At 46.3% G+C, this 71,135-nt stretch overlaps 4 protein-coding genes across 5 annotated transcripts in view; all 4 read left to right on the top strand.

Annotated features, from left to right (window-relative positions):
- LOC137299391 (large ribosomal subunit protein eL37) overlaps positions 1-10,292 on the top strand; it is an 11,384-nt gene extending 1,092 nt beyond the window's left edge. Inside the window, exons 1-4 of one of the 2 annotated variants that reach the window (XM_067968097.1) lie at positions 583-602; positions 1,245-1,380; positions 2,979-3,063; positions 10,175-10,292. In XM_067968097.1, coding sequence (XP_067824198.1) covers positions 600-602; positions 1,245-1,380; positions 2,979-3,063; positions 10,175-10,244 — 294 coding nt within the window. In that variant the 5' untranslated portion in view covers positions 583-599 and the 3' untranslated portion in view covers positions 10,245-10,292. Of the gene's footprint in view, positions 1-582; positions 603-1,244; positions 1,381-2,978; positions 3,064-10,174 lie in introns of those variants that run through there. The other variant, XM_067968096.1, reaches the window with a different exon arrangement.
- Positions 10,293-27,521: 17,229 nt separating this feature from the next.
- Positions 27,522-32,744, top strand: LOC137299389 (immunoglobulin lambda-1 light chain-like). The gene is made up of 4 exons (XM_067968092.1): positions 27,522-27,633; positions 27,739-28,059; positions 28,449-28,484; positions 32,001-32,744. The coding sequence occupies exons 1-4, from the start codon at positions 27,585-27,587 to the stop codon at positions 32,321-32,323; spliced, it is 729 nt and encodes a 242-aa protein (XP_067824193.1). The 5' UTR covers positions 27,522-27,584; the 3' UTR covers positions 32,324-32,744.
- A 13,370-nt stretch (positions 32,745-46,114) lies between these two features.
- On the top strand, positions 46,115-51,721 carry LOC137299388 (immunoglobulin lambda-1 light chain-like). The gene is made up of 4 exons (XM_067968091.1): positions 46,115-46,227; positions 46,333-46,653; positions 47,042-47,077; positions 50,967-51,721. Exons 1-4 carry the CDS (start codon positions 46,179-46,181, stop codon positions 51,287-51,289), a joined length of 729 nt encoding a protein of 242 aa, XP_067824192.1. The 5' UTR covers positions 46,115-46,178; the 3' UTR covers positions 51,290-51,721.
- A 13,352-nt stretch (positions 51,722-65,073) lies between these two features.
- LOC137299386 (immunoglobulin lambda-1 light chain-like) lies at positions 65,074-70,617 on the top strand. Its single transcript, XM_067968090.1, has 4 exons — positions 65,074-65,187; positions 65,293-65,613; positions 66,002-66,037; positions 69,874-70,617. The coding sequence occupies exons 1-4, from the start codon at positions 65,139-65,141 to the stop codon at positions 70,194-70,196; spliced, it is 729 nt and encodes a 242-aa protein (XP_067824191.1). The 5' UTR covers positions 65,074-65,138; the 3' UTR covers positions 70,197-70,617.
- Positions 70,618-71,135: the final 518 nt, after the last annotated feature.

Below are 71,135 nucleotides of genomic sequence, written 5' to 3'. Positions count from 1 at the left end.
AGCTTCTGACTGTTTACATATTAATAATTGTAAACAATTTTACAACACCAAGTTATAGTCCAGCAATTTTATTTTAAATTCACAAGCTTTCGGAGGCTTCCTCCTTCGTCAGGTAAATGCATAAATGCGTAGGCTTCAAGGAGCTCCTGAACATTTACCTGACGAAGGAGGAAGCCTCCGAAAGCTTGTGAATTTAAAATAAAATTGCTGGACTATAACTTGGTGTTGTAAAATTGTTTACAATTGTCAACCCCAGTCCATCACCGGCATCTCCACATCATACATATTAATAAGTAATTGGTGCAAATTATTTCTTGGAGAGCAAGTGAATTGATTCTCTTGCCCCCCCCCCCCCCCCCCTGTGTCTACTTTATGAAGTAGTGAACACCATTAATCACACAACATCGTGGAAATTAATTGACTATTGCAAAGAACAACCAGGACTGCTGGAAACCTGAAATTCATTCAGGGTCACTTTTACGTGCCCTAGGCCGAGTCCTCCTAGAGTTAAACCACCTCTGTCGGGTTTTTAAATTTGAAGCAGGAGATGATCTCGTGTGAAGTCGAGCAGCGCCAGCATAAAGACATTTAATCAACAAATGGTGCGTTAGGGCTGTATATACTGATTATCACATACACTACAGCACTTGACAAATGTATCCAATTTGGTAGCTGCTCAGCTAATTAACAGGCTTTTAAAAATAATGTACACACACAAAGTATTGAAGCTATGCTTAGCTTTGTGTAGAGCCGGTTGTAAACGGCCAGATGAGATGTGATTCAGCTCTCGTGGTATGGAAAGTGCCCAGTTGAGGTAATTTTACAGTGGCACTTTGTGCCCATCGAGTGCGTGCTGTGGTGCTAAATGGAGGCCTCGTGTTTTCCAATGCAGATTCCCCATTTGGGTCACGGGGCGTGTGAGTGACTATCAGGTTACTGCGCCTCCTGGTAGTTGTTGGGAGCAGCCCCTTAAAAGCGCTGCTATGTTGGTGCTGCGATAGTCGGAGAGCCCTGCTTGGCTCGGCCTGACTGCCACTTCCTTTGTTTTTACGTTGTCCATATTGGGGTCGCAAGTGGAACGGACGTGTGATTTTGTGTCTGGCTCCCAATAGGCTGCACTCTGAGCTCAGGAGAGGTCAGGCAGAATTACCCTCTCTCACGTCCCTCTTTCGTTAGAGGTGGGATGACCTGAGGAGATTTGCCCGTGTGCTTGGTTCATTGCTTTTACTCTCATTCTCTTTCAGACGAAGGGAACATCGTCATTCGGTAAGAGGCGGAACAAGACCCACACTCTCTGTCGGCGATGTGGGGCTAAAGCGTTTCACCTGCAGAAGTCGACCTGCGGTAAATGTGCCTACCCCGCCAAGAGAAAGAGGAAGTGTAAGTATCTCCCTGTCATGGGTCCCCGTGGTCCAGCACTTTGTGAGGGTGGAAATATGTGGTCTCCTTGTCTCGGGCTGGAGGATGGTTCCAGTGCTGCTTCCACTATCTTGTACAAGTGGTCTTAACACACGTGTGAGCCTCGGTACTGAGTGTTGGCAGATTCTTTGGAAACCACCGCAGCCTGAGTCTAACCCAGTCGTCTGACATCCACTCCTGGAATTTCCAGCAGGGTCATGGGAGCAGGAGCCCAGGTTGGTTTTTTAAAAAATTCCTGAGCTGCGACAACACAAATGTAGTGTTTCCACCATCACCCTATCTACCTGGGGCAGTGCTGGTGCCACTGACTCAGTTTACAATATACATCTGTGTATATACTGAGCTATTGGGGAATAGGTTTAGTGTTTTCATAGATTTAACAGCTGGTGCAAACTGGCTACACATAATTGACTTTTTCATTTAAAAAATGGGGGTTTGTGCCTGGCTTCATCAAAGTCAAGGTTTATATCTGGGGTGATGTGTGTGTTTGAGAAGCAGACTTGTGTGGGTGGAGGGAGGTTGTGAACATCAGATAAAGGCGGGATTCGGTTCAGTTGTGATGCCCTCCATGGTCAAATTTTTGGCCGATACTCGCGCTGTGTTGGTTCGCCTGTTACGATTGGCCTTTTGGGTGAAGTTTCAATGGATGGTTGGCATCTGTTGAATGTCAATACCAGATCGTTCCTGTAGGAATGGAGGGGAGAGAATGGTTCGGGTCTAGAGTGCTTACAGTTACCCAGTGATGACTTAGCTATTTCAGAAGTTAAGCATCCTGAACGATAGAAAGTTTGACGTCATTGATAGAATATTATAGCACAGAGAGGCCATTTGGCCCATCAAATCCGTGCAGGTATTTTTTCCCGAATGAGTCAGCTAGTCTAATTCCATTCCTGCTGTCTTCCCAAAACCTTTAATAATCTTTTTCAACCAACATTCTAATCGCCTTTTAAAAGTACTTATGGACTCTGCTTTAGCAACAGATTACATATTCTTACCACCATCTGTGTAACATTTTTTTCTTGTCTATAATTCTTTTTATGATTATCTTAAATTTATGCTCTTATTACCGTGTCACTGGCCGGTGAAATCATTGTGTCACTGGCCGGTGAAATCATTGTGTCACTGGCCGGTGAAATCATTGTGTCACTGGCCGGTGAAATCATTGTGTCACTGGCCGGTGAAATCATTGTGTCACTGGCCGGTGAAATCATTGTGTCACTGGCCGGTGAAATCATTGTGTCACTGGCCGGTGAAATGTCATCATCCTTCAGAAGCTTGAAGATCTCAATCAGGTCACCCCCAACCATCTAGTGAAGATAGTCCCAACACCTCCAGTCTGTTCAGAATTATTACCCCTCATCCCTGGTAACATCCCACCGTTTCCGCTGCTTTAAATTGTTAAATGTTTGACATCTGGAGTAAGATGTGAGGTCGTACCTATGATGCTTGTTTATGCGGGTCTGATGGGTGGTGGTGTTCACTTTTGGCGAATAGTTGCTATGGGTTGGACCCTTGTTGTTTGGGAGCTGGCAGTTCTGATCTTTCTGATTTTTCTGCAGATAACTGGAGTGCTAAGGCCAAGAGGAGAAACACAACTGGTACAGGTCGCATGAGGCACCTGAAGGTGGTGTATCGCAGATTCAGGTAAGAGATGCAGTAGTGGTGAGAAGTTGCTGATACTGGGCATGGAAGCAGTGTTAATGTGCTTGATGTCTATTCCAATGTGTATTATGATCAAGCATTTACCTTATGATCAAGGTGAAAGATAGAAAATTGACACAGGCTGTTACAAAAGTTGTATTGGGGTTGTGTTGTGTTGTGTTTGAGGATTGTATCTGATATAGGATGGGTATTGGGGGGGGGGGGGGTGTCGCTCTGGGATAGGATGGTGTTTGGAGGGGGGATAGAATTGGGGGGTGTATCTCTGGGAAAGGATTGTGTTGGGGTGTTTCTGGGGTAGGGTTGTGTTGTGGGCATATCCCCAGGTATAGAATCTTACGGCATAGAAGGAGGCCATTCAGCCCATCGTGCTTGTGGCGACTCTTTGAAAGAGCTGTCCAATTTAGTCTCTCACCCCAGCTTTTTCCCCATAACCCTGCAAATTAATCCTCTTCAAGTACATGTCCAATTGCCTTTTGAAAGCTCCTCTGGAATCTGATTTCACCACCCTTTCAGGTAGTGAATTTCTGATCTTAACAACCCTCTGTGGGGAAAAAAAACTTCCTTATTTCCCCTTTAGTTCTGTTGCCAATTATTTTAAATCTCTGTCCTCTGTTTACTGACCCTTTACCGGAAGAAACGGTTTCTCCCCATTTGCTGTATCAAAATCCCTCATTATTTTGAATCCCTCTGTTGGGTCTCTCCTTAACCTTTTCTGCTCTAAGGACAACAATCACAGCTTCTCCAATCTCTCCACGTAACTGAAGTCCCTCATCCCTGGCAACATCCTTATAAACCTCTGCACCCTCTCCAAGGCGGTGACGTCCTTCTGAAAGTGTGGTACCCAAATTGTACACAATACTCCAGCTGAGGCCTAACCAGTGATTTGTAAAGGTTTAGCATGACTTCCTTGTTTTTGTATTCAATGCCCCTATTTACAAAGCCACATATCCCATAGGCTTTCTTAACTGCCTTATCAACTTGCCCTGCCACCTTCAAAGATATTTGAATATGCAGCCCCAGGTCCCTCTGCTCTTCCACCCTCCTCAAAATAGTACCATTTAGATTATACTGCCTCTCTGTGTTTCTCCCAAAGTGCAGCACTTCACACTTATCCCCGTTAAGTTGCATTTGCCGTGTGTCTGCCCTTTTCACCAGTCTGTCTGTCCTTCTCAAGCCTGCTACTATCCTTCTCACTATTTACTACATTGCAAAGTTTTGTATCATCTGCAAACTTCGAAATTGTACTCCCTATACCCAAGTCCAGGTCATTTATACATAACAAGAAAAGCAATGGTCCTGATACCGACCCCTGGGGGACCCCACTGCATACTTCTCTCCAGTCAGAAAAACATCTGTTCACTATTACTCTGCCTCCTATCCTGTAGCCAATTACATACCCAAGTTACTACCATGCCTTTAATCCTTCTATTTTCTGAATAAGTCTCTGAGTTTTTCAATGATCAGTCAGGTTAGTCAGACATGATTTGCCTTTAATAAATCCTTGCTGGCTGTCCCTTATTAACCTATGCTTCTCCAAGTGAGAATTAATTTTGTCCTTGACAATGGTCTCTAGTAGTTTTCCTACCACTGACGATAGATTTGAATAGGGGTGTAGCATTTACAATCCTCCAGTCCAGTGGCACCACACTCCTATCCAAGGAGGATTGAGGTCAGCACTTCTGCTATCTCTAATCTTGCTTCCCTCAGCAACCCAGGAAGCATCTCATCTGGACCGGGTGACTTGTTAAGTTTGAGTGATGCCAACCTATTTAGCACCTCCTTTCCATCTATTTTTATCCTATTCAATATCTCTACTCCCCCCATCTCTATTGCAACATTAACTTCATCCTCTTTGCATGTGAGGACAGAATCGAAGTACTTATTCAGTACCTTGGTCATACCCTCTGCCTCCACAAGAAGATTTCCTTCTTTGTCCCTAATCGGCCCCACCATTCCTTTAACTATCCGTTTACTTTTGTTGTTAAAAGGTGTTGGATTTCCTTTTATGTCACCTGCTAATCTTTTCTCATTCTTCGCCCTTATATCCTTTTTCAGTTTCCCCCGCGCACACTCTATTCTGCCTGGTTTTCTGCTGTACTCTGTACCTGACGTTTGTCATAAATCTCCTTTTTCTGTTTTATTTTAACTTCTATTTCCTTTATCATCCAGGGAGCACTAACTTTAGATGCCCTATCTTTCCTCCTTATGGGAATGCACTTGGTTTGTACCCAAACTTATCTCCGCCTCGAAGGCCTGCCTTTGCTTATTTACTGTTTTCTTCGCCAATCTTTGTTTCCAGTCCACCTGTGCTAAATCCCTTCTCAAATCACTGAAATTGTTTCTCTTCCAGTTGGGTATTTTCACCATTGGTTTTTCTTTGTCCCTTTATGTAACTGCTTTAAACCTAATTATATTATGATCACTATTACCCAGATGTTCTACTGAAACACACTTCACTTGCCCTACTTTATTCCCCAGAACTAGATCCAGCACTGCTTTCTTTCTCGCTGGGCTAGAAACATACTGATTAAGAAAGTTCTCTTGTACACATTTCAGGAATTCGTCGCCCTCCTTACCCTTTAGACTGTTTTTTCCCCAATCTATATTAGGGTAATTGAAGTCCCCTGCTGCTACTGCTCTATTATTTTTCAATTTCTCTGAAATTCACCTACAGATTTGCTCCTCTATCTCCTTCTCACTGTTTGGGGGTCTATAGCAAACACTCAGCAATGCAACAGCTCCTTTTCTGTTCCTTAACTCTAACCAAATAGAGTCAATCTTTGAACCCTCTAGTATATCATCCCTCTGTAAAACAAATATTACCCATGATCAATACTGCCCCCCCCCCCCCCCCCCCAACTTGTTCTTTTTTCCTTCCCTATCCCTCTTGAATACATTGTAGCCAGGGATGTTTAGTTCCCATTCCTGCCCATGTTTAAGCCGATCTCTGTTGTAGCCACTATATTATAACCCAATGTGGCAACTTGTACATGCTGCTTAACCTTATTTGTAACACTCCTCGCATTAACACACATGCATTCCAGTACCATTCTAGTCTGCTTTACTTTTTTCCTCCATCTAATTCCTGCTCTTTCTACGCCTTTCTTTATTGTTGCTGCTTATCCCTCCTAGTTTTCTATGCACCTTGTCTCTCCTCTCTGCTGCTACATCCTGGTTCCCCTCCCTTTTGCCAAATTAGTTTAAACCCTTCCCCCACATCAATAGTTAACCTCGGGATAGGATTGTGTTGGTGTATCTGGGGTAGGGTTGTATTGGGGAATGTGTCTCTGGGATAGGGTGGTGCACTGGATTAGAACACTGCCTCTAACCTCTGGAATCTAATTTCGTAGAATCATAGAAAGTTACGGCACATCGTGTCCGTGCCGGCCGAAAAAGAGCTACCAGGTTTAATCCCACTTTCCAGCACTAGGTACATAGCCCTGTAGGTTACGGCACTTCAAGTGCACATCCAAGTACTTTTTAAATGAGTTGAGGGTTTCTGCCTCTACCATCCTTTCAGGCAGTGAGTTCCAGACCCCCACCACCCTCTGGGTGAAAACATTTCTCCTCAGCTCCCCTCTAATCCTTCTACCAATTACTTTAAATCTATGCCCCCTGATCACTGACCCCTCTGCTAAGGGAAGTAGGTCCCCCCTATCCACTCTATCTCGTCCCATCGTAATTTTATATACTTCAATTAAATCTCCCCTCAGCCTCCTCTGTTCCAAAGAAAACAACCCCAGCCTATCCAGTCTTTTCTCATAACTAAAATTCCTCCAGCCCTGGCAACATCCTCGTAAATCTCCTCTGTACCCTCTCATGTGCAATCACGTCTTTCCTGTAATGTGACCAGAACTGTACGCAGTACTCAAGCTGTGGTCTAACTAATGTTTTATATGGTTCTAGCATAACCTCTCTTCTGTTATATTCTATGCCTCGGCTAATAAAGGAAAGTATCCCGTATGCCTTTTTAACCACCTTAGCTACCTGTCCTGCTACCTTCATTGATCTGTGGACATGTACTCCAAGGTCCCTTTGTTCCTCTATACCTCTCAGTATCCTCCCATTTATTGTGTATTCCCTTGCCTTGCTTGCCCTCCCCAAATATATTACCTCATACTTCTCCCGATTGAATTCCATTTGCCACTTTTCTGCCCACCTGACCAGTTAGTCCATTGATATCTTATTGCAGTCTATAGATTTCCTCCTCACTATCAACCACACGGCCAATTTTTGTATCATCTGCAAACTTCTTGATCAAGCCCCCCACATTCAAGTCCAAATCATTACTAGGTCCCTTGGTCGTATATATTAATGAGCCTTGCGGAACCCCAATGGAAACAGCCTTCCTGTTGCAAAAATATTCGTCAACTATTACCCTTTGCTTCCTGCCACAGAGCCGATTTTGGATACAACTAGCAACTTTCCCTTGGATCCCATTGGCTTTTACTTTTTGGATGTTGGAGCGTAGGGATTTATCTGCAATAGAGGCGATGGAACTTGACGATACAAAACTGACACTACAGTGCCACTATTGGCTGGAGTCTGCCATGTGGGACCTTGTCAAAAGCCTTGCAAAAATCCATGTACACTACATCAAACGCATTACCCTCATCGACCCTCATTGTTATCTCAAAAAATTCAATCAACTTAGTCAGACACGACCTTCCCTTAACAAATCCATGTTGATTGTCCTTGATTAATCTGTGCCTTTCTAAATGACAGTTTATACTGTCTCTCAGAATTGATTCCAATAATTTGCCCACCACTGAGGTTAGACTGACTGGCCTGTAATTACTAGGTCTATCCTTTTCTCACTTTTTAAATAACCTACTACTGAATTTTCAGCGTCCCAAGTCAAATGAGTTTGGACAATGGGCAGCTACTGGAAGTTTGGTTCTTGCTGCTGTCCTTTCCACTTTTATTAGCAAGACTGTCCTGACCAACAATGTGGAGTTTTTCTCTAGTACATCCAGGAGTGGGGTGTGTAGAGGAGTACTTTTCTATAAAGTTACACCATTGTTTGTTTGATGTATAAGCCATGCTTTGTCTGCGTAGGGGTGGGGGCAAAAGATCAAGTTCATTCCCCAGCGCCTCCTCGCAGAGCAAGAAACAATTCTGTAGACTTCATTTTATTGCACTAACTGGTCCCAAGTGTTGGATGTCCTTTGAGTGCTGCCGATTCGCTCTAGAGGTTAATCTGCATTGCTTCACGGAACCTGGCTGGTAATGGCTTTTCCCTGAGGTGTGGGGAACTGCTGGATAAGAATCCCCAGTATTTTTTTCCTCCCCCTTGTGAAGGCGCTGACTTTACTGAGTGTGGTTCCTTGGCTGCCCTCTGGTACCCTGCCCAAGTGGCCAGTCATAATATTGGAGTTTTATGGGGTTATCACAACCAACCCCTATCCTGACTTCCACAAATATAATCTAGAGTTGGGGGGGGGTGGTGGAGTCATTGGTCCGACTGAAGTGAGTTCCAGAAATATTTTGACTATTTTAAGGCCATAAAATGGGAGGAAAATATCACAGTACTATTTTGTGATTTGGATTCAGGCACTGGACTGGATAGTGGGCCAACAATGAATCTAAAATGCTTAGGGCAGCATGACCCAAATTAGTGATTTAAATTTGTGTAAATGTTAGGAATGCAGATGGGGGTGGGATGGCTTGAGATATATTTTACATCAGTGAGCACTTCTTGTCTTTAAAATGTTATTCCCTGTTGTCACATTGTGTCAACTTTTCCATTATAAATTCCTGTGTCCACATTTATAATGGAAACTGCCTGTGTAAACTTGTCCTGTTGTAATTACACGCTCCCTGTCAATGGTGGTGCTGTAGCCCTCTGATGTCTCCTGACTTCTCTACTTTCCAAATTTCTGTAGGTTTTACTATTTAAATATAATATACAAATATTACTAGCACAGGAAGTCATGGCCAAATGTCATCAGATGACCCAGAGTTGATAATGGATCAGGGTAATTAATCCCCATTTTAAAATCATACGTTCTGCCCTTATTGTTTGTATACTTTTATATTTTTAGTTAAAGGAGAAGGAAAGAATTATTGCTTTCATGTCCTTAGGACGTCTCAAAATGCTACACAATGAAGTTTAATAGCAAAACCTGGGGCAATGTGGGTTGTAGTTTGTTGGATGTTGGAGCGTAGGGATTTATCTGCAATAGAGGCGATGGAGCTTGACAATACAAAACTGACACTACAGTGCCAATATTGGCTGGAGGGTGTAATTTCAGCATGACAAGTTTACATAGGCAGTTTCCATTATAAATGTGGATGTGGGAATTTATAATGGGGGATAAAACAAAGGTGTGACAACAGGAAGTAAAGTTTTATAGAGAGGAATTGAGTACAGATATAAAATAAATATTGGATTCTAGATACAAATTTAACAATGACTAAAATGGACGGCGTTACATCCTCATGCCCTCTTTCGATTATCCCCTGCCATCTCACCTCGCTTCATCTGCTTTCGTCTTGACTCCGTGTGCTATGCGACTGGAGATTGGCTAGTAAATATTAAAATCCCCAAATGGCTCCGCTGGTTAAGGCACTGACCACCTGCACTGGTCTGTGCTGAGTTACTGATTTCAGGCAGCTTTTGAATACCGCTTACCCAGTAACCCTGTGTGATGGGTGATGCTCCGCCACAGTCCGTTGTTGTACCGCCACTCATCGTCCGGGCTGATGCGTGAAGAATGGCCACTTGGGGGAGGGACCAGCGGGCTGCTGGCACCCATGAAACTTCCCAATGAAAGTCTGAAGATACAACGATCCTGACAGAAGAGCACAAGTAGTGGGTTTGAGAGGAGCGGGGAAACGTGGTTAGAGATGATAGGCCTATGGAGAGAATTTGAGGGCACTGTCTATTGAGATTTTCCCAATTCTTATGGGTGGCACGCAGGGGAATCATAGAATGATACAGCACAGGAGGAGTCCTTTCCCCATAGCCCTGCAAATTTTTCCCCTTCAAGTATTTATGGCATTGCTACTGACATTTTCTTCTATTCATTTTAAATCTTGGCCACTGAATATTGCACACTATCCTAACTGCTTTCTTCCCTCTTGTTTGCAGGAATGGATTCCGTGAAGGGACCACCCCGAAGCCCAGACGTGCCGCAATGGCTTCCTCCAGCACGGCATAAACTGTCGGTGTACTCACACAACAAATAAAGCTATGGTTTGGAAAGTTATCTCGGCCTCTCTGTCCTTGGTTTAAGTTATTGTGTCTAAAAGGCGCCTCCTACATCAGTTTAAAAATAAGGAGTTCAGCCTTCAAAAATCAACACGTAACAAAGAGTTCTGATCAACGTTAGACATCTGCTCCCGTGCTATTTGTGAGCTACATGATGAGTAAATACGTTGTTGGTTGACACAGCACTGAGCTATACACACAGGGTTTACCGGAATTAATTCTAGTCTGCGCTGTTAGTCGATACAATGCCCTTGGGCTAAGGAGGGGAAATAAACCAGAATTCCTGCTCCTGTTTGCTGTCCAGTTTCCTCTGCTGGAAAGTGCATTTATGGACATCAGGTGCGGCTACAATACCTGCCACGCTCCAATAGCCTGCTAACCGTTGCTGTCCGGGCTCGCGTGTGAAAAACGGCCGCTTAAAGGAGGGCAGTTATTAACAATGGAACTATCCCAGCAAAATTGTGCCTTCGGCATTAAAAAAAAGTGGTTTAAACAGTGACTGCACTGGGAGAGGGGAGTGGAATAGACTGAGGGAGCTGAATTAATATACATGAAAAGTTCACAAGGATTTTCTGACTCCCCCGTAACTCTTGCTCCTCATTACGTTGTTTAAGTTAGGGGTTCCCCAACCGTCTGCCATTGTGGGCTGTGTAGCTGTGTACCATACAGCCTTGGGATATGCTGTGTTCAAATCTATCTTCTCGTTAATGCACCTCAATCACACAATGCTAATAAGGAAATCTTGGTAGGGTTTATCCACCCAGTGCGGTGGACTGCATTATTAACAGTCTTTTCTAAACCAGCAGCCCACAGAATTCAAACTGGACAAACCAGCAAATAAGAATTGTAAGAGCATATAGCACTGTGTACCCGGACTGCTGGGGATGAGGAGTAACGGGTTGGGACAGTCCTGCTCTAAACATCGCTATGGAAGATTCTAAATATAAGTGTAGACAAGTGAGCTTTAATTCTAAAAATCAAAGTTTCAACAATCAGCCAGTTTGCAAATGTTCTGCCCAGTAGGCGTTTCTGCGGCTGCAAACGTGACTCCAGGATGGTATGTTTCCTCCCTGGTGCTAGGGTCAAGGATGTCATGGAGCGGCTGCAGAGCATTCTGGAGGGGGAGGGTGAACAGCCAGTAGTCGTCCATATTGGTACCAACGACATAGGTTTAAAAAAAGGGATGAGGTCCTGCAAGGTGAATTGAAGGAGTTAGGAGATAAATTAAAAAGCAGGACCTCAAAGGTAGTGATCTCAGGATTATTACCAGTGCCACGTGCTAGTGAGTATAGGAACAGGAGAATAGACCAGATGAATGCGTGGCTGCAGGGATGGGGTAGGAGGGAGGGATTTAGATTCCTGGGACATTGGGACCGGTTCTGGGGAAGGTGGGACCTGTGCAAGCAGGACGGGTTACACCCGAACAGGACCGGGGGTGTTTGCTAATGCTGTTGGGGAAGGTTTAAACTAGAATGGCAGGGGATGGGAACCTGAGCAGGGAGACAGAGTAGGGGGAAACAAGGATAGAAACAAAAGACAGAAAGGGAAGAAGCAATAGTGGAAGGCAGAGAAAACAAGGGTGAAAAACAAATAGGGCCATAATGCAAAATAAAACTAAGATGACTAGCAATCTTAAAAAGACAAGTCTAAAGGCAGTGTTTAAATGCACGGAGCATTCGCAATAAGGTAGATGAATTAACAGCGCAGATAGATATTAATGTTTGATATAGTTGCGATTACGGAGACATGGCTGCAGGGTGACCAAGGATGGGAACTGAACATCCAGGGGTATTCAATATTTAAGAAGGACAGGCAAAAAGGGAAAGGAGGTGGGGTAGTGTTGTTAGTAAAGGAGGAAATCAATGCAATAGTGAGGAAGGATATTGGCTCAGAAAATCACAATGTGGAATCTGTATAGGTGGAGCTAAGAAACACCAAGGGGCAGAAAACCTTGGTGGGGGTTGTCTATAGGCTCCCAAACAGTACTGGAGATGTAGGGGAGGGCATTAAACAGGAAATTAGAAACTCATGCAAGAAGGGTACAACTATAATCATGGGTGACTTTAATATACATATAGATTGGTCAAACCAAATTAGCAATAATACTGTGGGGGAGGAATTCCTTGAGTGTGTACATAATGGTTTTCTAGACCAATACGTTGAGGAACCAACTGGAGAACAGGCAATCCTAGACTGGGTGTTGTGCAATGAGAAGGATGAATTAACAATCTTGTTGTGCGGGGTCCCTTAGGGAAGAACGACCATAACATGATAGAATTCCTCATTAGGATGGAGAGTGAAGTAGTTGAATCCGAAATTAGGATCCTGAATTTAAATAAAGGAAATTATGAAAGTATGAGGTGCGAGTTGGCAATGATAGATTGGGGAACTTTACTAAAAGGGATGACGGTGCATAATATTTAAAGAACGTGTGCAGGAATTACAACAATTATTCATTCCTGTCTGGCTCAAAAATAAAACAGGAAAGGTGGCTCAACCGTGGCTTACAAAATAAATTAGGGATAGTATTAGATCCAAAGAGGAGACATATAAAATTGCCAGAAAAAGCGGCAAGCCTGAGGATTGGGAGCAGTTCAGAATTCAGCAAAGGAGGACAAGGAGATTGATTAAGAGGGGAAAGATAGAGTATGAGAATAAACTAGCAGGGAACATAAAAACTGACTATAAAAGCTTCCATAAATATGTCAAGAGACAAAGATTAGTGAAGACAAATGTAGGTCCCTTACAGTCAGAAATAGGGGAAATTATAATGGGGAACAAAGAAATGGCAGAACAATTAAACACATACTTTGGTTCTGTCTTCATAAAAGAGGACACAAATAACCTGCCAGAAATGTTAGGGAACCAAGGGCCTGGTGAGAGGGAGGAACTGAAGGAAACCAGTATTAGTAAACAAAATAGTGCTAGGGAAATTAATGAAGCTAAAGGCTGACAAATCCCCAGGGCCGATAATCTACATCCCAGAGTACTAAAGGAAGTGGCCCTGGAAGTAGTGGATGCATTGGTGGTCATCTTCCAAAATTCTATAGACTCTGGAACAGTTCCTACAGATTGGAGGGTGGCAAATGTAACCCCACTATTTATAAAAGGAGGGAGAGAAAAAACAGGGAATTACAGACCAGTTAGCCTAGTCTATTATAAAAGATGTAATAACAGAACACTTGGAGGGCATTAACGGGATTGGACAAAGTCAGCATAGGTTCATGAAAGAGAAATCATGCTTAACAAATCTACTGGAGTTTTTTGAGGATGTAACTAATGGAATAGATAGGGGAGAACCAATGGATGTGGTGTATTTGGATTTTCAGAAGGCTTTTGATAAGGTCCCACACAAGAGGTTAGTGTGCAAAATTAAAGCACATAGGATTGGGGGCAATATACTGGCATGGATTGAGAATTGGTTGACAGACAGGAAAGAGAGAGTAGGAATAAACGGGTCTTTTTCCAGGTGGCAGGCAGTGACTAGTGGGGTACCGCAGGGATCAGTGCTTGGGCCCCAGCAATTCACAATATATATCAATGATTTGGATGAGGGAACTAAATGTAACATTTCTAAGTTTGCAGACGACACAAAGCTGGGGTGGAATGTGAGCTGTGAGGAGGATGCAAAGAGGCTCCAATGTGATTTAGACAGGTCGGGTGAGTGGGCATGAACATGGCGGACGCAGTATAACGTGGATAAATGTGAGGTTATCCACTTTGGTTGTAAAAACAGAAAGGCAGATTATTATCTGAATGGTGATAGATTGGGAAAAGGGGAGGTGCAACGAGACCTGGGTGTCCTTGTACACCAGTCACTGAAAGTGAGCATTCAGGTGCAGCAAGCAGTTAGGAAGGCGAATGGTATGATGGCCTTCATTGCAAGAGGATTTGAGTACAGGAGCAGGGATGTCTTACTGCAGTTATACAGGGCCTTTGTGAGACCACATCTGGAGTATTGTGTGCAGTTGAGAGGTGAGGTGAGATTGACTGCCCTTGATATCAAGGCAGCATTTGACTGAGTGTGGCACCAAGGAGCCCTAGTAAAATTGAAGTCAATGGGAATCAGGGAAAACTCTCCAGTGGCTGGAGTCATACCTAGCACAAAGGAAGATGGTAGTGGTTGTTGGTGGCCAATCATCTCAGCCCCAGGACATTGCTGCAGGAGTTCCTCAAGGCAGTGTCCAAGGCCCAACCATCTTCAGCTGCTTCATCAATGACCTTCCCTCCATCATAAGGTCAGAAATGGGGATGTTCACTGATGATTGCACAGTGTTCAGTTCCATTCGCAACCCCTCAGATAATGAAGCAGTCCGAGCCCGCATGCAGCAAGACCTGGACAACATCCAGGCTTGGCCTGATAAGTGGCAAGTAACATTCGCGCCAGACAAGCGCCAGGCAATGACCATCTCCAACAAGAGAGAGTCTAACCGCCTCCCCTTGACATTCAACGGCATTACCATCGCCGAATCCCCCACCATTAACATCCTGGGGGTCACCATTGACCAGAAACTTAACTGGACCAGCCATATAAATACTGTGGCTACAAGAGTAGGTCAGAGGCTGGGCATTCTGTGGCGAGTGACTCACCTCCTGACTCCCCAAATCCTTTCCACCATCTACAAGGCACAAGTCAGGAGTGTGATGGAATACTCTCCACTTGCCTGGATGAGTGCAGCTCCAACAACATTCAAGAAGCTCGACACCATCCAGGACAAAGCAGCCCACTTGATTGGCACCCCATCCACCACCCTAAACATTCACATCCTTCACCACCGGCGCACAGTGGCTGCAGTGTGTACCATCCACAGGATGCACTGCAGCAACTCGCCAAGGCTTCTTCGACAGCACCTCCTAAACCCGCGACCTCTACCACCTAGAAGGAAAAGAGCAGCAGGTACATGGGAACAACACCACCTGCACGTTCCCCTCCAAGTCACACACTATCCCGACTTGGAAATATATCGCCGTTCCTTCATCGTCGCTGGGTTAAAATCTTGGAACTCACTTCCTAACAGCACTGTGGGAGAACCTTCACCACACGGACTGCAGCGGTTCAAGAAGGCGGCTCACCACCACCTTGTGTAGGGCAATTAGGGATGGGCAATAAATGCCGGCCTCGCCAGTGACGCCCACATCCCATGAACGAATTAAAAAAAAAGTTTTAGTCTCATCTGAGGAAGGATGTCCCTGCCATGAAGGGAGTGCAACAAAGGCTTAACAGACTGATTCATGGGATGGCAGGACTGACGTATGAGGAGAGATTGGGTTGACTAGGCCTATATTCACTAGAGTTTAGAAGAATGAGAGGTGATCTCATCGAAACATATAAAATTCTAACAGACTAGACGCAGGGAGGATGTTCCTGATGGCTGGGAAGTCCAGAACCAGGGGTCACAGTCTCAGGATACGGGGTATGCCATTTAGGACCGAGATGAGGAGAATTTTCTTCACTCAGAGGGTGGTGAACCTGTGGAATTCTCTACCACAGAAGGCAGTGGAGGTCAAGTCATTAGATGTATTCAAGAAAGAGATAGATATATTTCTTAATGCTAAAGGGATCAAGGGATATGGGGAAAAAGCGGGAACAGAGTACTGAGTTAGACGATCAGCCATGATCATTTTGAATGGCGGAGCAGGCCTGAAGGGCCGAATGGCCTACTCTTGTCCTATTTTCCATGTTTCTATGTCAGTCTGGTTTATCATGGGATATGTATTGGAAAACCAAAGCATTATCAAAATGGAACAGGCTGGATTATGACGAATGTGTGGAGTAGGTAGGGTCTTTATTCAAGAGCACAGTACATTGTTAGGCTCACCGAACATTTGCTTTCATTGATTTGCATGAAGCTTTCAGCCTAATGTCTCTATGGCACTGATGAAGAATTTGGAAGTTATGATAGTACATGGCCAAATTTGGGATTATATCTGGGATGTGTGCTTCATATAATGGTGGATGGGTCTATTTCTCTTAGCAATATGGCAAAGTTGTCCACTGTCACCCATCCTGTTTGATGTCTTCTACAATATGCTGGATAAGAAAAGAACGTACTTGCATTTATAGAATCAAAGAAAGGTTACAGCAAAGAAGGAGGCTATTCGGCCCATCGAGTCCATGCCGGCTCTATGCAAGAGCAATCCAGTTAGTCCCACTCCCCTGCCCTTTTCCCATAGGCCTGCAAAGATTTTCTTTCAAGTGCTATATAGTACTTGAAAGGTAAAATTTGAAAGGAAATATTGTACTTTCAAGTACTATGTAGCGCCTTTCACAACCTTAGGCGTCTCAAAGCCCTTTACAGCCAAAGTACTTTTGAAGTGTATTCACTGTTGTAATGTAGGAAATGTGGCAGCCAATTTGCGCACAGCAAGGTCCCACAAACAGCAATGAGAGAATGACCAGATAATCTGTTTTAGTGATGTTGGCTGAAAGATAAATATTGGCCAGGACACTGAGGAGAACACCCCAGCTCTTTGAATAGTGCCATTAGATCCTTTACATTCACCTGAGAGGGCAGCTGGGGCCTCGGTTTAACATCTCATCTGAAAGACGGCACCTCTGACAGTGCAGCACTCCTTCAGTACTGCACTGAAGTGTCAGCCTAGATTATGTGCTCAAGTCTCCGGAGTGGGACTTGAACGTGCAACCTTCTGACCCAGAATATTCTGGGCATTTCTGAAAGGAATGTGCCACTTTTTTGTATATGAGATCTAGTGTGGTCCACTTGCCATCTTGAACAGTGGGATAACCAATAGGTTATGTCATTAGGTCCCCTAAGTATTATTGCCCCAACAGGGGATCTCAAACATACCTGGGGATGCTTAATTTAGCTTTGACATCATTCTTTGGGTCTGAACTGTGAATGGACAAAGACCTACGTCATCTCTTTTCTATGACAGTAAGGTCCCAATATAGGTTTAATTAGTAGCATATAAGATATGTTCTCCTTCATGGTTGAGATTTTATAGGTATGCAGTGGAAGGCCCTTTTTGGCTTATATACAAGATTCAGGTTGAAGCTGGGAGGTGCATTTGTGGCAAAAAGTGGAAATGGTTGCAGGGAAATGTAAAACGGATGGTAGAGGTCTGTGTAATAAATAGATATGTGATACTGATGAAATAATGTTTAGCATTGGCCTTAAATACTCTAAAGCCATTAGAGGGGGGACTGTAAGGACTACCATAGAAACATAGAAAAATTTACAGCACAGAAGGAGGCCATTCGTGTTTGTGCCGGTCGAAAAAGAGCTACCCAGCCTAATCCCACTTTCCAGCACTTGGTCTGTAACCTTGTAGGTCATGGCTCTTCAAGTGCACATCCAACTACTTTTTAAATGTGATGAGGGTTTCTGCCTCTACCACCCTTTCAGGTGGAGAATTCCAGATCCCTACCACCCTCTGGGTGAAAAATCTTTTCCTCAGCTCCCCTCTAATCCTTCTACCAAATACTTTAAACCTATGCCCCCTGGTTATTGACCTCTCTGTTGAGGGAAATAGGTCCTTCCTGTCCACTCTATCTAGGCCCCTCATATTTTTATACCCCTCAATTAAATCACCCCTCAGCCTCCTCTGTTCCAAAGAAAACAACCCCAGCCTATCCAATCTTTCCTCACAGCTAAAATTCTCCAGTCCTGGCTACACCCTCGTAAATATCCTCTGTATCCTCTCTAGTGCAATCACATCTTTCCTGTAATGTGGTGACCAGAACTGTACGCAGTACTCAAGCTGTGGCCTAACTAGTGTTTTATACAGTTCTAGCACAACCTCCCTGCTCTTATATTCTATGCCTCGGCTAATAAAGGAAAGTATCCCTTAAGCCTTCTTAACCACCTTATCTACCTGTCCTGCTACCTTCATTGATCTGTGGACATGCACTCCAAGGTCCCTTTGTTCCTCAATATCTCTCAGTATCCTCCCATGTATTGTGTATTCCCTTGCCTTGTTTGACCTCCCCAAATGCATTACCTCACACTTCTCCGGATTGAATTCCATTTGCCAATTTTCTGCCCACCTGATCGGTCCATTGATATCTTCCTGCAGTCTACAGCTTTTCTCCTCACTATCAACCACACGGCCAATTTTTGTATCATCTGCAAACTTATTAATCATTCCCCCTACATTTAAGTTTAAATGATTAATATATGCCATAAAAAGCAAGGGACCTAGTACTGAGCCCTGCGGAACCCCACTGGAAACAGTCTTCCAGTCACAAAAACACCCGTTGACCATTACCCTTTGCTTCCTGCCACGGAGCCAATTTTGGATCCAACTTGCCACTTTCCCTTGGATCCCTTGGGCTTTTACTTTTTTGACCAGTCTGCCATGTGGGACCTTGTCAAAAGCCTTGCTAAAATCCATGTACACTACATTAAATGCATTACCCTCATCGACCCTCCTTGTTACCTCAAAAAATTCAATAAAGTTAGTCAGACACGACCTTCCCTTAACAAATCCATGTTGGCTGTCCTTGATTAATCCATGCCTTTCTAAATGACGGTTTATACTGTGCCTCCGAATTGATTCTAATAATTTGCCCACCACTGAGGTTAGACTGACTGGCCTGTAATTACTAGGTCTATCCCTTTCTCCCTTTTTAAGCAATGGTACAACATTAGCAGTCCTCCAATCCTCCGGCACCATGCCTGGAGCCAGGGAGGATTGGAAAATGATGGTCAGAGCCTCTGCTATTTCCTCCCTTGCTTCTTTTAACAGCCTGGGATACATTTCATCCGGGCCTGGCGATTTATCTACTTTCAAAGATGCTAAACCCCTTAATACTTCCTCTCTCACTATGTTTATCTCATCCAATATTTCACACTCCTCCTTACCTACAATCTCTGCATTGTCCCCCTCTTTTGTGAAGACTCTTTTGAAAAGTATTCATTAAGAACCATACCCACATCTTCCACTTCCACACATTGGCTACCTTTTGGGTCTCTAATGGGCCCTACTCTATACTTAGATATCCTCTTGCTCTTTATGTATTTATAAAACAATTTTGGGTTTTCCTTAATTTTACTTGCCAATATTTTTTCATGCCCTCTCTTTGCTTTCCTAATTTCCTTTTTAATTTCACCCTTGCACGCTCTACACTCCTCTAGGCTTTCTGCTCTCAGTGCCTGATATAAGCTTCCCTTTTTTGCCCTGTATGCTCCTTGTTATCCAGGGGGTTCTAGATTTGGCAGTCTCACCCTTTTTCTTTGTGGGAAATGTTTACTCTGAACCCCTTAAATCTCCCCCTTGAATGCCTCCCACTGCTCTGACATTGATTTACCTTCAAGTAGCCGTTTCCAGTCCACTTTTGCTAAATCACTTCTCAGCTTAGTAAAATTGGCTTTTCCCCAATTTAGAACTTTTACTCCTGTTCTATTTTTGTAATTTTTCATAACTATGCTAAATCTAACTGAATTATGATCACTACCACTAAAATGCTCTCCCACTGATACTCCTTCCACCTGCCCAGCTTCATTCCCCAAAATTAAATCCAGAACTGCCCTCCCTCTTGTTGGGTTTGCTATGTACTAGCTAAGAAAGTTCTCCTGAATGCAATTCGAGAATTCTGCACTCTCTATACCTTTTACACTGATTGTATGCCAGTTAATATTAAGGTAGTTGAAATCCCCTACCATTACTGCCCTATTGTTTTTGCACTTCTGAAAAATTTGCCTACATATTTGCTCTTCTATCTCCTCTTGACTGTTTGGGGGTCTATAGTACACTCCCAGCAGTGTGATTGCCCCTTTTCTGTTCTTTTGCTCAACCAATATGGCCTCATTTGATGATCCTTCTAACACATCTTCCCTCGTCACAGCCGTAATTGTTTCTTTAACCAATATTGCCACCCCCCCCCTTTTTATATCTCATCTGAAAACCCTGTAACCAGTAACGTTGAGCTGCCATTCCTGCCCCTGATAAAGCCATGTTTCAGTGATAGCTAAGATATCGTACTTCCACATGTCTATTTGTGCCCTCAGCTCATCTGCCTTATTCACTATACTCCTTGCATTGAGGTATACACCATTATGCACTGCCAAACTCCCTCATTGTCTATTTCCTAACCTTTGTTTTCTCTGCCTTCCAAACTCACTTACTAATTTTCTGCCTTCCATTTCTAGCTCTGTTTCTCTCCCTTCTGAATCTATGCTCAGGTTCCCATCCCCCTGCCAAGCTAGTTTAAACCCTCCCCAACAACACTAGCAAACCTCCCCGTGAGGATATTGGTCCCGGCCCTGTTGTGGTGCAACCCTTCCGGCTTGTACAGGTCCCACCTCCCCCAGAACCAGTCCCAATGCCCCAGGAATCGAAAGCCCTCCCTCCTGCACCATCTCTCCAGCCACGCATTCATCTGCTCTATCCTCCTATTTCTATACTCACTAGTGCATGGCACCGGAAGTAATCCGGAGATTACTACCTTTGAGGTCATGCTTATTAATTTCTTTCCTAGCTCCTTAAAATCTGCCTTAAGGACCTCATTCCTCTTTCTACGTATGACATTGGTATGGATATGGACCACCACCACTGGATGTTCACCCTCCCCCCCCCCCCCCCAATAAGATAACAAAGTAGGGAGTTATACCAGTCTACAGTCAAAAGAACTCATTAAAACGAAAGTTACTGGTAAGGGAAAAGCTTATTAAAATTCACCTTATATGGGGTTGTATTATGTAATGCAGAAACGTGTGGATTCATAGAATAGAATCACAGAATGTTACAGCACAGAAGGAGGCCATTCACCCCGTCATGCCTGTACCAGCTCTTTGAAAGAGCTACCCAATTTAGTCCCACGCCCCAGCTTTTTCCCCATAACCCTGCAATTTAGTCCTCTTCAAGTACATGTCTAATTGCCTTTTGAAAGTTCCTATGGAATCTGCTTCCACCGCCCTTTCAGGTAGTGCGTTCCAGATCTTAACAACGTGAAAAACTTTCTCCTCATTTCCCCTCTGGTTCTTTTGCCAATTATTTTAAATCTATGATCTCTGGTTACCGACCCACTTGCCAGAGGAATCCGTTCCTCCCTACTCGCTCTATCAAAACCCTTCATTATTTTGAATACCTCTATTAGGTCTCCCCATAAGCTTTTCTGCTGTAAGGAGAACAATCCCAGCTTTTCTAATCGTTCCACATAACTGAAGTCGCTCATCCCTGGTAGGATCCTGGTAAACCTCCTCTGTACCCTCTCCAAGGACTTGGCATCCTTCCTAAACTGTGGTGCCCAGAATTGTACACAATACTCCAGCTGAGGTCCAACCAGTGATTTGTAAAGGTTTAGCACGACTTCCTTGCTTTTGTATTCATTGCCTCTATTTACAAAGCCAAGTATCCCATATGCTTTTTTAACCACCTTATCAACTTACCCTGCCACCTTTAAAGATTTGTGAATGTGCACCCCCAGGTCCCTTTACTCTCGCACCCCTTTCAAAATAGTACCATTTACATTATACTGCCTCTCTGTGTTGTTCCTTCCAAAGTGCATCACTTTACACTTATCCACATTAAATTGCATCTCCCATGGGTTTGCCCATTTCACCAGTCTGTCTATGTCCTCCTGAAGTCTGCTACCATCCTGCTCACTATTTACTACATTACCATGTTTTGTATCATCCGCAAACTTCACAATTGTACTCCCTATATCCAAGTCCAAGTCATTTATATATAACAAGAAAAGCAATGGTCCTAATGGGGGACCCCATTGCATACTTTTCTCTAGTCAGAAAAACATCCGTTCACCATTACTTTCTGCCACCTATCCCTTAGCCAATTATGTACCCAAGTTACCACCATCCCTTTTAACCTTCTATTTTCCGAATAAGTCTGTTATGTGGTACTTTATCAAATGCCTTTTGAAAGTCCATATACACAACATCTACTGCACTACCTCCATCAACCATCTCTGATCCTTCATCAAAGAACTCAATCAGGTTAGTCAGACACAATTTCCCTTTAACAAATCCGTGCTGGCTGTCCCTTATTAACCCATGCCTCTCTAAGTGAGATTTAATTTTGTCCTTGACAATGGTCTCTAGTAGTTTTCCCACCACTGATGATAGATTGACTGGCCTGTAGTTACCAGGTTTATCCCTCCCCCCTTTTTTGAATAGAGGTATAACATTTACAATCCTCCAGTCCTCTGGCACCACTCCCATATCCAAGCAGGATTCAAAGATTGTGGTCAGAGCTTCTGCTATCTTCACCCTTGCTTCCCCCAGCAACCCAGGATGTATCTCATCTGACCGGGTGATTTGTTAACTTTGAGTAATGCACCTCTTTTCTATCTATTTTTATCCTGTCCAATATCTCTACTCCCTCCTCCTCCACTGCAACATTAACTTCATCCTCTTCTTTTATGAAGACAGAATCAAAGTACTCATTCAGTACCTCAATCATGTCCTCTGCCTCCACAAGAAGGCCTCCTCCTTTGTCTCTAATTGTTGCCACCACTCCTTTAGCTATCCTTTTATTTTTAGTATGTTTATAAAAGATTTTTGGGTTCCCTTTTATGTTAACCGCTAATCTTTCCTCATATTCTCTCTTTGCCCTTCTTACATCCTTTTTCAATTTCCCCCTGCACTCTCTCTATTCTGCTTATCTATTGTATTCTGTACCTGACATTTGTCATAAACCTCCTTTTTCGGTTTTATTTTAACTGCTTTTTCCTTTGTCATCCAGGGAGCTCTCGCTTTGAATGCCCGATCTTTCCTCCTTATGGGAATATGCTTGGTTTGTACCCCAACTATCTCTGCCTTGAAGGCCTGCCATTGCTCAGTTACTGTTTTCTTGGCCAATCTTTGTTTCCAGTCTAGGTCCCTTCTCAAATCACTGAAATTGTCTCTCTTCCAGTTGGGTATTTTCACCTTTGATTTTTCTTTGTCCCTTTCCTGAACTACTTTAAACCTAATTATATTATGATCACTATTACCCAGATGTTCTCCTACTGAAACACACTCCACTTGCCCTATTTAATTCTCCAGAACCAGATCCAGCACTCCTTCCTTCCTTGTTGGGCTAGAAACATACTGATTAAGGAAGTTCTCCTGTACACATTTCAGGAGTTTGTCCCCCTCTTTGCCCTTTACACTGTTATCCCCAGTCTATATTAGGGTAATTGAAGTCCCACACTATTACTGCTCTATTATTTATATATTTCTCTGAAATTTGCCTACAGATTTGCTCCTGTATCTCCTTTTCACTATTTGTGGGTCTATAATAAACACCCAGCAATGTTACAGCTCCTTTTCTATTCCTTAACTCTAACCAAATAGATTTAGTCCTTGAACCCTCTTGTATATCATCCCTCTATAAAACTGCAATATTATCCATGATCAATAATGCCACCGCCCCCCCCACCTTTTTTTTCCTTCGCTATCCTTTCTGAATACATTGTAGCCAGGAATGTTTAGCTCCCATTCCTGCCCCTGTTTAATCCAGGTCTCCGTTATCGCCGCTATATCATAACCCCATGTTGCAACTTGTGCCTGCAGCTCAACAACCTTATTTGTAACACTCCTCTCATTAACACACATGCATTCCAACACCTACTAGTCTGCTTTGCTTTTCTTCCTCCATCTAATCCCTGCTCTTTCTATACTATTGTTTATTCTGTTGACATTTGTCCCTCCTAGTTTTCTATGCACCTTGTCTCTCCTCTCTGCTGCTACATCCTGGTTCCTCTCCCCCTGCCAAATTTGTTTAAACCTTCCCCACAGCACTGGTGAGCCTCCCCGCGAGGACATTGGTCCCAGCCCTGTTCCGGCTTGTACAGGTCCCTCCTGCCCCAGAGCTGGTCCCAATGCTCAGGAATCTGAAGCCCTCCCTCCTGTCCTACTTCTCCAGCCATGTATTCACCTGCACATTCTTCCTGTTGTTATGTAGAAGGTGTATGAAAAAGGTTTAAAAAGTGAACGTTGGAACAGGTACTTAGGATTGGCAAAGCTCTAAGATACTGAGCTTAGAACTGTAACACGTTTAAGTCCATTGATTGAACCCGCAAGGTTTTGCCGTAAGAACGGCTTTTTAATGTTTAATTAATGTATGCTTATTAAATCTTTATGGCAGAGGTGCCTCAATATACTGCTCATGGCTGAAAATCTTACTGGGGATTTGTCCAGTGTGAAAAACATTTCTAGGATCAGAAATGATTACTCCGCCTAGCAAGCCCATCTCTTTCAGAAATCCCACCTAACTGCCTTCTCACCACATTCGTCTCTCGTTTTTTAAAAGCGCAGTTATAGCACAATCTCCAGCTGGGAGTACGGGATTGTTCCACAATCCTGCATTTCCACTGCTCCGTGTTTTGCACAGCTGACCAAAAACCTGTTTCTACACACAAGGAAACACCATTACAACAATCACCAGCACCATTAATGTGAATAAAATTGCTGCAATTTATCACCAGTATGACTCATCTTAATTAAAGCACTTTGTCTAGTTGTATAAGTCAGTTACGATGGGGAACTCATGCTTTCTGCTCTCTGCCCCTCAGTGGGTTTTGTAAACCATCATTAAATAACCCTAATCCTTTTATATTCAAAGTATTCCCCCATTTTCATAGCAGGTACAGCACAGAAGGAGGCCATTTGGCCCATCATGCCTGAGCTGGCTCTTTGAAAGAGTTATCTAATTAGTCCCATTCCCCTGCTCTTTCCCCATAGCCCCGTAAATTTTTTCCCTTCAAGTATTTATCCAACTCCCTTTTGAAAGTTACTATTGAATCTGCTTCCACCACCCTTTCAGGCAGTGCATTCCAGATCATTACAACTCACTGTGTAAAAAAATGCTTCCTCATGTTGCCTCTGGCTCTTTTGCTGATCATCTTCAATTGGTGTTCTCTGGTTACCGATCCTTCTGCCACTGGAAACAGTTTCTCCCTGTTTACTCTATCAAAACTGTTCATAATCTTGAACACTTGTATCAAATCTCCCCTTAACCTTCTCTATTCTAAGGAGAACAACCCCAGCTTCCCCAGTCTCTCCACATAACTGAAGTCCCTCATCTCCGGTACCATTCTAGTAAATCTCTTCTGCACCCTCTCAGAGGCCTTAACATCCTTCCTAAAGTGTGGTGCCCAGAAATGAACAATACTCGAGCTGAGGCCTAACCAGTGTTTTATAAAGGTTTAGTATAATTTTCTTGCTTTTGTACTCTATCCCTCTGTTAATAAACCCCAGGATCCCGTATGCTTTTTTAACAGCCTTCTCAACTCACCTTGCCACTTTCAAAGATTTGTGTATGTTCACCCCCAAGTCTCTCTGTTCCTGCACCCCCTTTAAAATTGTACCATTTAGTTTATAATGCCTCCCCTCATTCTTCCTACTAAAATGCATCACTTCACGCCTCTCTGCGTTAAATTTCATCTGCCATTTCACCAGTCTGTCTATGTCCTCCTAAAGTCTGTTACTATCCTCCACATTGTTTACTACATTTCCGAGTTTCATGTCATCTGCAAACTTTGAAATTATTCCCTCTATACCCAAGTTCAGGTCATTAATATATATCAAAAAGAGCAATGGTCCTAATACTGATCCTTGGGGAACACCACTGTATACTTCCCTCCAGTCAGAAAAACAACTGCTCACCACTACTCTCTGCTTTCTGTCCCTGCTTAGAAACAGGAGGTTGTTATGGAATGATACAGACTTATAATTAGAAGTTCCACTTAGTAGAATAGAACAAGAGTGGCCAATCTGGGAATCCAATACCTGAACTGGATAACTCCAGATCACTGTTGCTGATTGGCCAATCGGTTTGATGCATTGATAGGATCTGAAGGGAGGGACCTGTTACTGGAGACTGAAATCCTTCCCACTTGGTGCCAGATAACTTTGCAGGCCAAAGCCCTAACAGGTGATTCCATTTCTTTCCTTGACTCTCTAAAGTGCTCCGAGGTGTCGCTGTACGTGAGGAATGCTTTAGAAATGGAAGATGTTTCAGCTGTGACAAGCAGTGGGAGGCTTTTCAATGCTCTGTGCTGCTCAGCCATCTGGATTGAGATGGTTAAACTCCAGCAGTTCCCCTGTGCACAACTGGGGAGTCCTTAAGGTTTGGCTCTTGGCTCTTTGGACTTAGGTAAGTGTGGTGTCCCTACAGGGAGATTGTGTGCATCCCATATCAGGCAGCTCTTAAGTTTCAAAATCCTTAAGTAATGGAAAATGAATAGATCGATTTACTGGAATTTTCAGATACGCAAACCAACCAAAAGAAAACTGACGTGGGGAAAGGACATTGGGCGGGGTACCAGATAGCAGCCAATTCTTGCTGGAGTGTGGTACTATGGGCACTGGCAACTCGGAGACATGGTTTCCAATGGAGTCATTCTGGGACAGTCCCTATCAATGAAGTCACCAGAGCAGCTTTAGAGTGAAGGAGATCTGACTCAACAGTCCCCAAACTGGTAAAGAAAAAATGCCATTTTTACTAAAAGCAAAAAATAATTCTGCTTAGACAATTATTTATTCCATTAAAATAGAAACTCTCTTCTTAATCTTTCCTTCCCTTTACACAGAGTTTATAAAGCATGTTGATCCTAAAACTGACCAAACCCAGAGACTCCCCACAGTGCGGGAGACAATATTCCCTTCAAGCAGTGAGGTGTCAGACAGTTACTTAAATGGGTGGAGATGAAACTGAGACATTTGTGTAAAGTTGGTACAAAATACAGATCGAGAGGTTTCACTCTGTTCTGGACAGTCCCTCTCCTTAAAATAACGGTGCCCAGTTCCTGCTGGGACCCCAGGTGTTTGTCAGTTTTACGCCCATGAGGGGCGGCTGGTTTGGGCTGCACCAAATCTCATTGAAATACTGAAAGCTGATTGGTGGAACATGTCAACTCAGTGCCATTTAGCTTCACCCAATCACTGTTGATATTTAAATGAGGTGCAATTGATTCTCAATGTCCTGATTCAATGAAAATAGCAGATACTCAGATAATAGATTGTATTTAGCAGGTAGTGGAATATAGTTAATACTTTAAATAGTCAGCTGCAGGTTTGCAGTAAGGTACTATAGACCAGTAAACACTAAAGTAGCTGGCAAGTTAGTATTTCGTGGCAGGAACTGTTTAAGATGGAAGTCAGTTGCTAACAGTCCTGAGGTGTCACTGCCTCAAACTGACAGTCTCTGACCCCTGACAGGGAGGGTTTCAGATCCTTTGCCCTGGTTGGTCAGTGTGAATGGCTCTAATTTGCATGGATTTCCTTCCTGATGTGAATGGGTCTATAACTGGGTTCAATGGGCAGCTGCTGCCACAGTCTGTCTCAGATACACTCGGTGAAGGGCGGCAGGAAGCTCACTGGCAGAAATGATGCGGGCGCTGTGCTTTTTCTGGTCTCTGGCACTGTGGCTGGGCTGTAAGTACAGACACTGAACTCTGCTCTTCCTGCAGCATCGGATGGGGAGCTTGGGATCACTTTTAAAGAGTCAATGTGTAATGTTTAATCCCTGCTCTTTTACAGATGGACAGTCTCAGACTCTGACTCAGCCTCCAGACCTGACTGTGAAACCTGGAGCCACGGCCACACTGGACTGCAACATTGGGACGGTCGATAGCAATTATGTGAGCTGGTACAAGCAGACACCAGGAGAAGCTCCTCAGTGGATCCTCTATTACTATCACTCTCTCAGTGCCCCAACCTATGGTTCTGGGTTTAGCAGCAGCCATTTCACATCGAAATCCAACAGCGGCCACAACATTTACCAGTTAATCATAAATAATGTGGAGGTGACTGACGCTGCCGTCTATTACTGTGGAAAGTGGGTTTCATCAAGCAGTACTTATGTGACACAGTGACAGAAGGTAAAACAAAAACTGGGAGCAGCAAATATCATACACTTAATATCTTTGTATCTGATAAAACATTCTCATGTTTCACATTTGATAAAGTCACTTCAAATTTTGTCCTTTATACAATATTTTCCAATTTATATCATTTCATAATTGATAATATTCTGAATCTCACTGCCCACTATTGTGTGTTGCTGACATTTAATGTCAGTCTGTGAATGTTGCTGTGTGTTCATTCCTTACTGCCCCACACCAGCTGGGACACTCGGAATACATTAATCAGACTTTATGTTGGGACTGGAGCATCTGAACGTGTTTTCTGCCTGATTTCCAGGGTCCTGGATAACTGTGTGGACTGATCCCAAGAACATCGCACTGTGTGGGTGTTCGGCAAAGGGACCAAGCTCTTTGTTGCAGGTAAGTGACTGGGAATTCCCTCCTGCAGCTACTAGCTGTGTGAAATTGCACATTTAGAAATTAATTAATAATTTAAACTCAGTTAATTCTTAGTACCCACTTGTTAGACACTAATTTTAGAGTGAAAATGCTGATTCCAGTACAATCATGTTTAGTGCCCAACACTAGTTCTGTTAATTATTGCTGTGTTTCTGACACTAATTGTTAATTAGTGTTGTGTTTCTAGGTCTGTTTCTGAGTGCCCTCTTTCTCTCTATTTATTAATGATCTGTAATTTTACAATTCTGATTGAATTGCAATAATTTTATTCCCAAAATTCTCTCTGAACATGGATTGCTAGTTTGCTTTTAAAAGGGTTAAATTGTGTTTCCCCCTCCCCCAAGTTGAGCTGCTTCATTTAACAATGGTGATAATGTTTTTCACCATTAGGTTGAATTAAAGATATAAATTTAAAAATTATAAAGAGAGAAATTGCCTTGATGTAACACCTTCTCATGTCCTAAAGTGTTTTACATTGAACAGGCCATGGAGGGATTTGAACATAATGAGAATTTTAAAGTAGATGCGTTGGGGGACTGGGAGCCAGTGTAGGTCAGCGAGCACAGGGGGTGATGACAGACACAACTGGGACAGTCAGAACCTGCTGATCTTCCATTAAAAGGCCAAGAAGTTTCTTCACACGGGAAGTCCTCGGGCGAGTTGAAGCGGGGGAGGGGAAAGGGGAGAGGGGAGGGAGCCTTGGCTATTCCCCCCTCACCACCACCCTTCCTCAGACTGAGGCCAATTCCAGTGACCCCTACGACATCCCCTATTGACATCAGCTGACAGGCGCCAGACCAGGGGAGGAGGGCGAACCAGGGGGCCATTACTCCACATGCCCGCACCCCCCCCGCCCCCTCCCCAAACCATGGAACACGCGGTGCCAGAACCTTCTGTCCTCTGCACTCTGCCTGGACATCGTTCCAGATTCCATATATTTCTCATTCCCGATTAGATTGCTCAGGATCGGTAGTTCTCGATCTGTTTAATACCATGGATGTCCCCGAGTTTCATTTATTCAGTCATCCTTACCCATCCCCAACATTTGATTTGAATCGTTCCACGTACACCACTGATCCACATTTGTCTGCACCAATTCCACCCTGATCCTCAAACAAAACATTTCACATCTGTGCTGCATTTCTGTAATTGAAATGGCTGCAATTGATGTCGAATTACTGACTACACTCAGGGTCTCGGGACATTGCTGCTGCACCCACTCGTCCTAAAGGGACAATGATGCATTTCAGTCAATTCCAAAACACATCTGTTACAAACCAGCTGCTAAAGCCCGGTGTGGGCCCAGACCTGGAGGTGTCATCCTGGCTCAGCCATCGACATACACGTCAAACAAGGAAATGAGCAAAACTGTCCAACAGTTTCCAAAAAGCTGACACTGGGCCTCCAAAAAAAACCTGACCACTCAAGGAGAGCCTTGATTATAAAACTATGACACGTGAATACAAGTAGTTGCACAGACCTCGTAACTTAAGCTGTAGGTATCTCAACACTGCTCCATCTGTATGAGAACAAGATAGAGCAGGGGTACATGAATGGCAGAAGGGAAATCCAAATGATAAAGGCACAAAATTGGTTTCTTTTTGCCTGGGGGTTTGCGAGGGAAATTTTGTTTCTTTTTACATTGAAAATGTTGTATTCTGTTAATTTTAAACACTTTTGCATTTTGCAGTTGATTGTTTTGTTTTTTTAAAAAATCTGTCACTCTCCCACGACCAAACTTCCCTCCCTGCCCCAGTTGAGAGGCCCTCGACCGCCCCCCTCCTCCTTCGGAGCCAGTTCAGAGACACTGTACCCTATCCAACTCACCACCCTCACAGGCGCTGTACCCCATCCAACTCCCCGCCCTCTCGCACAGGCGCTGTACCCCATCCAACTCCCCGCCCTCTCGCACAGGCGCTGTACCCCATCCAACTCCCCGCCCTCTCGCACAGGCGCTGTACCCCATCCAACTCCCCGCCCTCTCGCACAGGCGCTGTACCCCATCCAACTCCCCGCCCTCTCGCACAGGCGCTGTACCCCATCCAACTCCCCGCCCTCTCGCACAGGCGCTGTACCCCATCCAACTCCCCGCCCTCTCAGACACTCTCTCCTCCTCAAATCCCCCCAGTTCATGCTGGAACTCTCATTCCGATTCACCCCCATGCTAAAAGCACCACTCTCGGCCTCTGCTCCCTTCCCTCTTCACTTCTTTGACATCCATTCCTCTCATCACTGCTCCTTTCTGTGTTCTGCTGCTAAGTGATTCTGGTTGCTGCTCATTCTGTGGCGGCAGCTCTGGTTCTGGCGAGAATCCACCCCGATGTTGTGCGGGGACCAGAATCTCTTTTTAGCCGGACTCTGGTAGGACGGCACTGTGGTGAAAAGGCTTGATGATTTGTGCTGATGTTTGGCATCGCCCGCTAACACCCGGACCAGGCCCCAGACCACTGGCTCACTGTAAACCGCTGCTGGTTGCCATGTCGACACCGAGCCTGTGCGGTGGGTTAGCGGTGCTGCATCGTGTATGTTGCCAGCAGCCCCACATCAACCGCGTACACTTGGTTATTGAGAATCTTTCTCGCCGTTCCCTCAGGCTTGTGTCCATGTGAGTTGTGAGCCTCCACCACCTTGCCCCAATTGACCATTCCTCATGGAGTAGCCGGGACAGCGAGTGTCGGCAGGTCATTCACCTGTCAATGGCCTTGTCCTGTCCTCACCTCACATCCACAACTGAGTGCCTTTCCAGGGAGAGGTGGGAGGAGGGAGAAGTCTCACTGGGTATCCACCAGGAAAGGGAGATGTTAGCTTTTCATCCCCCTCTCCCAACCGATGGGTAATGTGCCAATTGTAGCATCAGCATTGACCGACCTGTCGTTTACTGGTCTGTTGAGCTCAGGACCACACACCAGGTGCTCTCAACCCCTGAGCCACTGGGGCAATGGAGAGTTTGAGATCTTTTTATCCTTCCCACAGCAATGGGTGGCACAGCAGGGGGATTAATGATGGGTGGTGAGGGAAGGGATAAAGGGAAGAGGAGGATTGTGCAGCGGGTAGGACTCGAGCCAAATCCTGCCTGAGGTCACTGGCTTGTGGTCAGAATCTTGGATCACTTCTCTCCCTAACCCAGGATACTGAGGCCAATTGTCCCTGGTGCACTCACCCCAGATCAGCTAACTGGGCACAGACCAGGGATGGAATCTGGGAGCTGGAGGTGAAGTTCCACAGCGAGTGATGATCTAATCCATCGGGTCACCAGGAGGGTCCGGAAACAATAACTTTAGATCAAAATTCCAGTCCTTTCTGTTTTGACGAAGCCTGGACAATCGTAAAGGGGCAATGCCCTGTCACTCACTGTAAACTTCAGGGGCCCACTATAGGAAGCTGCAACCTTTCACAACTGCTTCTATTAAACTCTGAAATGATGATGAGCTTTTCTATAACTTTACACAAACATGTTTTCTCTGGTTCCTATTGCAGCTCAGGAACTCCCTGTCCCTTCAGTAAAACTGCTTGGGCCTTCAGCTGAGGAGATGTCCACTAAAGGAGAAGGCACGTTAGTTTGCCTGGTCAGCAAACTGTCCATGGGCTTCGCTGGGGTCAGCTGGACAGTCGATGGGACTCCGACGAGCAGTGAGGTCCAAACCAGCGCAGTGTCGCGGAGCACGGACAACACTTTCAGTCTCAGCAGCTACCTGAGGGTCCCCGGCACTGACTGGAGCAGTGGGAAGGTGTACTCCTGTGCAGTTCAACAAGGAGCAGCTTCACAAACATCCGCAACGGTCACACAATCCGACTGTTAAATAGATTGAAGCTTCACTTGAGTTTGCTGCCAGATTAGTGGGGAATTCGTCACCTCTTTTCCGCACCCCCCCCCAGTACCCATTTACCCCACTTCCCCCCCCCCCCCCCCCCCCCCTGCCATCTTCTACCCTGATACTCTTGGTATCTGCTGCAATTTGTGCTTCTGTTTGGCTTTGTGTGGTTCTGCTGTATCATTTGAAGTGTTTTTGTACCTGATGGAGGTTTTGCTCATTTCTCCCATTACAAGAGACTACACGAGGGTTAAAGTGGCTCTAATCAGGAATTTCACTTCAAATGGGTTCTTTGCTCAGCACCAATGCTGGATTTAATGAAAATAATTAATGAAGATTGTTTATGATCTGCCAACAGCTCATAATTTGCTCATAAGTTCCAATAAAGAGAACCTGTGCAGGAAACCTATCCAAGTGTGTGTGTTTTGTCAGCTTGTGTGCTCCTCCCCATCATTGACACCAGCAAAGTGGTCTAGACATGAGGAGACCCAACACTTTGCTCCAATTCTGGTCCTGTTTCCGTGCATCCACGAATGCTGAGGGAAGTCTGAGAGGAAGTAGCAGAGGGTCTGACCACAATCTTTCAAACATCCTTGGATATGGAAGTTGGGTCAGGAAGGTTCCTACTGTAACACCTCTGTGCAAAAATGGATAAACTGGGTAACTATAGACCAGTCAGATTAACATCAGCAGTGGGTTAGTTTCTAGAGGCCATTATACGGGATGCATTAATACTCACCGAGAGACATGGGCTCATTACCGAGAGTCAGCATGGTTTCATAAAAGACAAATAATGTCTGACAAATTTAATGGAATTCTTTGAGGATACAGAGCCGATTGATAAAGGAGGTGCAGTAAATGTTGTGTATATGGAGTTTCAAAAGGGGGTTGAAAACAGGTCACATAGGAGGCTTGTTGATTAAAATTAAAGGGAATGTAGCAACGCAGGAAAGGGAGTTGTGGTTAATGGGTGTTCATTTGCCTGGAGGGAGATACACAGTGGTGTCCCCCAAGGGTCAGTGTTGGGACCATTGCTTTCCTCAATATATAAATGATCTGGATTTGAGTATGGGGTTATAATATCGAAACTTCCAGTCAACACAAAAATAGGGAATGTGATTAACTGTGAAGAGACCTGAATGCAACTTCAGGAGGATAGAGACACGTTCCTAGATCGGGCCAGTCGATAGATGAAATTTAATAGTGAGAAATGTGAGGTGTTACATTTTGGGAGGAAGAATAAGTGAGCACTTTACACTAAAGGAGGTGAGAGACTTAAGTGTTTCGATACACCGATCTGTAAAAGAAAGTGAACAAATTGATAAAGCTGTTTAAAAAAAAAAAGCATATTGGATCCAGGTTTTGTATCGAGGGGCATAGAGTTCAACAGCAAAGAGGTAATACTAAACCAAAACAAATCATTGGTTAGGCCATAGTTAGAACATTGCATTCAGTTTTGGGCACCCTGATGTTGGAAGGATGTCAAGGAATGAGATATCAGGGATGAGAGGCTTTAGTTATCAGGAGGGATTAGATTAATTGAGGGTCTTTTACTTCGATCTCTTCTTAACCTTCCTGGTTCTAAGATCAGTGGTGAAAATGGAGAACTTTTGTGAAGGTAAATTGGGTAAAGACTATTTCCAGAGGTTGGTTAGTTGGTAACAAGAGGGAATAAATCTAAGATCATCACCGAAAGAATGACTGGGGAGGGTAGGAGAATTGTTATTACAGAGAGGGTAGTTAGGACGTAGAATGCTGTACCAGGAACAGTGGTGGAAACGGAATGCGAAAGATTTTCACAGGAGAAGTGGATAAATATTTGAAAAAGAAAAATTTAAAAGAGCAGTTGAATGGGTGGAGTAAAGGAACTAATTGGATTGGTTTCTCAAAGCATCGGCACAGGTGCAATGGGCCGAATGTCCCCCTTCCCTGCTGTAAGATTCGATGATTCCGTGCGTGGCCATGGAGGGAGTGGATTGTGTGACACATCGTCCGGAGATATGTCCCAATTTGACCAGCTCCCAACATTTTTCACTTATGCTGATTACAAAAGGCCCAAGCCCATTCTGAATTGAACGTAACCTGATGCATGAAGTGAATGAGAGACAGCATGTTTGAGTGGGTGAAGACAGAAGATGTGATGGGATATATTATATTCCCTGATCTCTTGAATAACCCCATACTGAAATGTCATATTTTACAAAATAAACTATGATCTTAAAGGGTAGTGGGGGGGGGGGAAGATCAAGTAAGTGATGAGAACATTGGGGTTTGAAACCTGTAGATTATAGGAGCAAAGAGAGACTGATGGAGGGAAAGAGTTCCACATTTCTGAGATCCTAGAGAGAATGAGTTAAAGTGGAGGATTGTGTGATGGCTCTTCATTTCAACACAGAGACAATAACAAAATCAACAACATAAACTTGCATTTATACAGTGCCCTTAACATAGTAAAATGTCCCAAGGTGCTTCACAGGAGCATTATCAAGCAAAATTTGACACCAAGCCACAAAAGGAAGCGTTAGGACAAGTGACCAAAAGCTTGGTCAAAGAGGTAGGTTTTAAGGAGTGTCGAAAGGAGGAGAGAGAGGTAGCGAGGTGGAGAGGTTTAGGGAGGGAATTCCAGAGCTTCGGACCTAGGCAGCTGAAGACACAGCTGCCAATGTTGGAGCAATAAAATCGGGGATGCACAAGAGGCAAGTATTGGAGGAGCTCAGAGATCTCAGAGTGTTGTAGGGCTGGAGGAGGTTACAGAGATTGTGAAGGGCGATGCCATGGAGGGGTTTGAAAACAAAGACGAGAAATATAAATTCGAAGCGTTTCCGGACCGGGAGCCAATGTCGGTCAGTGAGCACCGGGGTGATGGGTGAACGGGACTTGGTGCGAGTTAGGATACGGGCAGCAGAGATGTGGAGGAGCTGAAGTTTATGGAGGGTGGATGATGGAAACCAGCCAGGAGAGCATTGGAATAGTCCAGTCTAGAGGTACAGGATGGATGAAGGGACTGAAGGACAGACTATTTGGAGCTTTGGAGGAATAAGATTGGAAATTTTATCTAACCTCACGTATCTGAGAACAAGACTGCTGTGGGTATCCTGCCCAGAAGTGCGAGACAGGAGAAACAAGAATCATATTCTAAATGGCCACAGTCAGTGGAAACAGACAGGCATCACGGTCCTTTCTGGCTCTTCTCTGGAGATTGCAGTGAAGCCTTAGCAAATAATGGTCATCGAGGATGAGTGGTAAAAATAAAGGATTTTGATCCATTGTCTGAATGCATCACTAAAGACCATTTGTTCAACATGGGGAGCAGGAAGATCCACTCGGCATTGTTCAAAGCTTAATGGACTTGCAGGAAGAGCCCTAGATTGGGTGTGTCTCTATTGTTTACTACTTTGAATTATCAGCTACTGTTGTCCACCTAGAACTCGATGGGTCCAGTTAGATGGCCAGGATATTGGGTGGTGTTTTACAAACACAGCTGAGGAGGTGTTGTAGTGACCGTCTCGGTCACCATTCAAGTCACCCACACTGAGTCCGGAGAGCCTTTCGTAATCAGAAATTATTCAAGCATATTCAGGGGACAGCCTTAGCGAGCCAAGAGTCTCTCCGATTAAGCAATTTCATCAGCCTTCATACACTGTACGGTTGATACTGACAGGCAGCAGTCTGTTGGCCTCACACATGTGACCAACTAGGTCCTGCCTATACCTTGTCCATAGTCATCATGGAGTCTCGCACTTGTGCAGGAACAGATGTCCCTCTTATCTCAACTGTCTTAAGCTCTTACTTCTGCCTTTCTATGGTTACAATTCCCCTTATCCGGTGTCCCAGGTCTCCCATTATCATTATCTTAGTCCATTGTTCTTCTTACAAGGTTTTGTGAAAACATGTTTATGACAACTGCTACGGTTAAACTGCTGACACTATGGGCCTGATTTTAGCAGGCCTGCGGGTTTCTGGCGGGTTGGGTTTCGGGTGCGTGGCCTCCGCGCCCGGTGAAATTAATGGGTTGCCCGCGCGATCGTAGCAGGCAATCCACTAATTGGAGCCACTTACCTGCTCCTCCGGGGTCCGCGCTGCTGGTCTGCGCGTCGGGCGGACTGCGCATGCGCAGTACGATCTGTCAGCTGGAGGCTCTCTAGTTAAAGGGGCAGTCCTCCACTGACAGATGCTGCAACCAATGGAACAAATTACAGCATGGAGCAGCCCAGGGGCAAGGCTGCTCCCAGTTTAATGATGCCTCACCCCAGGTATCATCAGATGGGGTGAGGAGGAGGGGGAGGACAGAGATCTTCCACCCGGCGGGCGGGAGGAAGCAGCCTGCCTCTGCCACCAAGAAGGCCTTGCTCGAGATGGCAGAGGGGGTCACCTGCGCCACCAACATATCGCCCACCTGCATACAGTGCAGGAGGCGCTCCAATGACCGCAGTAGGTCAGCCACAGTGAGAACACGTAGTCTTTCCCCTACACTCCGTCTGCCACAACACTGCCCCCACCCCACATCTCCTTCGGCACCGCCAACACTACTCTGTCACATCACCCCTCATACCCACTCAAACCCCATCCTCATCTTACCTGCACCTACTCACCTCGCCAGTACTCACCCCGCCACTAACACGCAACCCAATCCTCATACAATCTCATGGCTCCATCCCATACTCACCCTCTCGTGCATCTCCCTCACGGCCAGCCTCACTCAACCTGCCACCACCTGTGCTGCAGCCACAGGGCATGCATCACATATGTGCAGTAGGCAGCGTAAGGCAAACGTGTCGTGAGCATGAAGGGGATGCACAAGGGTGTCTGAGGGTTTGCCATGGGTGTTACCTATATTGAATTTCAGAGCAACAAACATCACACATTATATTGGCACCACCACTGCCATGTCTCCGCGAATCCTGTCTGTTGTGTCCAATAATGCCCGCTCCTGGGTATCACTATGAGGACCCACCACTGATGCCACCCATTGTGTCACTGCAGAGTAGGTGCAGGTGTATTTGCAGGGCTCCTCCGCGCAGACGACTGAGAGACATCGGCGGTGTACCCGGCTGCACCCTGGAAGGATGCGGAGGAGAAGTTGTGGAGGGCAGTGGTGACTTTGGCAGCGATAGGTAAGCAGATGGTGCTGGGGCCAGCCAGGAGCAGCTCGGCATGAAAGAGCCTGCAGATCTCCACGACTACATGTCGAGTGAATCTGCGCCTCTGTGTGCACTGCTGCTCAGAGAGGTCCAGGAGGCTGAGCCTCGGTCTGTGGACCCTGTGGCGAGGGTAGTGCCCTCTGCGACGCATCTCTCTCTGCGGTTGCCCTCCCTCCTGCTGTACAGGTGGGCGTGCAACAGCACCGTGTTGGGGGGATCCACGTCTCTGCGGCGGACGGCGTGGACTGCGAGGCTGCTGGGGCTGGTCATGCTGTTCGTCCTCCGAGGGTGTCCACGCACCACCCATCTGGCAGGTCTTGGTCTGAGGGGTTGTGCAGGGTAGGTGGGTGGTTCCTCGGACTGGGGCTGCGGTTTCGCGTTGGTCTGTCCTCTGGCTTGGCGGGGGGTGGTGGGGGGCAGGGGTTGCCCTATGTGACGCGGTGGCCTCCTGCGTGGGTGAGGGCTCTCCCCCCCCCCCCCACCCCCGTGGAGTGCACCTTGGCAGCTGCCACGGGCTGCTGGCTGCAACACGCCTGGTTGGAGGGAGACTGTTTCCCCCAGTGTGTGAAACACTCTGCGTTGAAGGTAAAATCCCACACTTCCTGTTTTGACAGCTGATTCAGCTCATTTAATGACCTCAACAAGCAAGTTAAGTACTCTCAAGTGGAACCCCGCTGGCTTTAATTGCCTGCGGGATTCCCACCAGCGGGGGCCGTGCACGCAGCCCCGCACGTCATCGGAGAACCCGGAAGTGGTCGGGATCGTGGCGCGATCCGGTCACGTGACTGGATATCGGGATTTTCGGGGCCCCCCCGCTGGAAACCCACAGGAAACCCGACGGTAAAATCAAGCCCTATGTTTTAGTCCTTTTTAGTCAAGCTTCCCATTATGCATTGGGGTCACACTGGTTGTCTCCTAGTTAGCATAACTTCAGTATACATATAAAGATTATACACACACACCCCTTACATCAGCATTAATATCGCAAAGCCCGTAATTCTTTAGTTGCCGCAACATGAGGGAAATGGGCCTGTAAGACACACAAGGGTTTGAGTCCTCACAGTTTTCACATAACTGATGTGAAACATATCAGATTTTGCAAGGCCACGTTGCTTTAGAACAGAACCCTCCTTCTAAGAGAATAATTATTTAAATACACTCAAATTTCACCACATTTGGTGAAGCTCAACTCCCAGCTTCCACCTTGCCGTTATAAAGTGGGTGCCTGACAGCTCAAGGATCCTGGCCTGCCTCCTGAACCTCAACATTACGTATGCTGCTAAGATACTGGGGATGGGTAGGTTGCCCACAAGAGTGTTCCAGGCTATTTCAATGGCTTGGAACACTCCAATGCTGAAGTTGTGGCCACGATGAGATGGACCCTCCTATAATAAGGGCCGATTTCAAACCATCTGAGCTTTTGATACTCGGACCAGCCAGCTTCACCCCAAAGAGTCTGGCCAATGACATATTTTGCTGTGCTCCCCTCTAGACCACGTCTGAGATGCACTGATACTGACATGGGTGTCGGTGCCGTAAATTAACTGACCTCAGGAGCTCGGTGGTGTCAGGCTCTTGGGTCAGTGCGCAATTCCCACTCCAACATCATTAGGGTGACAGTTTGGGATTGTGGGCCCACTGTATTTTTGTTTTGTTTTGTTTTGGGAACTGTTCCTTTAAATCTAGTCACAGTACATAAACAGTATTTAAAATGATGGCAATTCAGATTCCAGCCCCAAGTGTATTGTCTTTGGTGAGCTAACATATGGTGGTTGGGGGAATTGCAATGGAGGTTGTGTGTCAGAATTGGGGATGTTCGCTGATGATTGCAGTGTACAGTTCCATTCGCAACTCCTCAGATCATGAAGCATTCTGTGCCCGCATGCAGCAAGACCTGGACAACATTCAGGCTTGGGCTGGTAAGTGGCAAGTAACATTCATGACAGACAAGTGCCAGGCAATGACCATCTCCAAAAGGGAGAGTCTAACCACCTCCCCTTCACATTCAACGGCATTACCATCGCCGAATCCTCCATCATCAACATCCTGGTGGTCACCATTGACCAGAAACTTAACTGGACTAGCCACATAAATACTGTGGCTACAAGAGCAGGTCAGAGGCTGGGTATTCTGTGGCGAGTGACTCACCTCCTGACTCCCCAAAGCCTTTCCACCATCTACAAGCACTAGTCAAGAATGTGATGGAATACTCTCCACTTGCCTGGATGAGTGCAGCTCCAACAACACCCAAGAAGCTCGACATCATCCAGGACAAATCAGCCTGCTTGATTGGCACCCCATCCACCACCCTAAACATTCACTCCCTTCACCACCGGCGCACAATGGCTGTAATGCAGCAACTCGCCAAGGCTTCTTCGATAGCACCTCCCAAACCCGCGATCTCTACCACCTAGAAGGGCAAGGGCAGCAGGCACATGGGACCAACACCACCTGCACGATCCCCTCCAAGTCACACACCATCCCGACTTGGAAATATATCGCCGTTCCTTCGTCATCGCTGGGTCAAAATCCTGGAAGTCCCTTCCTAACAGCACTGTGGGAGAACCTTCACCACACGGACTGCAGTGGTTCAAGAAGGCACCTCACCACCACCTTCTCAAGGGCAATTAGGGATGGGCAATAAATGCCGGCCTTGCCAGCGACGCCCACATCCCATGAATGAAGAAAAAAGAATGGACTTTCGGAAAGCCTTTGACAAGATATCACACAGGAGACTATTGGAGAAGATTAAGGGTTAATGGAATTAGGGGAGGATAATAAATTGGATTAAAACTGGTTAGAAGGGAGGAAGCAGAGTGCAGGAGCTGAGGGCAGTTTCTAAGAGTATTTGGAAGTGGTGTCTCACAGTGTTCTGTTCTGGGATCACTTCTATAACAAGGCAGAAAAAACCCAAATTCATAATGTGCACATTATCTTCTTTTCAGGAAAACCCGAAGCACTTTAGAACAAATGGACTACAATGAAGTGCAGTTGCTGTTCAGTAGGCAAATTCATAAACTAATTAATGGTTATTTGTTCTCGCCAGGAAATGAAATATTGGAGGTGTCCCAGGTAGAGGCCACTGAAAGCTCATCAGATGATAAACTGCAAGGTTTTATGGTTCATCATTATATTTCTGAACTCTGAGATTTGTTTGCTTGTCCGATATCCCCTGCCAGATGAGCAGAAATTTCTTCCAATTAAATATTGGGAAGACCGAAACTATTGTCTTCGGTCCTCGCCACAAACTTCGTTCCCTAACCATCCCCCTCCTTGGTCACTGTCTGTGGGTGAACCAGACTGTTGTCCTATTTGACCCTGTGCTGAGCTTCCGATCCCATATCTTCTCCGTCACCATGACCGCTGATTTCCACCTCCGTAACATCGCACGACTCCGCCCCCGCCTCAGCTCATCTGCAGCTGAAATCCTCAGCCATGCCTTTATTACCTCCAGACTCGACTATTCCAATGCTCTCCTCACCGGCCTCCCATCTACCACCCTCCGGAAACTTGAGCTCATCCAAAACTCTGCTGCCCGTATCCTAACTCGCACCTAGTCCCGTTCACCCATCACCCCTGTGTTCCCTGACCTACATCGGCTCCCGGTCTGGCAACATCTCGATCTTCAAATTCTCATCCTGGTTTTCAAATACCTCCATGGCCTCACCCCTCCCTATTTCTGTAACTTCCTCCGGCCCTCCAACCCTCCGAGATCTCTGTGCTCCTCCAATTCTGGCCTGTTCCACATCCCCGATTTTAATCGCTCCCCATTTGTGGCCGTGCTTTCAACAGCCTAGGCCTTTAGCTCTGGAATTCTGTCCCTAAACCTCCCAGCCTCTCCACCTCTCTCTCCTCCTTTAAGAGGCTCCTTAAAACCTACCTCTTTGACCAAGCTGTCCTTATATCTCGTTATGTGACTCAGTATCAAATGTTTGACTGATTACACTCCTGAGAAGCACCTTGGGACATTTTACTACTTTAAAAGCATGATATAAACACAAGTTTTGTTGCTGTTGAGAAGGAAGGATTATGTAAGGCGAGGCTTTTGTTACGTACATTCGGGATGTCAAAACTGTATCCCATGGGCCAGATGTGGCTCCTGAGCCATTGCATTCTAGCACTAGAAGCCCAGGCAAATCAGTCCTATTTGTGCTTACGTTTCTGATTCGCTGTCCCATTTGAGTGGGCTATTTGACTATCTAAACTTGATAGTTAGACTTGACAATCCCAATGCTCTCCTGGACGACCTCCCATCCTCCACCCTCCATAAACCTCAGCTCATCCAAAACACCGCTCCCTGTATCAAAGAAACATGGAAACATAGAAAATAGAAGCAAGAGTAGGCCATTCGGCCCTTCGGGCCTGCTCCACCATTCAAAATGATCGTGGCTGATCGTCTAACTCAGTACCCTGTTCCCGCTTTTTCCCCATATCCCTTGATCCCTTTAGCATTAAGAAATATATCTATCTCCTTCTTGAATACATCTTATGACTTGGCCTCCACTTCATTCTGTGGTAGAGAATTCCACAGGTTCACCACCCTCTGAGTGAAGAAATTCTCTTTATCTCGGTTCTAAATGGCATACCCCATATCCTTAGACTGTGACTCCCGGTTCTGGACTCCCCAGCCATCAGGAACATCCTCCCTGCATCTAGTCTGTCTAGTCCTGTTAGAAATTTATATGTTTTGATGAGATCACCTCTCATTCTTCTAAAATCTCGTGAATATAGGTCTAGTCAACCCATCTCTCCTCATACGTCAGTCCTGCCATCCCAGGAATCAGTCTGGTAAACCTTCGTTGCACTCCCTCCATGGCAAGGACATCCTTCCTCAGATAAGCAGATTAAAACTCTTATTCCTCCCCTCCTGTGCAGCAGAGCCACCCATGGTGCCACAAACTTGGCTCTTGCTGCTTTCCCCTGATAAGCCATCTCCCCCAACAGTATCCAAAGCGGTATATCTGTTTGAGAGGGAGATGGCCCCAGGGGACTCCTGCTCTACCTGCCTTGTCCTTTTACTCTGCCCGGCGGTCACCCATTTCCTTTCTGCCTGCGTAATCTTTACCTGCGGTGTGACCACCTCACTGAACGTGCTATCCACGATAATCTCAGCATCGCGGATGCTCCACAGTGAATTCTCCCACAGCTCCAGCTCCGAAATGCGGTTAGCCAGTAGCTGCACACATGGTCGCCAGGGACACCTGTAGTGTTCATGATTTCCCACATAGTGCAGGAAGAGCATATCACGGGTGCGAGCTCTGCTGCCATGATTGCCTTAGATTTACACTGCGCTCACCTCTCGGACTCTCCTCCCGCTCTCGGTTTCTACTTTTGCACTGCGCTCACCTCTCGGACTCTCCTCCCGCTCTCGGACTCTCCTTTTACACTGTGCTCACCTCTCGGACTCTCCTCCCGCTCTCCGTCTCTCCTTTTACACTGTGCTCACCTCTCGGACTCTCCTCCCGCTCTCGGACTCTCCTCCCGCTCTCGGACTCTCCTTTTACACTGTGCTCACCTCTCGGACTCTCCTCCCACTCTCAGTCTCTCCTTTTACACTGTGCTCACCTCTCAGACTCTCCTCCCACTCTCAGACTCTCCTTTTATACTGCGCTCACCTCTTGGACTCTCCTCCCGCTCTCGGACTCTCCTTTTACACTGCGCTCAGCTCTTGGACTCTCCTTTTACACTGCGCTCACCTCTCAGACTCTCCTTTTACACTGCGCTCACCTCTCGGACTCTCCTCTCACTCTCAGACTCTCCTTTTATACTGCGCTCACCTCTCGGACTCTCCTCTCACTCTCAGACTCTCCTTTTATACTGCGCTCACCTCTCGGACTCTCCTCTCGCTCTCAGACTCTCCTTTTATACTGCGCTCACCTCTTGGACTCTCCTCCCGCTCTCGGACCAGGTCTCATTCACCAATCGTCCCTGCTCCTGCTGACCTACATTAGTTCCCTGTCCTCCAAAGGCCTCCAATTTCAAATTGGGCTGTCCGTAGGCCTGCCTGGCACCTTAGTGTTTTAGGACAAGTTGCCTCTTGCTGGATGAAGAAAATAAAGTAAAGAGTCAACAGTTGATTGATAATCATCTCCGAGAGGGTGTGAACCTACAGCATAAAACTGCATAGATTCTGCAATGAGAGCTGATGTGGGCACCAGAGGTGTCACAATGTGGAGGGATGACATTGACCTCAGATACCAGTTATTTGCACACCCACGATGGAAGGAGTCTAATGGCGGAGTCTATGCACAATACAATGAATTGGGACTTATAGACTGGGCAGGTCCAAGGGCTGGTTCCTACTCCGGGATTAGATAGCTGATTTTCCCTGGGCAATGCAATGAGATTTACACTTACCATCAGTGCTCCTGGGCTACAAGTCAAAAATCAGCCAGGTTTCCCACTCTCCTGGTCACCATCAGTCACCCTGATTACTGGGTGTGAGATGAGGACAGGATTGGGTCAGTTGTTTGTCTACGATACAATTGTCTGTCTCCACTTACGGTCTAGGTTCCCACATGAAGAATGGTCACTAGGGCAGGGTGAGTGATTGATGCTGACAGCCCCACCAGCATGAATCACAGCTTCCAGAGAGGGAGAGAAAATTGGACCAAAGAATAAAATCACATAGGAGATCATTTTAACTTTGGGCAAAATCGAATTGAATGCCCTTTATGCACCTCGCCCGATTTCCCCTTCCTATGACTTCAATGGAATGGAACCTCAGGCAGGTTGTGTAATGGCGACTAACTCGATATCGTCCGTTTTACATCATCGCCCAAAGTTAAATTGACCCCCGTGACTCCCCACAGAACTGGAGTCAGTGTCCCTTTAAACAGTGAGGTGTCAGACAGTTACTTAAAGGAACATGTCTGAAGGAACGGAAACCAAAATATTTGTGTAATGTTGTTATAAAACACAGATCGAGAGGTTTCACTCTGTTCTGGACAGTCCCTCTCCTTAAAATAACGGTGCCCAGTTCCTGCTGGGACCCCAGGTGTTTGTCAGTTTTACGCCCACGAGGGGCGGCTGGTTTGGGCTGCACCAAATCTCATTGAAATACTGAAAGCTGATTTGCTGAAGCCACCGAATCAGTGCAGTCCAACTTCACCCAATCACTGCTGATATTTAAATGAGGTGCAATTGGCTCTCAATATCCTGATTCTATGAAAATAGCAGATATTCAGGTAATAGATTGTATTTAATAGGTAGAATATAGTTAATAGTTTAAATAGTCAGCTGCTGATTGATAGCAAGTTCGAATATGATAGTTAGGTGGCCAGCAAGTTAGGACATTGGTAACTGGTTATAACTTCTGCCCCTATCCCATGAAGCGTGTTCACAAACTATTGAAACAGTAGCAGCACATGCACAGCAAGATTATCGAAATACCAACTGAAGGGGTTCACCAACACACTGAGTCAGGACTCTGTGTCGGAGTCACACAGTAAGTGTCCTACGGTGAGGAGCTTGCTGTATCGAGAATGTTTCAAATAGTTTCTCTGATAGGGAGCTACCAGCAACGTGCACTGTATCAGTGTGTTGTGTAGAAAAGTGTCACAGTCCTCCAGTTTTAGAAGGTGTCTGTATTAAGGAGAGATCCACAAGCTCAGAGTATTGCACCAGACTGTGGTATAGCAGAGAGTTCCAGTTGTTGGAGGAGTGACTTGTTGTTTAAACTCCATTTCTGGACAGAAAAAGCTGGCAAACATAAAGGGGGAAACTGGGAAATATCAAACAATGAACTATCTTCTCGTTTACTGCTGGGTAGCAGGGGCTGTTTAAGATGTAAGTTAGTTACTAACAGTACTGAGGTGTCAGTGCCTCAAACTGACAGTCTCTGACCCTGAATGAGCCTCTATCGAAGAGCATTGCACCAGACTCTGGTACAGCAGAGAGTTCTTTTTCTTTATTCATTCTCGGGATGCAGGCGTCACCGGTGAGGCCGGCATTTGTTGCCCATCCCTCCTTGCCCTGAGAAGGTGGTGGTGAGACGCCTTCTGGTGGCAGTTTGATACAACTGAGTTGATTGCTCGGATACTTCAGAGGGCAGTTAAGAGTGATGTGGGACAGGAGTCACTTATAGGCCAGACTGGGTAAGGAAGGCAGCTTTCCTTCCCTAAAGGCCATCAGTGAACCAGTTGGGTTTTTATGACAATCCGACAGCTTCATGGTCACTTTTACTGATACCAGCTTTTAATTCCCACATTTAAAAAAAAACTGACCTCAAATTCTCAATCTGTCACGGTGGTTTTGAACTCACGTTCTACTGGATTACTAGTCCAAGGAACATAACCACTGCACTGTCATACCCTGTTTTTATTATTAGAAGTGTGACCTGCAATTTAAACTCCATCTCTGGAATAAGGGATGGAGTCCAGCAGCAGAGGAAGCAGGCAAATAAAGGGATAAACTGGGCAATATCAGACAATAAATTATCTCCTCATTTACTGCAGGGACTGTTTAAGATGGAAGTCAGTTGCTGACAGTCCTGAGGTGTCACTGCCTCAAACTGACAGTCTCTGACCCTGACAGGGAGGGTTTCAGATCATTTGCCCTGGTTGGTCAGTGTGAATGGCTCTAATTTGCATGGATTTCCTTCCTGATGTGAATGGGTCTATAACTGGGTTCAATGGGCAGCTGCTGCCACAGTCTGTCTCAGATACACTCGGTGAAGGGCGGCAGGAAGCTCACTGGCAGAAATGATGCGGACGCTGTGCTTTTTCTGGTCTCTGGCACTGTGGCTGGGCTGTAAGTACAGACACTGAACTCTGCTCTTCCTGCAGCATCGGATGGGGAGCTTGGGATCACTTTTAAAGAGTCAATGTGTAATGTTTAATCCCTGCTCTTTTACAGATGGACAGTCTCAGACTCTGACTCAGCCTCCAGACCTGACTGTGAAACCTGGAGCCACGGCCACACTGGACTGCAACATTGGGACGGTCGATAGCCAATATGTGTACTGGTACAAGCAGACACCAGGAGAAGCTCCTCAGTGGATCCTCTATTACTATCACTCTCTCAGTGCCCCAACCTATGGTTCTGGGTTTAGCAGCAGCCATTTCACATCGAAAGCCAACAGCGGCCACAACATTTACCAGTTAATCATAAATAATGTGGAGGTGACTGACGCTGCCGTCTATTACTGTGGAAAGTGGGTTTCATCAAGCAGTACTTATGTGACACAGTGACAGAAGGTAAAACAAAAACTGGGAGCAGCAAATATCATACACTTAATATCTTTGTATCTGATAAAACATTCTCATGTTTTACATTTGATAAAGTCACTTCAAATTTTGTCCTTTATACAATATTTTCCAATTTATATCATTTCATAATTGATAATATTCTGAATCTCACTGCCCACTATTGTGTGTTGCTGACATTTAATGTCAGTCTGTGAATGTTGCTGTGTGTCCATTCCTTACTGCCCCACACCAGCTGGGACACTCGGAATACATTAATCAGACTTTATGTTGGGACTGGAGCATCTGAACGTGTTTTTTCCTGATTTCCAGGGTCCTGGATAACTGTATGGACTGATCCCAAGAACATCGCACTGTGTGGGTGTTCGGCAAAGGGACCAAGCTCTTTGTTGCAGGTAAGTGACTGGGAATTCCCTCCTGCAGCTACTAGCTGTGTGAAATTGCACATTTAGAAATTAATTAATAATTTAAACTCAGTTAATTCTTAGTACCCACTTGTTAGACACTAATTTTAGAGTGAAAATACTGATTCCAGTACAATCATGACACTAGTTCTGTTAATTATTGCTGTGTTTCTGACACTAATTGTTAATTAGTGTTGTGTTTCTAGGTCTGTTTCTGAGTGCCCTCTTTCTCTCTATTTATTAATGATCTGTAATTTTACAATTCTGATTGAATTGCAATAATTTTATTCCCAAAATTCTCTCTGAACATGGATTGCTAGTTTGTTTTTAAAAGGGTTAAATTGTGTTTCCCCCTCCCCCAAGTTGAGCTGATTCATTTAACAATGGTGGGAATGTTTTTCACCATTCGGATGAATTAAAGATATAAATTTAAAAATTATAAAGAGAGAAATTGCCTTGATGTAACACCTTCTCATGTCCTAAAGTGTTTTACATTGAACAGGCCATGGAGGGATTTGAACATAATGAGAATTTTAAAGTAGATGCGTTGGGGGACTGGGAGCCAGTGTAGGTCAGCGAGCACAGGGGGTGATGACAGACACAACTGGGACAGTCAGAACCTGCTGATCTTCCATTAAAAGGCCAAGAAGTTTCTTCACACGGGAAGTCCTCGGGCGAGTTGAAGCGGGGGAGGGGAGAGGGGAGAGGGGAGGGAGCCTTGGATATTCCCCCCTCACCACCACCCTTCCTCAGACTGAGGGCACTGAGGCCAATTCCGTTGACCCCTACGACGTCCCTGATTGACATCAGCTGACAGGCGCCAGACCAAGGGAGGAGGTCGAACCAGGGGGCCATTACTCCACATTCCCCCCCACCACACCGCCCCCCCCCTCCGCCCCCTCCCCAAACCATGGAACCCGCGGTGCCAGAACCTTCCGTCCTCTGCACTCTGCCTGGACATAGTTCCAGATTCCATATATTTCTCATTCCCGATTAGATTGCTCAGGATCGGTAGTTCTCGATCTTTTTAATACCATGGATGTCCCTGAGTTTTCATTTATTCAGTCATCCTTACCCATCCCCTACATTTGATTTGAATCGTTCCACGTACACCACTGATCCACATTTGTCTGCACCGATTCCACCCTGATCCTCAAACAAAACATTTCACATCTGTGCTGCATTTCTGTAATTGAAATGGCTGCAATTGATGTCGAATTACTGACTATACTCAGGGTCTCGGGACATTGCTGCTGCACCCACTCGTCCTAAAGGGACAATGATGCATTTCAGTCAATTCCAAAACACATCTGTTGCAAACCAGCTGCTAAAGCCCGGTGTGAGCCCAGACCTGGAGGTGTAATCCTGGCTCAGCCATCGACATACACGTCAACCTCGGAAATGAACAAAACTGTCCAACAGTTTCCAAAAAGCTGACACTGGGCCTCCAAAAAAAACCTGACCACTCAAGGAGAGCCTTGATTATAAAACTATGACACGTGAATACAAGTAGTTGCACAGGCCTCGTAACTTAAGCTGTAGGTATCTCAACACTGCTCCATCTGTATGAGAACAAGATAGAACAGGGGTACATGAATGACAGAAGGGAAATCCAAATGTTAAAGGCACAAAATTGGTTTCTTTCTGGCTGAGGGTTTGCTAGAAAATTTTGATTTTGTTTTTACATTAAAAATGTCGTATTCTGTTATTCGCTCATGGGATGTGGGTGTCGCTGGCGAGGCCGGCATTTGTTGCCATCCCTAATTGCCCTTGAGAAGGTGGTGGTGAGCCATCTTCTTGAACCGCTGCAGTCCATGTGGTGAAGGTTCTCCCACAGTGCTGTTAGGAAGGGAATTCCAGGAATTTTAAACATTTTACATTTTGCAGTTGATAGTTTTTTTTAAAAAAAAGAAAAAACAAACCTGTTACTCTCCCACGATAAACCTTCCCTCCCTGCCCCAGTTGAGAGGCCCTCGCTAGCTACCCACCTCATTCGGAGTCACTTCAGAGGCACTGTACCCCATCCAACTCCCCACCTTTCATGCAGACACTGTACCCCATCCAACTCCCCACCTTTCATGCAGACACTGTACCCCATCCAATGTTCCATCCTCTCAAACACTGTCACCTCTTCAAATCCCCCCAGTTCATGCTGGAACACTCGTTCCGATTCACCCCCATGCTAAAAGCACCACTCTCAGCCTCTGCTCCCTTCCCTCTTCACTTCTTTGCCATCCATTCCTCTCATCACTGCTCCTTTCTGAGTCCTGCTGCTATATGATTCTGGTTGCTGCTCATTCTGTGGCGGCAGCTCCGGTTCTGGTGAGAATCCACCCCTATGGTGTGCGGGGACCAGAATCTCTTTGTAGCCGGACTCTGGTAGGACGGCACTGTGGTGAAAAGGCTTGATGGTTTGTGCTGATGTTTGGCATCGCCCGCTAACACCCGGACCAGGCCCCAGACCACTTGCTGACTGTAAACTGCTGCTGGTTGCCATGTCGACACCGAGCCTGTGCGGTGGGTTAGCGGTGCTGCATCGTGTATGTTGCCAGCAGCCCCACATCAACCGCGTACACTTGGTTATTGAGAATCTTTCTCGCCGTTCCATCGGGCTTGTGTCCATGTGAGTTGTGAGCCTCCACCACCTTGCCCCAATTGACCATTCCTCATGGAGTAGCCGGGACAGCGAGTGTCGGCAGGTCATTCACCTGTCAATGGCCTTGTCCTGTCCTCACCTCACATCCACAACTGAGTGCCTTTCCAGGGAGAGGTGGGAGGAGGGAGAAGTCTCACTGGGTATCCACCAGGAAAGGGAGATGTTAGCTTTTCATCCCCCTCTCCCAACCGATGGGTAATGTGCCAATTGTAGCATCAGCATTGACCGACCTGTCGTTTACTGGTCTGTTGAGCTCAGGACCACACACCAGGTGCTCTCAACCCCTGAGCCACTGGGGCAATGGAGAGATTGAGATCTTTTTATCCTTCCCACAGCAATGGGTGGCACAGCAGGGGGATTAATGATGGGTGGTGAGGGAAGGGATAAAAGGAAGAGGAGGATTGTGCAGCGGGTAGGACTGGGTGGGTGTATTTCACCAGTATGGTACCACTTTATACTGGCTGTCTCTCTCCCAAGTCCCTTAATGGCTCAGTGCCAAAACACATCAACCATTGGGGAAAATTTCCAGCTTGAAATCATTAGAAATGAAAATGTTGCGGAATTTTGATCAGGCCCCCGATCGGCATCGTGTATTTTAGGCCCGGGTGGTTAAGTTGAAAATCTACGACATTGTGTCACTGAACCGTACAGGGTCAAGCCCAGCTATGATGCTTCCATGGTCAAATAGCCTGTCAGTACTTGGGTTAGATTATCGGCTGCGAGTCAGTACTGGCATCAATCACACCTGGTTCAGGGGTACGGCTTGTTTTGGGGACAAGTTTACAGAACATTCGGAGATCGGATTTGAGCCAAATCCTGCCCGAGGTCACTGGTTTGTGGTCAGAATCTTGGATCACTTCTCTCCCTAACCCAGGATACTGAGGCCAATTGTCCCTGGTGCACTCACCCCAGATCAGCTAACTGGGCACAGACCAGGGATGGAACCTGGGAGCTGGAGGTGAAGTTCCACAGCGAGTGATGGTCTAATCCATCGGGTCACCAGGAGGGTCCGGAAACAATAACTTTAGATCATAATTCCAGTCCTTTCTGTTTTGACTAAGCCTGGACAATCGTAAAGGGGCAATGCCCTGTCACTCACTGTAAACTTCTGGGGCCCACTATAGGAAGCTGCAACCTTTCACAACTGCTTCTATTAAACTCTGAAATGATGATGAGCTTTTCTATAACTTTACACAAACATGTTTTCTCTGGTTCCTATTGCAGCTCAGGAACTCCCTGTCCCTTCAGTAAAACTGCTTGGGCCTTCAGCTGAGGAGATGTCCACTAAAGGAGAAGGCACGTTAGTTTGCCTGGTCAGCAAACTGTCCATGGGCTTCGCTGGGGTCAGCTGGACAGTCGATGGGACTCCGACGAGCAGTGAGGTCCAAACCAGCGCAGTGTCGCGGAGCACGGACAACACTTTCAGTCTCAGCAGCTACCTGAGGGTCCCCGGCACTGACTGGAGCAGTGGGAAGGTGTACTCCTGTGCAGTTCAACAAGGAGCAGCTTCACAAACATCCGCAACGGTCACACAATCCGACTGTTAAATAGATTGAAGCTTCACTTGAGTTTGCTGCCAGATTAGTGGGGAATTCGTCACCTCTTTTCCCCCACCCCCTCTAGTACCCATTTACCCCACTTCCCCCCCACCCCCCACCCTGCCATCTTCTACCCTGTTACCCTTGGTATCCGCTGCATTTTGTGCTTCTGTTTGGCTTTGTGTGGTTCTGCTGTATTATTTGAAGTGTTTTTGTACCTGATGGAGGTTTTGCTCATTTCTCCCATTACAAGAGACTACACGAGGGTTAAAGTGGCTCTAATCAGGAATTTCACTTCAAATGGGTTCTTTGCTCAGCACCAATGCTGGATTTAATGAAAATAATTAATGAAGATTGTTTATGATCTGCCAACAGCATCAAACTGACAATGACTGTCATTGCTCATAACTTCCAATAAAGAGAACCTGTGCAGGAAACTTACCCAAGTGTGTGTGTTTTGTCAGCTTGTGTGCTCCTCCCCATCATTGACACCAGCAAAGTGGTCTAGACATGAGGAGACCCAACACTTTGCTCCAATTCTGGTCCTGTTTCCGTGCATCCACGAATGCTGAGAGAAGTCTGAGAGGAAGTAGCAGAGGGTCTGACCACAATCTTTCAAACATCCTTGGATATGGAAGTTGGGTCAGGAAGGTTCCTACTGTAACACCTCTGTGCAAAAATGGATAAACTGGGTAACTATAGACCAGTCAGATTAACATCAGCAGTGGGTTAGTTTCTCGAGGCCATTATACGGGATGCATTAATACTCACCGAGAGACATGGGCTCATTACCGAGAGTCAGCATAGCTTCATAAAAGACAAATAATGTCTGACAAATTTAATGGAATTCTTTGAGGATAAAGGAGGTGCAGTAAATGTTGTGTATATGGAGTTTCAAAAGGGGGTTGAAAACAGGTCACATAGGAGGCTTGTTGATTAAAATTAAAGGGAATGTAGCAACGCAGGAAAGGGAGTTGTGGTTAATGGGTGTTCATTTGCCTGGAGGGAGATACACGGTGGTGTCCCCCAAGGGCCAGTGTTGGGACCATTGCTTTCCTCAATATATAAATGATCTGGATTTGAGTATGGGGTTATAATATCAAAACTTCTAGTCAACACAAAAATAGGGAATGTGATTAACTGTGAAGAGACCTGAATGCAACTTCAGGAGGATAGAGACACGTTCCTAGATCGGGCCAGTCGATAGATGAAATTTAATAGTGAGAAATGTGAGGTGTTACATTTTGGGAGGAAGAATAAGTGAGCACTTTACACTAAAGGAGGTGAGAGACTTAAGTGTTTAGATACACCGATCTGTAAAAGAAAGTGAACAAATTGATAAAGCTGTTTAAAAAAAAAAGCATATTGGATCCAGGTTTTGTATCGAGGGGCATAGAGTTCAACAGCAAAGAGGTAATACTAAACCAAAACAAATCATTGGTTAGGCCATAGTTAGAACATTGCATTCAGTTTTGGGCACCCTGATGTTGGAAGGATGTCAAGGAATGAGATATCAGGGATGAGAGGCTTTAGTTATCAGGAGGGATTAGATTAATTGAGGGTCTTTTACTTCGATCTCTTCTTAACCTTCCTTGTTCTAAGATCGGTGTTGAAAATGGAGAACTTTTGTGAAGGTAAATTGGGTAAAGACTATTTCCAGAGGTTGGTTAGTTGGTAACAAGAGGGAATAAATCTAAGATCATCACCGAAAGAATGACTGGGGAGGGTAGGAGAATTGTTATTACAGAGAGGGTAGTTAGGACGTAGAATGCTGTACCAGGAACAGTGGTGGAAACGGAATGCGAAAGATTTTCACAGGGGAAGTGGATAAATATTTGAAAAAGAAAAATTTAAAAGAGCAGTTGAATGGGTGGAATAAAGGAACTAATTGGATTGGTTTCTCAAAGCATCGGCACAGGTGCAATGGGCCGAATGTCCCCCTTCCCTGCTGTAAGATTCGATGATTCCGTGCGTGGCCATGGAGGGAGTGGATTGTGTGACACATCGTCCGGAGATATGTCCCAATTTGACCAGCTCCCAACATTTTTCACTTATGCTGATTACAAAAGGCCCAAGCCCATTCTGAATTGAACGTAACCTGATGCATGAAGTGAATGAGCGACAGCATGTTTGAGTGGGTGAAGACAGAATATGTGATGGGATATATTATATTCCCTGATCTCTTGAATAACCCCATACTGAAATGTCATATTTTACAAAATAAACTATGATCTTAAAGGGTAGTGGGGGGGGGGGAAGATCAAGTAAGTGATGAGAACATTGGGGTTTGAAACCTGTAGATTATAGGAGCAAAGAGAGACTGATGGAGGGAAAGAGTTCCACATTTCTGAGATCCTAGAGAGAATGAGTTAAAGTGGAGGATTGTGTGATGGCTCTTCATTTCAACACAGAGACAATAACAAAATCAACAACATAAACTTGCATTTATACAGTGCCCTTAACATAGTAAAATGTCCCAAGGTGCTTCACAGGAGCATTATCAAGCAAAATTTGACACCAAGCCACAAAAGGAAGCGTTAGGACAAGTGACCAAAAGCTTGGTCAAAGAGGTAGGTTTTAAGGAGTGTCGAAAGGAGGAGAGAGAGGTAGCGAGGTGGAGAGGTTTAGGGAGGGAATTCCAGAGCTTCGGACCTAGGCAGCTGAAGGCACAGCTGCCAATGTTGGAGCAATAAAATCGGGGATGCACAAGAGGCAAGTATTGGAGGAGCTCAGAGATCTCAGAGTGTTGTAGGGCTGGAGGAGGTTACAGAGATTGTGAAGGGCGATGCCATGGAGGGGTTTGAAAACAAAGACGAGAAATATAAATTCGAAGCGTTTCTGGACCGGGAGCCAATGTCGGTCAGTGAGCACCGGGGTGATGGGTGAACGGGACTTGGTGCGAGTTAGGATACGGGCAGCAGAGATGTGGAGGAGCTGAAGTTTATGGAGGGTGGATGATGGAAACCAGCCAGGAGAGCATTGCAATAGTCCAGTCTAGAGGTACAGGATGGATGAAGGGACTGAAGGACAGACTATTTGGAGCTTTGGAGGAATAAGATTGGAAATTTTATCTAACCTCACGTATCTGAGAACAAGACTGCTGTGGGTATCCTGCCCAGAAGTGCGAGACAGGAGAAACAAGAATCATATTCTAAATGGCCACAGTCAGTGGAAACAGACAGGCATCACGGTCCTTTCTGGCTCTTCTCTGGAGATTGCAGTGAAGCCTTAGCAAATAATGGTCATCGAGGATGAGTGGTAAAAATAAAGGATTTTGATCCATTGTCTGAATGCATCACTAAAGACCATTTGTTCAACATGGGGAGCAGGAAGATCCACTCGGCATTGTTCAAAGCTTAATGGACTTGCAGGAAGAGCCCTAGATTGGGTGTGTCTCTATTGTTTACTACTTTGAATTATCAGCTACTGTTGTCCACCTAGAACTCGATGGGTCCAGTTAGATGGCCAGGATATTGGGTGGTGTTTTACAAACACAGCTGAGGAGGTGTTGTAGTGACCGTCTCGGTCACCATTCAAGTCACCCACACTGAGTCCGGAGAGCCTTTCGTAATCAGAAATTATTCAAGCATATTCAGGGGACAGCCTTAGCGAGCCAAGAGTCTCTCCGATTAAGCAATTTCATCAGCCTTCATACACTGTACGGTTGATACTGACAGGCAGCAGTCTGTTGGCCTCACACATGTGACCAACTAGGTCCTGCCTATACCTTGTCCATAGTCATCATGGAGTCTCGCACGTGTGCAGGAACAGATGTCCCTCTTATCTCAACTGTCTTAAGCTCTTACTTCTGCCTTTCTATGGTTACAATTCCCCTTATCCGGTGTCCCAGGTCTCCCATTATCATTATCTTAGTCCATTGTTCTTCTTACAAGGTTTTGTGAAAACATGTTTATGACAACTGCTACGGTTAAACTGCTGACACTATGGGCCTGATTTTAGCAGGCCTGCGGGTTTCTGGCGGGTTGGGTTTCAGGTGCGTGGCCTCCGCGCCCGGTGAAATTAATGGGTTGCCCGCGCGATCGTAGCAGGCAATCCACTAATTGGAGCCACTTACCTGCTCCTCCGGGGTCCGCGCTGCTGGTCTGCGCGTCGGGCGGACTGCGCATGCGCAGTACGATCTGTCAGCTGGAGGCTCTCTAGTTAAAGGGGCAGTCCTCCACTGACAGATGCTGCAACCAATGGAACAAATTACAGCATGGAGCAGCCCAGGGGCAAGGCTGCTCCCAGTTTAATGATGCCTCACCCCAGGTATCATCAGATGGGGTGAGGAGGAGGGGGAGGACAGAGATCTTCCACCCGGCGGGCGGGAGGAAGCAGCCTGCCTCTGCCACCAAGAAGGCCTTGCTCGAGATGGCAGAGGGGGTCACCTGCGCCACCAACATATCGCCCACCTGCATACAGTGCAGGAGGCGCTCCAATGACCGCAGTAGGTCAGCCACAGTGAGAACACGTAGTCTTTCCCCTACACTCCGTCTGCCACAACACTGCCCCCACCCCACATCTCCTTCGGCACCGCCAACACTACTCTGTCACATCACCCCTCATACCCACTCAAACCCCATCCTCATCTTACCTGCACCTACTCACCTCGCCAGTACTCACCCCGCCACTAACACGCAACCCAATCCTCATACAATCTCATGGCTCCATCCCATACTCACCCTCTCGTGCATCTCCCTCACGGCCAGCCTCACTCAACCTGCCACCACCTGTGCTGCAGCCACAGGGCATGCATCACATATGTGCAGTAGGCAGCGTAAGGCAAACGTGTCGTGAGCATGAAGGGGATGCACAAGGGTGTCTGAGGGTTTGCCATGGGTGTTACCTATATTGAATTTCAGAGCAACAAACATCACACATTATATTGGCACCACCACTGCCATGTCTCCGCGAATCCTGTCTGTTGTGTCCAATAATGCCCGCTCCTGGGTATCACTATGAGGACCCACCACTGATGCCACCCATTGTGTCACTGCAGAGTAGGTGCAGGTGTATTTGCAGGGCTCCTCCGCGCAGACGACTGAGAGACATCGGCGGTGTACCCGGCTGCACCCTGGAAGGATGCGGAGGAGAAGTTGTGGAGGGCAGTGGTGACTTTGGCAGCGATAGGTAAGCAGATGGTGCTGGGGCCAGCCAGGAGCAGCTCGGCATGAAAGAGCCTGCAGATCTCCACGACTACATGTCGAGTGAATCTGCGCCTCTGTGTGCACTGCTGCTCGGAGAGGTCCGGGGAGCTGCGCCTCGGTCTGTGGACCCTGTGGCGAGGGTAGTGCCCTCTGCGACGCATCTCTCTCTGCGGTTGCCCTCCCTCCTGCTGTGCAGGTGGGCGTGCAACAGCACCGTGTTGGGGGGATCCACGTCTCTGCGGCGGACGGCGTGGACTGCGAGGCTGCTGGGGCTGGTCATGCTGTTCGTCCTCCGAGGGTGTCCACGCACCACCCATCTGGCAGGTCTTGGTCTGAGGGGTTGTGCAGGGTAGGTGGGTGGTTCCTCGGACTGGGGCTGCGGTTTCGCGTTGGTCTGTCCTCTGGCTTGGCGGGGGGTGGTGGGGGGCAGGGGTTGCCCTATGTGACGCGGTGGCCTCCTGTGTGGGTGAGGGCTCTCCCCCCCCCCCCACCCCCGTGGAGTGCACCTTGGCAGCTGCCACGGGCTGCTGGCTGCAACACGCCTGGTTGGAGGGAGACTGTTTCCCCCAGTGTGTGAAACACTCTGCGTTGAAGGTAAAATCCCACACTTCCTGTTTTGACAGCTGATTCAGCTCATTTAATGACCTCAACAAGCAAGTTAAGTACTCTCAAGTGGAACCCCGCTGGCTTTAATTGCCTGCGGGATTCCCACCAGCGGGGGCCGTGCACGCAGCCCCGCACGTCATCGGAGAACCCGGAAGTGGTCGGGATCGTGGCGCGATCCGGTCACGTGACTGGATATCGGGATTTTCGGGGCCCCCCCGCTGGAAACCCACAGGAAACCCGACGGTAAAATCAAGCCCTATGTTTTAGTCCTTTTTAGTCAAGCTTCCCATTATGCATTGGGGTCACACTGGTTGTCTCCTAGTTAGCATAACTTCAGTATACATATAAAGATTATACACACACACCCCTTACATCAGCATTAATATCGCAAAGCCCGTAATTCTTTAGTTGCCGCAACATGAGGGAAATGGGCCTGTAAGACACACAAGGGTTTGAGTCCTCACAGTTTTCACATAACTGATGTGAAACATATCAGATTTTGCAAGGCCACGTTGCTTTAGAACAGAACCCTCCTTCTAAGAGAATAATTATTTAAATACACTCAAATTTCACCACATTTGGTGAAGCTCAACTCCCAGCTTCCACCTTGCCGTTATAAAGTGGGTGCCTGACAGCTCAAGGATCCTGGCCTGCCTCCTGAACCTCAACATTACGTATGCTGCTAAGATACTGGGGATGGGTAGGTTGCCCACAAGAGTGTTCCAGGCTATTTCAATGGCTTGGAACACTCCAATGCTGAAGTTGTGGCCACGATGAGATGGACCCTCCTATAATAAGGGCCGATTTCAAACCATCTGAGCTTTTGATACTCGGACCAGCCAGCTTCACCCCAAAGAGTCTGGCCAATGACATATTTTGCTGTGCTCCCCTCTAGACCACGTCTGAGATGCACTGATACTGACATGGGTGTCGGTGCCGTAAATTAACTGACCTCAGGAGCTCGGTGGTGTCAGGCTCTTGGGTCAGTGCGCAATTCCCACTCCAACATCATTAGGGTGACAGTTTGGGATTGTGGGCCCACTGTATTTTTGTTTTGTTTTGTTTTGGGAACTGTTCCTTTAAATCTAGTCACAGTACATAAACAGTATTTAAAATGATGGCAATTCAGATTCCAGCCCCAAGTGTATTGTCTTTGGTGAGCTAACATATGGTGGTTGGGGGAATTGCAATGGAGGTTGTGTGTCAGAATTGGGGATGTTCGCTGATGATTGCAGTGTACAGTTCCATTCGCAACTCCTCAGATCATGAAGCATTCTGTGCCCGCATGCAGCAAGACCTGGACAACATTCAGGCTTGGGCTGGTAAGTGGCAAGTAACATTCATGACAGACAAGTGCCAGGCAATGACCATCTCCAAAAGGGAGAGTCTAACCACCTCCCCTTCACATTCAACGGCATTACCATCGCCGAATCCTCCATCATCAACATCCTGGTGGTCACCATTGACCAGAAACTTAACTGGACTAGCCACATAAATACTGTGGCTACAAGAGCAGGTCAGAGGCTGGGTATTCTGTGGCGAGTGACTCACCTCCTGACTCCCCAAAGCCTTTCCACCATCTACAAGCACTAGTCAAGAATGTGATGGAATACTCTCCACTTGCCTGGATGAGTGCAGCTCCAACAACACCCAAGAAGCTCGACATCATCCAGGACAAATCAGCCTGCTTGATTGGCACCCCATCCACCACCCTAAACATTCACTCCCTTCACCACCGGCGCACAATGGCTGTAATGCAGCAACTCGCCAAGGCTTCTTCGATAGCACCTCCCAAACCCGCGATCTCTACCACCTAGAAGGGCAAGGGCAGCAGGCACATGGGACCAACACCACCTGCACGATCCCCTCCAAGTCACACACCATCCCGACTTGGAAATATATCGCCGTTCCTTCGTCATCGCTGGGTCAAAATCCTGGAAGTCCCTTCCTAACAGCACTGTGGGAGAACCTTCACCACACGGACTGCAGTGGTTCAAGAAGGCACCTCACCACCACCTTCTCAAGGGCAATTAGGGATGGGCAATAAATGCCGGCCTTGCCAGCGACGCCCACATCCCATGAATGAAGAAAAAAGAATGGACTTTCGGAAAGCCTTTGACAAGATATCACACAGGAGACTATTGGAGAAGATTAAGGGTTAATGGAATTAGGGGAGGATAATAAATTGGATTAAAACTGGTTAGAAGGGAGGAAGCAGAGTGCAGGAGCTGAGGGCAGTTTCTAAGAGTATTTGGAAGTGGTGTCTCACAGTGTTCTGTTCTGGGATCACTTCTATAACAAGGCAGAAAAAACCCAAATTCATAATGTGCACATTATCTTCTTTTCAGGAAAACCCGAAGCACTTTAGAACAAATGGACTACAATGAAGTGCAGTTGCTGTTCAGTAGGCAAATTCATAAACTAATTAATGGTTATTTGTTCTCGCCAGGAAATGAAATATTGGAGGTGTCCCAGGTAGAGGCCACTGAAAGCTCATCAGATGATAAACTGCAAGGTTTTATGGTTCATCATTATATTTCTGAACTCTGAGATTTGTTTGCTTGTCCGATATCCCCTGCCAGATGAGCAGAAATTTCTTCCAATTAAATATTGGGAAGACCGAAACTATTGTCTTCGGTCCTCGCCACAAACTTCGTTCCCTAACCATCCCCCTCCTTGGTCACTGTCTGTGGGTGAACCAGACTGTTGTCCTATTTGACCCTGTGCTGAGCTTCCGATCCCATATCTTCTCCGTCACCATGACCGCTGATTTCCACCTCCGTAACATCGCACGACTCCGCCCCCGCCTCAGCTCATCTGCAGCTGAAATCCTCAGCCATGCCTTTATTACCTCCAGACTCGACTATTCCAATGCTCTCCTCACCGGCCTCCCATCTACCACCCTCCGGAAACTTGAGCTCATCCAAAACTCTGCTGCCCGTATCCTAACTCGCACCTAGTCCCGTTCACCCATCACCCCTGTGTTCCCTGACCTACATCGGCTCCCGGTCTGGCAACATCTCGATCTTCAAATTCTCATCCTGGTTTTCAAATACCTCCATGGCCTCACCCCTCCCTATTTCTGTAACTTCCTCCGGCCCTCCAACCCTCCGAGATCTCTGTGCTCCTCCAATTCTGGCCTGTTCCACATCCCCGATTTTAATCGCTCCCCATTTGTGGCCGTGCTTTCAACAGCCTAGGCCTTTAGCTCTGGAATTCTGTCCCTAAACCTCCCAGCCTCTCCACCTCTCTCTCCTCCTTTAAGAGGCTCCTTAAAACCTACCTCTTTGACCAAGCTGTCCTTATATCTCGTTATGTGACTCAGTATCAAATGTTTGACTGATTACACTCCTGAGAAGCACCTTGGGACATTTTACTACTTTAAAAGCATGATATAAACACAAGTTTTGTTGCTGTTGAGAAGGAAGGATTATGTAAGGCGAGGCTTTTGTTACGTACATTCGGGATGTCAAAACTGTATCCCATGGGCCAGATGTGGCTCCTGAGCCATTGCATTCTAGCACTAGAAGCCCAGGCAAATCAGTCCTATTTGTGCTTACGTTTCTGATTCGCTGTCCCATTTGAGTGGGCTATTTGACTATCTAAACTTGATAGTTAGACTTGACAATCCCAATGCTCTCCTGGACGACCTCCCATCCTCCACCCTCCATAAACCTCAGCTCATCCAAAACACCGCTCCCTGTATCAAAGAAACATGGAAACATAGAAAATAGAAGCAAGAGTAGGCCATTCGGCCCTTCGGGCCTGCTCCACCATTCAAAATGATCGTGGCTGATCGTCTAACTCAGTACCCTGTTCCCGCTTTTTCCCCATATCCCTTGATCCCTTTAGCATTAAGAAATATATCTATCTCCTTCTTGAATACATCTTATGACTTGGCCTCCACTTCATTCTGTGGTAGAGAATTCCACAGGTTCACCACCCTCTGAGTGAAGAAATTCTCTTTATCTCGGTTCTAAATGGCATACCCCATATCCTTAGACTGTGACTCCCGGTTCTGGACTCCCCAGCCATCAGGAACATCCTCCCTGCATCTAGTCTGTCTAGTCCTGTTAGAAATTTATATGTTTTGATGAGATCACCTCTCATTCTTCTAAAATCTCGTGAATATAGGTCTAGTCAACCCATCTCTCCTCATACGTCAGTCCTGCCATCCCAGGAATCAGTCTGGTAAACCTTCGTTGCACTCCCTCCATGGCAAGGACATCCTTCCTCAGATAAGCAGATTAAAACTCTTATTCCTCCCCTCCTGTGCAGCAGAGCCACCCATGGTGCCACAAACTTGGCTCTTGCTGCTTTCCCCTGATAAGCCATCTCCCCCAACAGTATCCAAAGCGGTATATCTGTTTGAGAGGGAGATGGCCCCAGGGGACTCCTGCTCTACCTGCCTTGTCCTTTTACTCTGCCCGGCGGTCACCCATTTCCTTTCTGCCTGCGTAATCTTTACCTGCGGTGTGACCACCTCACTGAACGTGCTATCCACGATAATCTCAGCATCGCGGATGCTCCACAGTGAATTCTCCCACAGCTCCAGCTCCGAAATGCGGTTAGCCAGTAGCTGCACACATGGTCGCCAGGGACACCTGTAGTGTTCATGATTTCCCACATAGTGCAGGAAGAGCATATCACGGGTGCGAGCTCTGCTGCCATGATTGCCTTAGATTTACACTGCGCTCACCTCTCGGACTCTCCTCCCGCTCTCGGTTTCTACTTTTGCACTGCGCTCACCTCTCGGACTCTCCTCCCGCTCTCGGACTCTCCTTTTACACTGTGCTCACCTCTCGGACTCTCCTCCCGCTCTCCGTCTCTCCTTTTACACTGTGCTCACCTCTCGGACTCTCCTCCCGCTCTCGGACTCTCCTCCCGCTCTCGGACTCTCCTTTTACACTGTGCTCACCTCTCGGACTCTCCTCCCACTCTCAGTCTCTCCTTTTACACTGTGCTCACCTCTCAGACTCTCCTCCCACTCTCAGACTCTCCTTTTATACTGCGCTCACCTCTTGGACTCTCCTCCCGCTCTCGGACTCTCCTTTTACACTGCGCTCAGCTCTTGGACTCTCCTTTTACACTGCGCTCACCTCTCAGACTCTCCTTTTACACTGCGCTCACCTCTCGGACTCTCCTCTCACTCTCAGACTCTCCTTTTATACTGCGCTCACCTCTCGGACTCTCCTCTCACTCTCAGACTCTCCTTTTATACTGCGCTCACCTCTCGGACTCTCCTCTCGCTCTCAGACTCTCCTTTTATACTGCGCTCACCTCTTGGACTCTCCTCCCGCTCTCGGACCAGGTCTCATTCACCAATCGTCCCTGCTCCTGCTGACCTACATTAGTTCCCTGTCCTCCAAAGGCCTCCAATTTCAAATTGGGCTGTCCGTAGGCCTGCCTGGCACCTTAGTGTTTTAGGACAAGTTGCCTCTTGCTGGATGAAGAAAATAAAGTAAAGAGTCAACAGTTGATTGATAATCATCTCCGAGAGGGTGTGAACCTACAGCATAAAACTGCATAGATTCTGCAATGAGAGCTGATGTGGGCACCAGAGGTGTCACAATGTGGAGGGATGACATTGACCTCAGATACCAGTTATTTGCACACCCACGATGGAAGGAGTCTAATGGCGGAGTCTATGCACAATACAATGAATTGGGACTTATAGACTGGGCAGGTCCAAGGGCTGGTTCCTACTCCGGGATTAGATAGCTGATTTTCCCTGGGCAATGCAATGAGATTTACACTTACCATCAGTGCTCCTGGGCTACAAGTCAAAAATCAGCCAGGTTTCCCACTCTCCTGGTCACCATCAGTCACCCTGATTACTGGGTGTGAGATGAGGACAGGATTGGGTCAGTTGTTTGTCTACGATACAATTGTCTGTCTCCACTTACGGTCTAGGTTCCCACATGAAGAATGGTCACTAGGGCAGGGTGAGTGATTGATGCTGACAGCCCCACCAGCATGAATCACAGCTTCCAGAGAGGGAGAGAAAATTGGACCAAAGAATAAAATCACATAGGAGATCATTTTAACTTTGGGCAAAATCGAATTGAATGCCCTTTATGCACCTCGCCCGATTTCCCCTTCCTATGACTTCAATGGAATGGAACCTCAGGCAGGTTGTGTAATGGCGACTAACTCGATATCGTCCGTTTTACATCATCGCCCAAAGTTAAATTGACCCCCGTGACTCCCCACAGAACTGGAGTCAGTGTCCCTTTAAACAGTGAGGTGTCAGACAGTTACTTAAAGGAACATGTCTGAAGGAACGGAAACCAAAATATTTGTGTAATGTTGTTATAAAACACAGATCGAGAGGTTTCACTCTGTTCTGGACAGTCCCTCTCCTTAAAATAACGGTGCCCAGTTCCTGCTGGGACCCCAGGTGTTTGTCAGTTTTACGCCCACGAGGGGCGGCTGGTTTGGGCTGCACCAAATCTCATTGAAATACTGAAAGCTGATTTGCTGAAGCCACCGAATCAGTGCAGTCCAACTTCACCCAATCACTGCTGATATTTAAATGAGGTGCAATTGGCTCTCAATATCCTGATTCTATGAAAATAGCAGATATTCAGGTAATAGATTGTATTTAATAGGTAGAATATAGTTAATAGTTTAAATAGTCAGCTGCTGATTGATAGCAAGTTCGAATATGATAGTTAGGTGGCCAGCAAGTTAGGACATTGGTAACTGGTTATAACTTCTGCCCCTATCCCATGAAGCGTGTTCACAAACTATTGAAACAGTAGCAGCACATGCACAGCAAGATTATCGAAATACCAACTGAAGGGGTTCACCAACACACTGAGTCAGGACTCTGTGTCGGAGTCACACAGTAAGTGTCCTACGGTGAGGAGCTTGCTGTATCGAGAATGTTTCAAATAGTTTCTCTGATAGGGAGCTACCAGCAACGTGCACTGTATCAGTGTGTTGTGTAGAAAACTGTCACAATCTTCCAGTTTTATAAGGTGTCTGTATTAATGAGAGATCCACAAGCTCAGAGTATTGCACCAGACTGTGGTATAGCAGAGAGTTCCAGTTATTGGAGGAGTGACTTGTTGTTTAAACTCCATTTCTGGACAGAAAAAGCTGGCAAACATAAAGGGGGAAACTGGGAAATAGCAAACAATGAACTATCTTCTCGTTTACTGCTGGGTAGCAGGGGCTGTTTAAGATGTAAGTTAGTTACTAACAGTACTGAGGTGTCAGTGCCTCAAACTGACAGTCTCTGACCCTGAATGAGCCTCTATCGAAGAGCATTGCACCAGACTCTGGTACAGCAGAGAGTTCTTTTTCTTTATTCATTCTCGGGATGCAGGCGTCACCGGTGAGGCCGGCATTTGTTGCCCATCCCTCCTTGCCCTGAGAAGGTGGTGGTGAGACGCCTTCTGGTGGCAGTTTGATACAACTGAGTTGATTGCTCGGATACTTCAGAGGGCAGTTAAGAGTGATGTGGGACAGGAGTCACTTATAGGCCAGACTGGGTAAGGAAGGCAGCTTTCCTTCCCTAAAGGCCATCAGTGAACCAGTTGGGTTTTTATGACAATCCGACAGCTTCATGGTCACTTTTACTGATACCAGCTTTTAATTCCCACATTTAAAAAAAAACTGACCTCAAATTCTCAATCTGTCACGGTGGTTTTGAACTCACGTTCTACTGGATTACTAGTCCAAGGAACATAACCACTGCACTGTCATACCCTGTTTTTATTATTAGAAGTGTGACCTGCAATTTAAACTCCATCTCTGGAATAAGGGATGGAGTCCAGCAGCAGAGGAAGCAGGCAAATAAAGGGATAAACTGGGCAATATCAGACAATAAATTATCTCCTCATTTACTGCAGGGACTGTTTAAGATGGAAGTCAGTTGCTGACAGTCCTGAGGTGTCACTGCCTCAAACTGACAGTCTCTGACCCTGACAGGGAGGGTTTCAGATCATTTGCCCTGGTTGGTCAGTGTGAATGGCTCTAATTTGCATGGATTTCCTTCCTGATGTGAATGGGTCTATAACTGGGTTCAATGGGCAGCTGCTGCCACAGTCTGTCTCAGATACACTCGGTGAAGGGCGGCAGGAAGCTCACTGGCAGAAATGATGCGGACGCTGTGCTTTTTCTGGTCTCTGGCACTGTGGCTGGGCTGTAAGTACAGACACTGAACTCTGCTCTTCCTGCAGCATCGGATGGGGAGCTTGGGATCACTTTTAAAGAGTCAATGTGTAATGTTTAATCCCTGCTCTTTTACAGATGGACAGTCTCAGACTCTGACTCAGCCTCCAGACCTGACTGTGAAACCTGGAGCCACGGCCACACTGGACTGCAACATTGGGACGGTCGATAGCCAATATGTGTACTGGTACAAGCAGACACCAGGAGAAGCTCCTCAGTGGATCCTCTATTACTATCACTCTCTCAGTGCCCCAACCTATGGTTCTGGGTTTAGCAGCAGCCATTTCACATCGAAAGCCAACAGCGGCCACAACATTTACCAGTTAATCATAAATAATGTGGAGGTGACTGACGCTGCCGTCTATTACTGTGGAAAGTGGGTTTCATCAAGCAGTACTTATGTGACACAGTGACAGAAGGTAAAACAAAAACTGGGAGCAGCAAATATCATACACTTAATATCTTTGTATCTGATAAAACATTCTCATGTTTTACATTTGATAAAGTCACTTCAAATTTTGTCCTTTATACAATATTTTCCAATTTATATCATTTCATAATTGATAATATTCTGAATCTCACTGCCCACTATTGTGTGTTGCTGACATTTAATGTCAGTCTGTGAATGTTGCTGTGTGTCCATTCCTTACTGCCCCACACCAGCTGGGACACTCGGAATACATTAATCAGACTTTATGTTGGGACTGGAGCATCTGAACGTGTTTTTTCCTGATTTCCAGGGTCCTGGATAACTGTATGGACTGATCCCAAGAACATCGCACTGTGTGGGTGTTCGGCAAAGGGACCAAGCTCTTTGTTGCAGGTAAGTGACTGGGAATTCCCTCCTGCAGCTACTAGCTGTGTGAAATTGCACATTTAGAAATTAATTAATAATTTAAACTCAGTTAATTCTTAGTACCCACTTGTTAGACACTAATTTTAGAGTGAAAATACTGATTCCAGTACAATCATGACACTAGTTCTGTTAATTATTGCTGTGTTTCTGACACTAATTGTTAATTAGTGTTGTGTTTCTAGGTCTGTTTCTGAGTGCCCTCTTTCTCTCTATTTATTAATGATCTGTAATTTTACAATTCTGATTGAATTGCAATAATTTTATTCCCAAAATTCTCTCTGAACATGGATTGCTAGTTTGTTTTTAAAAGGGTTAAATTGTGTTTCCCCCTCCCCCAAGTTGAGCTGATTCATTTAACAATGGTGGGAATGTTTTTCACCATTCGGATGAATTAAAGATATAAATTTAAAAATTATAAAGAGAGAAATTGCCTTGATGTAACACCTTCTCATGTCCTAAAGTGTTTTACATTGAACAGGCCATGGAGGGATTTGAACATAATGAGAATTTTAAAGTAGATGCGTTGGGGGACTGGGAGCCAGTGTAGGTCAGCGAGCACAGGGGGTGATGACAGACACAACTGGGACAGTCAGAACCTGCTGATCTTCCATTAAAAGGCCAAGAAGTTTCTTCACACGGGAAGTCCTCGGGCGAGTTGAAGCGGGGGAGGGGAGAGGGGAGAGGGGAGGGAGCCTTGGATATTCCCCCCTCACCACCACCCTTCCTCAGACTGAGGGCACTGAGGCCAATTCCGTTGACCCCTACGACGTCCCTGATTGACATCAGCTGACAGGCGCCAGACCAAGGGAGGAGGTCGAACCAGGGGGCCATTACTCCACATTCCCCCCCACCACACCGCCCCCCCCCTCCGCCCCCTCCCCAAACCATGGAACCCGCGGTGCCAGAACCTTCCGTCCTCTGCACTCTGCCTGGACATAGTTCCAGATTCCATATATTTCTCATTCCCGATTAGATTGCTCAGGATCGGTAGTTCGCGATCTGTTTAATACCATGGATGTCCCTGAGTTTTCATTTATTCAGTCATCCTTACCCATCCCCTACATTTGATTTGAATCGTTCCACGTACACCACTGATCCACATTTGTCTGCACCGATTCCACCCTGATCCTCAAACAAAACATTTCACATCTGTGCTGCATTTCTGTAATTGAAATGGCTGCAATTGATGTCGAATTACTGACTATACTCAGGGTCTCGGGACATTGCTGCTGCACCCACTCGTCCTAAAGGGACAATGATGCATTTCAGTCAATTCCAAAACACATCTGTTGCAAACCAGCTGCTAAAGCCCGGTGTGAGCCCAGACCTGGAGGTGTAATCCTGGCTCAGCCATCGACATACACGTCAACCTCGGAAATGAACAAAACTGTCCAACAGTTTCCAAAAAGCTGACACTGGGCCTCCAAAAAAAACCTGACCACTCAAGGAGAGCCTTGATTATAAAACTATGACACGTGAATACAAGTAGTTGCACAGGCCTCGTAACTTAAGCTGTAGGTATCTCAACACTGCTCCATCTGTATGAGAACAAGATAGAACAGGGGTACATGAATGACAGAAGGGAAATCCAAATGTTAAAGGCACAAAATTGGTTTCTTTCTGGCTGAGGGTTTGCTAGAAAATTTTGATTTTGTTTTTACATTAAAAATGTCGTATTCTGTTATTCGCTCATGGGATGTGGGTGTCGCTGGCGAGGCCGGCATTTGTTGCCATCCCTAATTGCCCTTGAGAAGGTGGTGGTGAGCCATCTTCTTGAACCGCTGCAGTCCGTGTGGTGAAGGTTCTCCCACAGTGCTGTTAGGAAGGGAATTCCAGGAATTTTAAACATTTTACATTTTGCAGTTGATAGTTTTTTTTTAAAAAAAGAAAAAACAAACCTGTTACTCTCCCACGATAAACCTTCCCTCCCTGCCCCAGTTGAGAGGCCCTCGCTAGCTACCCACCTCCTTCGGAGTCACTTCAGAGGCACTGTACCCCATCCAACTCCCCACCTTTCATGCAGACACTGTACCCCATCCAATGTTCCATCCTCTCAAACACTGTCACCTCTTCAAATCCCCCCAGTTCATGCTGGAACACTCGTTCCGATTCACCCCCATGCTAAAAGCACCACTCTCAGCCTCTGCTCCCTTCCCTCTTCACTTCTTTGCCATCCATTCCTCTCATCACTGCTCCTTTCTGAGTCCTGCTGCTATATGATTCTGGTTGCTGCTCATTCTGTGGCGGCAGCTCCGGTTCTGGTGAGAATCCACCCCTATGGTGTGCGGGGACCAGAATCTCTTTGTAGCCGGACTCTGGTAGGACGGCACTGTGGTGAAAAGGCTTGATGGTTTGTGCTGATGTTTGGCATCGCCCGCTAACACCCGGACCAGGCCCCAGACCACTGGCTGACTGTAAACCGCTGCTGGTTGCCATGTCGACACCGAGCCTGTGCGGTGGGTTAGCGGTGCTGCATCGTGTATGTTGCCAGCAGCCCCACATCAACCGCGTACACTTGGTTATTGAGAATCTTTCTCGCCGTTCCCTCAGGCTTGTGTCCATGCGAGTTGTGAGCCTCCACCACCTTGCCCCAATTGACCACTCCTCATGGAGTAGCCGGGACAGCGAGTGTCGGCGGGTCATTCACCTGTCAATGGCCTTGTCCTGTCCTCACCTCACATCCACAACTGAGTGCCTTTCCAGGGAGAAAGGCACTCAGTTGTGGATGTGAGGTGAGTGCCTTTCCAGGGAGAAGTCTCACTGGGTATCCACCAGGAAAGGGAGATGTTAGCTTTTCATCCCCCTCTCCCAACCGATGGGTAATGTGCCAATTGTAGCATCAGCATTGACCGACCTGTCGTTTACTGGTCTATTGAGCTCAGGACCACACACCAGGTGCTCTCAACCCCTGAGCCACTGGGGCAATGGAGAGTTTGAGATCTTTTTATCCTTCCCACAGCAATGGGTGGCACAGCAGGGGGATTAATGATGGGTGGTGAGGGAAGGGATAAAGGGAAGAGGAGGATTGTGCAGCCGGTAGGACTGGGTGGGTGTATTTCACTGGTATGGTGCCACTTTATACTGGCTGTCTCTCTCCCAAGTCCCTTAATGGCTCAGTGCCAAAACACATCACCGATTGGGGAAAATTTCCAGCTTGAAATCATTAGAAATGAAAATGTTGCGGGTGGTTAAGTTGAAAATCCAAGACATTGTGTCACTGAACCGTACAGGGTCAAGCCCAGCTATGATGCTTCCATGGTCAAATAGCCTGTCAGTACTTGGGTTAGATTATCGGCTGCGAGTCAGTACTGGCATCAATCACACCTGGTTCAGGGGTACGGCTTGTTTTGGGGACAAGTTTACAGAACATTCGGAGATCGGATTTGAGCCAAATCCTGCCCGAGGTCACTGGTTTGTGGTCAGAATCTTGGATCACTTCTCTCCCTAACCCAGGATACTGAGGCCAATTGTCCCTGGTGCACTCACCCCAGATCAGCTAACTGGGCACAGACCAGGGATGGAACCTGGGAGCTGGAGGTGAAGTTCCACAGCGAGTGATGATCTAATCCATCGGGTCACCAGGAGGGTCCGGAAACAATAACTTTAGATCATAATTCCTGTCCTTTCTGTTTTGACTAAGCCTGGACAATCGTAAAGGGGCAATGCCCTGTCACTCACTGTAAACTTCAGGGGCCCACTATAGGAAGCTGCAACCTTTCACAACTGCTTCTATTAAACTCTGAAATGATGATGAGCTTTTCTATAACTTTACACAAACATGTTTTCTCTGGTTCCTATTGCAGCTCAGGAACTCCCTGTCCCTTCAGTAAAACTGCTTGGGCCTTCAGCTGAGGAGATGTCCACTGAAGGAGAAGGCACGTTAGTTTGCCTGGTCAGCAAACTGTCCATGGGCTTCACTGGGGTCAGCTGGACAGTCGATGGGACTCCGACGAGCAGTGAGGTCCAAACCAGCACGGTGTCGCGGAGCACGGACAACACTTTCAGTCTCAGCAGCTACCTGAGGGTCCCCGGCACTGACTGGAGCAGTGGGAAGGTGTACTCCTGTGCAGTTCAACAAGGAGCAGCTTCACAAACATCCGCAACGGTCACACAATCCGACTGTTAAATAGATTGAAGCTTCACTTGAGTTTGCTGCCAGATTAGTGGGGAATTCGTCACCTCTTTTCCCCCACCCCTTCTAGTACCCATTTACCCCACTTCCCCCCCACCCTGCCATCATCTACCCTGTTACCCTTGGTATCTGCTGCATTTTGTGCTTCTGTTTGGCTTTGTGTGGTTCTGCTGTATTATTTGAAGTGTTTTTGTACCTGATGGAGGTTTTGCTCATTTCTCCCATTACAAGAGACTACACGAGGGTTAAAGTGGCTCTAATCAGGAATTTCACTTCAAATGGGTTCTTTGCTCAGCACCAATGCTGGATTTAATGAAAATAATTAATGAAGATTGTTCATGATCTGCCAACAGCATCAAACTGACAATGACTGTCATTGCTCATAACTTCCAATAAAGAGAACCTGTGCAGGAAACTTACCCAAGTGTGTGTGTTTTGTCAGCTTGTGTGCTCCTCCCCATCATTGACACCAGAAAAGTGGTCGAGACATGAGGAGACCCAACACTTTGCTCCAATTCTGGTCCTGTTTCCGTGCATCCGCGAAGTAGCTCAAGAAAGTGATGAGAACATTGGGGTTTGAAACCTTTAGATTGTAGGAGCAAGGAGAGGCTGATGGAGGGAAGGAGTTCCTCATTTCTGAGATCCTAGAGAGAATGAGTTAAAGTGGGCGATTGTGTGATGGCTCTTCATTTCAACACAGAGACACACAACAACAACAACATAAACTTACATTTATACAGTGCCTTTAACGTAGTAAAATGTCCCAAGGTGCTTCACAGGAGCATTATCAAGCAAAATTTGACACCAAGCCACCAAAGAAGGTGACCAAAAGCTTGGTGAAAGAAGTAGGTTTTAAGGAGTGTCTGAAGGAGGAGAGAGAGGTAGCGAGGCGGAGAGGTTTAGGGAGGGAATTCCAGAGCTTTGGGCCTAGGC

This window comes from Heptranchias perlo, chromosome 29 (assembly GCF_035084215.1).
Source record: "Heptranchias perlo isolate sHepPer1 chromosome 29, sHepPer1.hap1, whole genome shotgun sequence".
Taxonomy (NCBI): domain Eukaryota; kingdom Metazoa; phylum Chordata; class Chondrichthyes; order Hexanchiformes; family Hexanchidae; genus Heptranchias; species Heptranchias perlo.
This window is presented reverse-complemented; position numbering and strand designations above follow the sequence as displayed.

Coding starts and splice junctions, on each gene's coding strand:
- LOC137299389 (XM_067968092.1), top strand. CDS start 27,585: ATGATGCGGGCGCTGTGCTTTTTCTGGTCTCTGGCACTGTGGCTGGGC. Junction 27,634..27,738: donor TCTGGCACTGTGGCTGGGCT/GTAAGTACAGAC, acceptor GCTCTTTTACAG/ATGGACAGTCTCAGACTCTG. Junction 28,060..28,448: donor GGTTTCATCAAGCAGTACTT/ATGTGACACAGT, acceptor ATCGCACTGTGT/GGGTGTTCGGCAAAGGGACC.
- LOC137299388 (XM_067968091.1), top strand. CDS start 46,179: ATGATGCGGACGCTGTGCTTTTTCTGGTCTCTGGCACTGTGGCTGGGC. Junction 46,654..47,041: donor GGTTTCATCAAGCAGTACTT/ATGTGACACAGT, acceptor ATCGCACTGTGT/GGGTGTTCGGCAAAGGGACC. Junction 47,078..50,966: donor GACCAAGCTCTTTGTTGCAG/GTAAGTGACTGG, acceptor TTCCTATTGCAG/CTCAGGAACTCCCTGTCCCT.
- LOC137299386 (XM_067968090.1), top strand. CDS start 65,139: ATGATGCGGACGCTGTGCTTTTTCTGGTCTCTGGCACTGTGGCTGGGC. Junction 65,614..66,001: donor GGTTTCATCAAGCAGTACTT/ATGTGACACAGT, acceptor ATCGCACTGTGT/GGGTGTTCGGCAAAGGGACC. Junction 66,038..69,873: donor GACCAAGCTCTTTGTTGCAG/GTAAGTGACTGG, acceptor TTCCTATTGCAG/CTCAGGAACTCCCTGTCCCT.